The sequence below is a fragment of the Sapajus apella genome, unplaced genomic scaffold, assembly GCF_009761245.1.
Source record: "Sapajus apella isolate SASKATOON/1434 unplaced genomic scaffold, GSC_monkey_1.0 scaffold191, whole genome shotgun sequence".
In the NCBI taxonomy this organism is placed as follows: Eukaryota; Metazoa; Chordata; class Mammalia; order Primates; family Cebidae; genus Sapajus; species Sapajus apella.
The window spans coordinates 1,040,538-1,112,626 of record NW_022437131.1 but is presented as its reverse complement, the minus strand read 5'-3'; the positions used below and the strand labels follow the sequence as shown (position 1 = coordinate 1,112,626).

Sequence of the window (72,089 nt, the reverse complement as noted above, 5' to 3'; positions counted from 1 at the left end):
TGCAATATTATTTTACAAACATATGTACATATGTGTTTGTGTATCTATGTATATCTATCTAGCTACCTAGCTAGCTACCTATCTATCTACTTATCTATCTATCCACTCTCCTAATATAGTTCCCACTTACTTCTTGCCTTCTGTGACAAAGGTCATGGAAAAGAGGTCACAATCATGAGGGACCACAAGGCCAATGGCTAAAATGGCATGGCCCACAGGCCCAAGTTATGGATGTCAGGCAGTCACTTTCCCAAAGCCACCAGGACTAGTTGTACATCATCAGTCACCAATCTAGAGATCAGTCTAGAGTATTTACCTTCTAGCAAGAAGCAAATGAAGATACAGAGAAAAACTCCTGAATTTTAGGAGCCTTTGTTTTCTCCAGTGCCATTGCTCCTTTCCTCCCCACCTCCACAATACAACTACTTATGTACCGAAAGCATCATGATAGAGAATGGTTTGGTAAATGGAAGGTTAACCTAAGATACTGTGAGTATTCTCAACAGGACAGACATAGAATGCTGAACTAGGCAAAGCCAGATGTAAGTGAAGCCAATTAAGATGATCAAACCAGTTAAAGAGACAATGGCCCTACATATGTTTTGCACGCTGGAGTACATGTTAAGCAAATTTAAGGCACCACTCAAATATGGTCGTAAATTTTTCTCCTCATCTTCAACTTAGTACTAAATATATGAGTACATCATACTCTTCCCAGTATGCCCTTTTCTTGTAGCCACCTGAAGTAACAGGATAGAACTCCACCTAAAAACAGATTCAGATGTCAAGACTGATAATTCCAAACACACAGCAAGAGGGTATGAGAAGATTTATTACTAACATAATGAGGCCTCTCAGGAGGGTATGGTGGGCCTCCCAAACTGGTCCAAAATGGTTTGAAAGACCAAGAATAGGAGACTGACTTGAGATTTGTGTGTTGTTTAAGGGGTAGGGCCAGGGTGAGAGTTCCTGTGCACAATCAGGGGCTTGCACGGTTTGAATCCATTACTGGTGCTAAAGGACAGAGCACCTAGACTTTCTTATAGGCTTGCCAGGTGTGGGGCAGAAGGGAAAAATGCATGAGTAAGGCTTAAAAGTTATCAGCAAACACCAAAAAAAAAAAAAAAGCAGAGCCAGCCTCTTTATTATATACTTCCATGTCAATATTTACTTTAGAAAACTTCATTCATGACAAGCTTCCCCTGTAGCAATCCCAGGCATGTGTAATAGTGAATTATCTAAGTGTAAAGAGCCAAGCCTGACTTAGAGAAACCCTGTCTTCAGCCTTAACTTGCTACTACAGTCTAATGTCCTATAATCAATATGGTTTCCTCTGGATCTTCACTGGTTCCTGATGGAAGATTAACAGTCTGGACATCTCTCTGAACTGATAACTACTGAGGTACAACTTGTATTGTTTTTGTTTTTGTTTTCTGTGCAGATAGCTTCCAGGTACTACCTGCTTGGGCCTGTTGACCAGACCATTCATCTCTGGCCTTGAGTTGCTAACAACTACAGCCTTTTCCCTGGACCCAGGACTCTTACATCAGCAAAGCATCATAGTAGGTTCTCAGTGAATGATAATATTATATATATATATATATATATATATATATACACACACACACACACACATAATAAAAAAGAAATCAGTTATTGTTCACTAGAAAGATTAAGAATAATATCTAATATAATTACAGTAAGGAGAAAATAAACAGAGAAAGTTTGTTTTGATACATAGTAGGCCTTCAGTACATGTTAGTTTTTTACTCCTCTCTTCTGAAAATGAGGTGATGGTCACATAAATAGCATAACACTCGGGACTATAAGGAAATGTAAACACAAAAGGTGAAGTGTACATACTATTATATATTATATGAGTTTTGTTACTCTTTTGGAGTGCTATGATATGTTACCTGATGGAGGTGGGAAGATAGATGGATATTTGCACCATTTACTTTTATTCTTTCATAAACATTCCTCTATATTATTTTGTCTTTATATCTAACATCAAAAGTGCACATTTCCAACAAAGTTGAAAAATAATGGCTCACAATCCCTGAATATGCAAAATTCAGTCAAATAATATGTGCCATTGTGTAGAAGAAACACTAAGTTGTCAGTTAATATCAGGCAAAACTGTTGCATGTGTCTATTATATGATAAAACAGAACTGTTAATTTATAGCTTACACTGGGATTTTGAAGTGGTATTGGCATAAATCTGTATTAAATTGGCCTTTTAAAATTGTCATAACTTTCCATGTAATAAAAGGTGTCAAGCATCACTATGAGTGTACTAAAGGTGGGAAAAATGGTGATAAGGCACAACGTTTCAGTTTATAAAGACCATCCTTGGGTATAAACAGAGGCCTGTAATGGAAAGCCTACTAAGGAACCACAGGAAGCCTGAGACAGAGACTGTGGACTGAACTCTGTACTGAAGAACAGTCTACTGGAAACAACTCATTTCAATATCCACAGGGCTACCTGTATAGAAATAAGACCAAGGAACAAAGGGGATTTGAGATGGCTCAGAAGATTTCTGCTTTGGCAAATGATTCAGAGGCTAAAAAGCACCTGCATACCTCGAATCTATGAAAGACCTAGGGGAACTTAACTCAGTCACATCCCCAGAAAGTGAGAGCAATGTGACCAGGACTTATCTGTGATATCTGTCTGAGTCCACGTGGAGAATGTGATCAGACTGGTCAATGGAGACACAAGACCCTGACAGGACTTCTTTTAGGAAACAGAACATGGAAAGCAAAAGGTTACTCCATTGGGTTTAAGGTAATATTAAGATGTCCTTCCTCACACCTTATCCTAAAACGTTTACAATCAAATCACTAAGTGTTTTAACAATTAATAACTGTTTGTAGATATGGACTATTGTGTTTAGACCAAAGAGATGAGATTACCCATACATATGTTTGGGTCATTAAGTAGAATGTTGAAATAGGTGAAAGAAAGTATTTTTGTTAGTTTGTGTTGTTTAAGCCTATTCCTGGCCACTGCAGCAGGAGACAAGAGGAATGCAGGAAGCAGAATAGCCCTTCCCTTTATTCTGGAGTTAATCTATACACCACAGATATCCTTTACCAGATGTTTCAACTGAAAAAAAGGAGACTGAAACAGGGAGCCAGGCCAGGAGATTCCCGGACAAATCAGCACCACGAGCCCCCAGTGCAGCTGTTTCAGCCGGCTCAGTGGGTCTCTACACAAAATCTCACACAAATCCGGATGCCTTTTCAACTGGCGACTGGAACACCTGGGAGACAGAGTTGCTCATTCAACTGAAAAAAAAGGGGACTGAAATAGGGAGCTAGACCAGGAGATTTCCTCGCAAAAAAGCTCCACAACTCTCCTGCAGCTATTTCAGCCTGCACAGCAGGTCTACGCACAAGAAATCTCACAAATCCGGGAACTATTTCAACAGGTGACTGGGACACCTGGGAGACAGAGTCGCCTGTTCAACTGGAAAAAAAAGGGGGTCTGAAGGAGGGAGCCAGGTGATCAGGCTCAGTCGGTACCACCCCCACGAAAAACAGCAATCAGAAACACTCTGGATTGAGAGTTTTACAGTCAGCACAGCTGAATCTGGGATGGTAAAGCTCTGTGGGGGAGGGGCATCTGCCATTACCGAGGCAGTCCAACACTATGGAGGTAGTCTGTCATTGCTGAGGCAGCCCGCCATTGTCAAGTCAGTCTGCCATTACAGAGAGAGTCCACCATTACAGAGGTGGGCGGCCATTGCTGAGGCAGTTCTAACTATACCCCTATAAACAGGACTGCAGAGAAGTTCACACAGCAGCTGGGCAGAGCCCACAGCAGCACAGTAAAGCCTCTGCAGGCAGACTGTGAGTAGGCTGCTTCCTCACTGGGCAGGGAAACTCTGAAAAAAGGCAGCAGCATGACAGAAACTTAAAAAAGAAGCCATACCTCCCCAGGACAGAGCACATGGAAAAAAAAAAAGGCATTTGTGAGTTCTGCTGCAGCAGACTTAAATGTATCTGCCCAGCAGCTCTGAATGGAACAAAGGAGCTCACAGCTCAGCACTTGAGCTGCAGACTGTCTCCTCAAGCAGCTTCCTGACCCACATGTATCCAAAGAGTCAACTCATAAAGGAGAGCTCAGACTGACATCTGGTGGGTATCTTTCTGGGACAAAGATAGCAGAAAAAGAAACTGGCAGCAACCCTTACTGTTCTGCAGTCATTGCAGCTGATCCCCAGGAGGCAGGGCCTGGAGTGGACCTTAGCAGTCCTACAGCAGAGGGACCTGACTGTTAGAAGGAAAACTAAGAAACAGAAATAAATAACTTCATCATCAACAAAGTGGACATCCACTCAGAGACCCCATCTGAAAGTCAACAACTACAAAGATGACAGGTAGATAAATCCACAAAGATGGGAAGAAACCAGTGCAAAAAGGATGAAAACACCCAAAAACAGAATGCCTCTCTTGCTCCAAGGGATCACAACTCCTCACCAGCAATGGAACAAGGCTGGATGGAGAATGAGTGTGATGAATTGACAGAAACAGGCTTCAGAAGGTGGGTAATAAGAAACTTCCCTGAGACAAAAGACCATGTCCTAACCCAATGCAAAAAAACTAAGAACCTTGAAAAAAGGTTTGACGAAATACTAACGAGAATAAACAGCTTAGAGAAGAATATTAAGTGAATTGATGCAGCTGAAAAACACAACACAAGAACTTTGCGAAGCATATACAAGTTTCAACAGCCAAATTGACCAAGCAGAAGGAAGGGTATCAGAGATCAAAGATCAACTCAATGAAATAAAATGAGAAGGCAAGATTAGAGAAAAAAAGGGTAAAAAGAAATGAACAACACCTCCAAGAAATATGGGACTATGTGAAAAGACCTAATCTACATTTGATAGTGTACCTGAATGTGGCAGAGAGAATGAATCCAAGCTGGTAATTACTCTTCAGGATATTATCCAGGAAAACTTCCCCAACCTAGCAAGGCAGGCCAATATTCATGTCCTGGAAACACAGTGAATACCACAAAGATATTCCTCAAGAAGAGCAACCCCAAGGCACATAATCGTCAGATTCACCAGGGTTGAAATGAGGGAGAAAATGCTAAGGGTAGCCAGAGAGAAAGGTCGGGTTACCCACAAAGGGAAACCCATCAGACTCACAGCAGATCTCTCAGTGCAAACACTACAAGCCACAAGAGAGTGGGGGAAAATATTCAACATCCTTAAAGAAAAGAACTTTCAACCCAGAATTTCATATCCACCCAAACTAAGTTTCATAAGCAAAGGAGAAATAAAATCCTTTACGAACAAGCAATTACTCAGAGATATCATCACCATCAAGCCTGCTTTACAAGAGCTCCTGAAAGAAGCACTAAACATGGAAAGGAACAACTAGTACCAGCCACTCCAAAAACATACCAAATGGTAAAGAGCATTGACACAATGAAGAAACTGCATCAACTAATGGGCAAAAGAGCCAGCTAGCATCAAAATGGCAGGATCAAATTCACACATAACAATATTAAACCTACATGTAAATAGGCTAAATGCCCCAATCAAAAGACACAGACTAGCAAATTGGAAAAAAAAGCCAAAACCCATCGGTGTGCTGTATCCAGGAAATCCATCTCACATGCAAGGATACACAAAGGCTCAAAATAAAGGGATGGAGGAAGATTTACCAAGCAAATGGAGAGAAAAAAAAGGCAGGAATTGCAATTCTAGTCTCTGATAAATTAGACTTTAAACCAACAAAGATCAAAAGAGACAAAAAAGGCCATTACATAATGGTAAAAGGATCAATGGAAAAAGAAGAGCTAATGATCCTAAATATATACGCACCCAATACAGGAGCACCCAGATACATAAAGCAAGTTCTTAATGACTTACAAAGAGACTTAGACTCCCACACAATAATAGCGGGAGACTTTAACACTCCACTGTCAATATGAGACAGATCAGTGAGACAGAAAATTAACAAGGATATCTAGGACTTGAACTCAGGCCTGGACCAAGCAAACCTAATAGACATTTACAGAGCCCTCGACCCCAAATCCATAGAATATACATTCTTCTCAGCATCACATCACACCTACTATAAAATTGACCACATAATCAGAAGTAAATCACTCCTCAGCAAATGCAAAAGAATGGAAATCATAACAAACAGTCTCTCAGACCACAGTGCAATCAAATTAGAACTCAGAATTCAGAAACTAACACAGAACCACAAAGCTTCATGCAAACTGAACAACTGGCTCTTGAATGTTGACTGGATAAACAATGAAATGAAGGCAGAAGTAAAGATGTTCTTTGAAACCAATGAGAACGAAGACACAACATACCAAAATCTCTGGGACACATTTAAAGCAGTGTCTAGAGGAAAATATATAGCAATAAAGGCCCACTGATTCCACGGAAATACAAACCATCATCAGAGATTATTACAAACAACTCTATGCACATAAACTAGTAAACCTGGAAGAAATGGATAAATTCCTGGACACTTGCCTCCTCCCAAGCCTAAACCAGGAAGAAGTCGAAACCCTGAATAGACCAATAACAAGCGCTGAAGTTGAGGCAGCAATTAATAGCCTACCAATGAAAAAAAGCCCAGGTCCAGACGGGTTCACAGCCAAATTCTACCAGACATACAAATAGGAGGTGGTACCATTCCTTCGGAAACTATTCCAAATAATACAAAAAGAGGGAATCTTTCTCAAAGCATTATATGAGACCAACATCATCCTGATACCAAAACCCAGCAGAGACTCAACAAGAAAAGAAAACTTCAGGCCAATATCCATGATGAACATAGACACAAAAATCTTCAATAAAATACTGGCAAGCCGATTGAAACAGCACATCAAAAAGCTTATCCATCACGATCAAGTAGGCTTAATCCCGGTGACGCAAGTCTGGTTCAACATACGTGAGTCTATAAATGTAATTCACCACATAAACAGAGGCAAAGACAAAACCCATAGATGCAGAGAAGGACTTTGACAAAATTCAACAGCACTTTATGCTAAAAACTCTCATCAAACTAGGTATTGATGGAACCTATCTCAAAATAATAAAAGCTATTTATGACAAATCAACAGCCAATATCATACTGAATGGGCAAAAACTGGAAGCATCCCTTTGAAATCTGGCACTAGGCAAGGATGCCCTTTCTCACCACTCCTATTCCACATGTACTGTAAGTACTAGCCAGAGCAATCAGGCAAGAAAAAGAAATAAAGTGTATTCAAATAGGAAAGGAGGAAGTCAAATTGTCTGTGTTTGCAGATGACATGATTGTGTATCTAGAAGACCCCATCATCTCAGCCCCAAATCTGAAACTGATAAGCAACTTCAGCAAAGCCTCAGTATACAAAATCGATGTGCAAAAATTACAAGCATTCCTATACACCAATAACAGACTTAAAGAGAGCCAAATCAAGAAAAAAAACTGCCATTCACAATTGCTACAAAGAGAATAAAATACCTAAGAATACAAATAACAAAGAATGTAAAGGACCTCTTCAAGGAGAACTACAAACCACTGCTCAACGAAGTAAGAGGAGACAAATAGATGGAAAAACATTCCATGCTCAGGGCTAGGAAGAACCAATATCGTGAAAATGGCCATACTGCCCAAAGTAATTTACAGATTCAATGCTATCCCCATAAATCTACCAATGACCTTCTTCACAGAACTGGAGAAAAACACCTTAAACTTCATATGGAACCAAAAGAGAGCCTGCATAGCCAAGACAATTCTAAGCAAAAAGAACAAAGCTGGAGGCATCACATTACCTGACTTCAAACTATACTACAAGGCTACAGTAATCAAAACAGCATGGTACTGGTACCAAAACAGAGATATAGACCAATGGAACAGAAGAGAGGCCTTGGAGGCAACACCACACATCTACAACTATTTGATCTTTGACAAACCTGACAAAAACAAGCAATGGGGAAAGGATTCCCTGTTTAATAAATGGTGTTGAGAAAACTGGCTAGCCATGTGCAGAAAGCAGAAACTGGATCCCTTCCTGACAACTTACACTAAAATTAACTCCAGATGGATTAAAGACTTAAACATAAGACCTAACATCATAAAAATCCTAGAAGAAAATCTAGGCAAAAACATTCAGGACATAGGCGTAGGCAAAGACTTCATGACCAAAACACCAAAAGCATTGGCAACAAAAGCCAAAATAGACAAATGAGACCTAATCAAACTCCACAGCCTCTGCACAGCAAAAGAAACAGTCATTAGAGTGAATCAGCAACTAACAGAATGGGAAAAAATTTTTGCAATCTACCCATCTGACACAGGGCTAATATCCAGAATCTACAAAGAACTAAAACAGATTTACAAGAAAAAATCAAACAAGCCCATTCAAAAGTGGGCGAAGGATATGGACAGACACTTTACAAAAGAAGACATACATGAGGCCAACAAACATATGAAAAAATGCTCATCATCACTGGTCATTAGAGAAATGCAAATCAAAACTACATTGAGATACCATCTCATGCCAGTTAGAATGGTGATCATTAAAAAATCTGGAGAAAACAGATGCTGGAGAGGATGTGAAGAAATAGGAACACTTTTAGACTGTTGTTGGGAGTGTAAACTAGTTCAACCATTGTGGAAGACAGTGTGGCGCTTCCTCAAGGACCTAGAAATAGGAATTCCATTTGACCCAGTAATACCATTACTAGGTATATATCCAAAGGATTATAAAGTGTTCTATTAAAGGGACGCATGCACACGAATGTTCATTCCAGCACTGTTTACAATAGCAAAGACCTGGAACCAACCCAAATGCCCATCGATGATAGACTGGACAGGGAAAATGTGGCAGATATACACCATGGAATACTATGCAGCCATAAAAAATGATGAGTTTGTGTCCTTTGTAGGGACATGGATGAACCTGGAAACCATCATTCTCAGCAAACTGACACTAGAACAGAAAATCAAACACCACATGTTCTCACTCATAGGCGGGCGTTGAACAATGAGAACACATGGACACAGGAGGGGAGCATCACACACTGGGGTCTGTCGGGGGGAAATGGGGGAGGGACAGCGGGGGGTGGGGAGTTGGGGAGGGATACCATGGGGACAAATGCCAGATATAAGTTATGGGGAGGAAGGTGGCAAATCACACTGCCATGTGTGTGCCTATGCAACAATCTTACATGTTCTTCACATGTACCCCAAAACCTAAAATGAAATTTTAAAAAAATTAGCTGGGCATGGTGAGTGCCTATAGTCCCAGATACTCGGGAAGCTGAGGTGAGAGGATTGCTTGAGTCTGGGAGGCCAAGGCTGCAGTGAGTCACGATTGCACCACTGCACTCCAGCCTGGACAACAGAGCAAAAACATGTCTCAAAAAATAAAAAGTAGCAAAAATTTTCTAGAGTCTAAATATTTTTAATAGGAACCCTATGGTTCTATCATGATTCAACATTAGTTTCCAATAATTGCTATAAAGAGGTTTTATTTTTCCCTTGAACAGTATGCTGTGTTGACATACAAAATGCTCCTTCATAAAGGGGAAACCGTTTTTATGGAATATGTATGCCTAGCATTGTCATTCCACAGTTTAAGAATGTATAATCTTTAAATGCTCTTGAAAATGCAGAGTTAGGCTGTTGAGAAATTCTTCAGTTCTTTCGTATTACACTTTTAAAAAATAGATGTGAAGAAATCCATGTGAAAAGAGTATTAGACTACAACATATCTGTTCATCCAACCATCCATCCATCCATCCATCCATCCATCCATCCATCCATCCATCCATGCATCTATCCAATCAATAAGTTCCTTATGCCAGACACTGTGAATACAGAATGGATAAGGCAAACAAGGCACCTGATCTAAGAAAGCCTATATTCTCATGGGGAAAGCATTATATAAAAATGGAAGGGCATTATTTCAGACTTAATGGTCAGGGGAGATCTCTCTTAGGGGGTGACATTTCAAAAGATAGCTAAAGGAAGGATCTGGGGGAAGAGTATGCCAGGCAGAGACTCCAAGATGGAAAGAAGCTTGGATATGTTTGAAGATCAGCAAGAAGCCAGTGTGGCTAGATGAAACTGAGTAAGGTGCACAGGAACACAGATGAGAAATGAAATAGGTAGGACCTCACAGGCCCTGGTAAGGAGTTTAGACTGTATTGCATGGGAGAGGAAGTTATAAGAGGGTTTTAAGCAGGTGAATGACATGTTCTTGTTCCTGCTTTCTATAAGAGACATGGCTGCTATATGGAAAATGGATGGCAGTGAGGAGGAAGAGTGAGAGGGAAAGCAAGGAGACTGGTTAAGACGTAGGAGTCTAGGTAAAAAATGATAGCGGCTTAGACTAGATTTGTAGCAGTGGAGCTGGGAGGAATTGGTGGTGTAATTCAGAATATATCATGAACGCAGAGGCAGCGTGGCTGACAGATTAGATGTGGAAGGTGAGGGAAGAATCAAGCATGATGCCAAGATATTGATCCAAGCAACTGGGTAAATGGAGGTACTATACACTGAGATGCGGAAGATTGCTGGAGGGGCAGGTTCGGGAGAAAGGGCCATAAGAGTTGTTTAGACATTGAGGTTTGAGATGCCTATTAGGTATCTCAGTGCAGATATTAATCAGGCAGTCAACTAGGTGAAGGAAAAAAAATGGGGCTGGAAATACAAATGGGGGAGTTGGTAGTTAACCTCCTAAGACTGGCTGCAGGGAAGAATCTGTAGGGAAGAGATAGCAGAGGTCTGGCCTTGAAGCATATCAATAATTAGAAGTTGGAAAGAGGAGGAACACCCAGAGAGGCAGAAGGTAAACCAAGGATAACTGGTCATCAAAAAGCCAAGTGAAAAAAGTGTTTCTAGAAAGAGGGAGTAATCAATTGTGCCTACTGCTGTGGAAAAATAATATGAAAACTCAGGACCATTGGATTTAGCCCAAGGGAGGTGGCTGGTGGTTTGGGGGAAGAAGTGGTACTGAAAGCCAGGCTGGAAAGGGTTCAAGGGAGAATACAGAATGAGGTAACTAGACACAACAGCAAATCCTAGAAGCTCTTTCCTGGTATTTTGCTATAAACGTCAGCAGATAAATGCAGCAGTAGCTAAGGGAAAATGGGAACCATAAGGAGGGCTTCTTGGGGTTAGGTGGCAGTTATAATGCATTTATATGCTGAATTAATGATTTTGCATAATCTGTAAATTTTCCTCATCTTCTGAAAAAGAAATAAAATTCGTTTGATAATTAATGTTGAAGACATGCATTTTTGTTCTGTACATATTTAATCCATGTTGTTTTGTTTTGCAAGAAGCAGGATAGGTTACAAATGGTTATCTACACTTGGTTTGGCCAGTCAGCCTCAACAATGAGTGTTTCAGCTTACTTTTCAGTTGCTAGAGCCTGCAATTTTGCTGTCTCTAGCACAGAGGGAACTTGCTTTTTCCTTCATGGAAATTTAATCTAGATGCTCCTAGGTGGGCAATGGAGGGGAAATGTCCACATGGAGAGTAGTAACTAGACCGCACAGGACAACATCTGCCTTTTCCTTTGCGATTGCTCCCTGCATCACCACCCAATACATTTGGTGTTGAGGGACAGCACCTTGCTTAACGTCCTCTACATAGCTGAGGTCATGTTGGACCATTTAAACAAAGTTTCATGGAGAATTTGGGGGTTACAATATGGAAATGGCCACACAATAAAATGTAACTAGAGAATCTGGTTTACAAAGCATAACTCACTCATCTCTGGTTCAGGTGCTCCTACAAAGATGACTGCATGACCTGTAGTCCATGTCAATGAGGCAGAGGTCATCTGTAACCCCTGCCCACTGTGGAGGGAGGGAGAGAAGAAAGAAAATGGGTAGAAGGAGAGAGAAAGTGAGAATCAGAGAGAGAGAGGTAGGTTCTCACACCCAACTAGTCCTCTTTAAGAACTCACCACTGGCCCGGGTGCAGTGACTCACACCTGTAATCCCAGCACTTTGGGAGGCTGAGACTGATGGATCACCTGAGGTCAGGAGCTCAAGACCAGCCTGAATAACATGGTGAAACCCCAACTCTACTAAAAATAAATAAAGAAAGAAAATACAAAATTAGCTGGGCATGGTGGTGCATGCCTGTAATCCCGGCTACTCAGGAGGCTGAGGCAGGAGAATCATTTGAACCCAGGAAGGGGAGGTTGCAGTGAGCCAAGATTGTGCCACTGCACTACTCCGGCGTGGGAAACAAGAGCAAAACTCCATCTCAAAAAAAAAAAGAACTCACCACTTTCTCAGGTGATTAATATTAGTAAGGTCTATTCATTTCAGGACTTAAGTATAGTCTTATTGTGTGGCCTTGATTAGATACTTACGTAAGATTATAAGACAGTAAGTCCAACATCCATACAAGACACACACACACATACACACACACACACACACACACACACACACACACACACCCCAGATACGGAAGAGAGGAGAGGTTTTGTTATGCTCTCATGATTTCAGATACTACTGGGACCTGGGATCTCCAAGTGGAAGGCAAATCCACTTCATAGAAACCTAGGTCTGTGATAGCCAGGGGCCTGCTGTGGCAAGAAAGAAGGGAAGAGATTAAAATAAATCCTTGGGGACTGCTCTGCACTTTCACCAGTCATTTGTCCAGCCCTAGTTTAATCCCGTAGACAGCAACCTCATAGCCAACTTACCCCACAGAACATCCCACACTAAGGAAACCAAGAACAAAATGTTACAGGAGCTCGTTTAATCTACACATGGAGATGCTTTTATCCAGCGATATGTTCAGAGAAACATCAGTCTCACCTAAGCCCTCTTTTTTTTTTTTTTTTTTTTTGAGACGGAATCTTGCTCTGTCACCAGGCTGGAGTGCAGTGGCGCAATGTTGGTTCACTGCAACCTCCGCCTCCTGGGTTCAAGCGATTCTTTTGCCTCAGCCTCCTGAGTAGCTGGGACCACAGGCGCGTGCTACCACGTCCGACTAATTTTTTTGTATTTTTGGTAGAGACGGGTTTCACCGTGTTGGCCAGGATGGTCTCAATCTCTTGACCTTGTGATCCACCCGCCTCAGCCTCCCAAAGTGCTGGGATTACAGGCGTTAGCCACCGCGCCCAGCCACCTAAGCACTCTTAAAGCTGTGTGTGTGTCTAGTGGTGGTGGAAAGGGGTGCTTCTCATCCGATTCTCCTCATTGTCAAAAATCATAGTAAAACCTCACAATATCTTCAGCACCAGATAAAAGGGAAACTGTGAGACTTTTCTGAAAGTGAGATGAAGAACAAACCATTTTGAGGCAGTAAATAAACAGAAAGGGAAGCAGAGGGGGGGTGGTGCTGCAGCCGCAGAGGAAATGGTCCTGAACAGCAGACACCTCCTTCAGGACCTGGGAACTAAGAGATTCTGCTTTGCTTTCCAACCTGGCAATATTACTTTCAGAGCTGCAGCCAAAAGGGTACATCCCAGGTCCCACAAGTTAAGACTCTGAATATATTTCTTTTATAAAAAATCATCAAATACAGTAGCTGATTATTAGCTTATGATATCACTAATGGTACTATGGTATTTTGAGGCATGATATTGTCTTTGTGTGCCAGCTAAAAGGCTAATCACCATGTACTTCATTGTTTCTATTGGGAGATGCATTATAAGTTCCAAATAAATGACCTAAGTGAGATTTTAGGGGAAAATACTGTTAATTGGTGTAACTTTTTTCCAAAAAGGTAAAATTTCAAGTTTCTACTTTTGCAGTATATAGCTTACTTTAAAAGCTTTCTAAAAGCCTTTCCAGAGAGAAATGGGAAATATTATAAACCAGATGATGATAGACTATTGAGAAGTCTGACAGTTCCGATTAAAAACATTGAAACACATTCATCTAGTCTTTATGTAATTTTCTCATATTCAATTACTGTAAAACACAAATGCAATGTAAATAGCAAGGATAACTCAAATCTTCCTTAACTAAACTCATGGTCAGCTTTGCAATATAGCAAGAACTTCCCTTTTTTCTCTCTTTATTTCAATAGTTTTTGGGGAATTGGTTGCATGGAGAAACTCTCTAGTGGTGGTTTCTGAGATTTTAGTGCACCTGTCACCTGAGCAGTGTACACTGTACCCAGTGTGTAGTCTTTTATCCCTCACGCCTTTACATCTTTCCTCACAAGCCCCCACGATGCCTTTGCATCCTCACAGATTAGTCCCCATGAACTTCCCTGCACATGTCCTATGCATGAGATATAAAAGGGCATAAAACAAATTATTTGCCCTTGAATAATTTAGTCTTCTGGGAAAGGAAATAAGAAATCCTTAAATAGAGGTAGCTGCTTAATAAAACCTGATGTATTTTAGCTGCTTAATAAAACCTGATGTATTTTCGCACTGGTTATAAAAAACAAAATACTTACCTAAAACACAAAGACGGCTTAATAACTTTCTTGATTTCCTACTTGTAGTAACGGTGTTCTCAAAAGCAAAAATTCAGTCACTTTGGGCTAAGAATTATGATTTTACATAAAAGAGAAACAGAGATGATCTAAATCTGAAGCCATGCCAGTAACTGTCACCAGTCCATTGACATATCTGTATATGGATGTTAAAAATTCCCATAATTTTAAATTCCAAACCAAGATCTTCATCTCTATCCCTGCCCTGTCTAGACTAGGAATTGCTATTTTCAGCTCCACTCTGAAAAAAAAAAAAAAAACCCTATGCAGGCTAATAATTTCCTCGACCTATCAGTAATACATCTGAGTCCACAGAGTAACCTTCCTGTAACACTTTCATCATGTCACTTACACTAAGAGTCCCATTACCTACAGGATAAGTGCAAATTATTAACGTTGAAAATGATGTGAAAACCACTGAAGTGATGTGTTTAAAATCTCTGTACAAATTTAGTGACAGAAGCATGACCAAAATGCAAGTCTTCTCTCAACCCCATGCACTTTCCCATTTCCAGCCTTTTTTTTTTTTTTTTTTTTTTTTTTTTTTTTTTTTTGACATAGAGTCTTGTTCTGTCATCTAGGCTGGAGTGCTATGGCATACTCTCGGCTCACTGCAACTTCTGCCTCCCGGATTCAAGCGATTCTCCTGCCTCGGCTTCCTGAGTAGCTGGGATTACAGGCCTGCAGCACCACATCCAGCTCAATTTTGTATTTTTAGTAGAGATGGGGTTTCACCATGTTGGTCAGGCTTGTCTCAAACCCCTGACCTCGTGATCTGCTCACAGCCTCCCAAAGTGCTGGGATTACAGGCGTGAGCCACTGCACCTAGCTTCCATTTCCAGTCTTATCCACTGCTGCTTCAACATCCAAGAAGTGTATGGATTATTGTCTGAATTTCCCAAAAGTATGTCCACCTGTATTTTTGATAAACAAGGGCAGAAAGCAAGCTTTAGTCAGCTGCTTAGCCCTAGTACCTGGAACACAGGTGCTTACTGAACTAAACGGAGCTGAAAAGATTCTGCCATCCTTTTCATAATGCAAATCCTACTGCATTCAAGTTTTATCTTTATTACAAATGATTCCCTGATCACAATTCACAAAGATAGTTCCTACTTGGGACTCACTTATTTTAGTCATATGCTGCCTGCTTAGCATATCATAGTCTTTGATGTGATATTATATAATGTTACAGTCTTGGTTTTCCACTTTATTATTACATGTGCATAACTCAATTATAAATTCCTTTAACAGTACTATTTCTATGTGCCTTTTGGAATACAATCCTGACACAGAACAATGCTCATATGTTTATTAAATTCTACTCTGGCTTCCATGCTAGGTGGGAAAAAAAATACAACTAGCTGTTAGATTTCTATTTTCCATCAATTGTTATATTTTTATGCCTGTAAACCAAGAGTTCTTTGTTCTTTTTTTTTTTTTTGGAGATGGAGTCTTGCTCTGTCACCCTGGCTGGAGGGTAATGGCATGATCTCAGCTCACTGCAACTTCCACGTCCCAGGTTCAAGCAATTCTTCTGCCTCAGCCTCTCAAGTAGTTGGGACTACAGGCACACACCACCATGCCTGGCTAACTCTTTTTGTATTTTTAGTAGAGACAGAGTTTCACCATGTTGGCCAGGCTGGAACTCCTGACCTCAAATAATCCACCCACCTTGGCCTCCCAAAATGTTGGAATTACAGGCATGAGCCATGGCGCCTGGCCAAGTTTTTCAAAATCCACATACAAACATTATTAGGAATATTCTGTTTCTTGATTTGTTTTTGGTTATACAAGTTGTAACTTACTGATTTGTATACCATTCTATTCTTTGACATAGCCCAAATATAAAAGGATTTTTCACTTTACCTTTATTGCTAATTAAACCCCACATCACTTACATAATGAAAGAATCTGTATGTTTATGACATGAAGAAAGTGGGAAAAAAATACAATTCTCAAAACACTCCTAGCCATCAAGCAACACATATGCTTTTCCTATATTCTGGTATTTTTATGCTGCTATATAACTTACATTTATTATCTCCTACATATCTTTGTCCATAGATGGTATGCACCCATCTACATAAAACTGTTTAGAGGGGGGAAACCATGTTATCACAGTGACACCTTCTGGTGTTTAGCTATAAATTTTATATTCTAAGTGAAGGACAGACTTTTTGGTGTCAAAATTTTTAATAAAATTTAATATTAATGTTTTCCATTTAAATAATTTGTTGTATAATTGTTAAAAACAAATCTATGTAATATACAATTGACCAGAGATTTTTCTTTATTTTGTGACAATGATCTTACTGTCATTTTATTAACTATTTTCTTTAAAAAGACACTTTCCCAATAAAGCAGCTTAAGTATTCAAAGAAAAAACAAAAAGAAGGAAGGGAGATGAAGAGAAGTTGATCAATGGACGCAAATACATGATTTGATACATGTAACAAGACCTAAGGTTTGAGCAGTAGGGTAAATATAGTATACAATAATCTATTGTACATTCCAAAATAGCTAGAAGAAAGTAATTCAAATGTTTTTAACAAAAAGAAAAGGCAAATATTTAAAGTAATGGATATCCTAAGTACACTGATTTGATCTTTGTGAATTATACAAATGTATTGTTATCACATGTACCGTGATACTATGTGTATCTATTATGTATCAATGAAAAATTTTTTTAAAAGAAATAATACATATGCATACTGTTATATTTGTAATACATATGCAATTAATTACATAATTACCTATGTTGTTATCTTTACCAGTGCTCATATTTTTTGGTATAGATTTATATTATCATTTGGTGTTATTTCATTTTAGCCTGCAAAAATTTTCTTAGTATTTATTGTAAAGACAGGGCTATTAGCAATGAATTCTTTCAGTCTTTGTTTAGCTGGGGAGATCTTCTTTCACAGTCTCACTTTGAAGTATGGTTTTACTATTAGGTTGATGCAAAAGTAATTGCAGTGTTTTACTTTTAATGTTCATTACTTTTAATAGCAAAAACTGCAATTACTCTTGTACCAGCCTAATAGATAGACAATTTTGGCTTGACATTTTTTCGTCTTTTCTGTGCCTTGAATGTCATCCCTTTGCTTTCTGGCCTCCATTGATTCTGATGACAAATCAGCTACAATATTATTGTGACTTTCTTGTATTTGATCATTCAATTTTGTGTTACTGCCTTCCAGATTTGCTGTTTTTGGTTTTCAACAGTTTCTGATGTGCTTATATCTCTTTCTCTTTATCCTATTTGCAGTTAGTTGAGATTCTTAGATATTTAGATTAATATTTTTCATCCAATTTGGGATGTTTGGGGACATCATTTCTTCAAATATGTTTTAACAGATTTATTTCAATATAACTCACATACCATACAACTCATCCATTTAAAATGTATAATGCAATGGGTTTTAGTATATTCACAGAATTGTGCATCAATCACCACAACCAATTCTGCAACATTTTAGTCACCTCTAAAAGAGACCATACTCCTCTTAGCTCTCAACTCAATCTCCCCATACCTCTGAGCTCTAGGCAATCGTTAATATGCATTCTGTCTGTACAGATTTGCCCATTATGAACATTTCACATAAGTGAAATTATATAAAATATGTGGTTATTTGTGACTGGATTTTTAAAGTTAGCATGTTTTCAAGATTCATCCATGTTGGAGTATATATCAATACTTCATTTATTTTTATTGCTGAATAACATTCCATTGTATGAATATACTACCTTTATCCATTCGTAAGTTAATGGACATTCAAGTTGCTTTTTGGCCATTATGAATAATGTTGCTATAAAAACTCATGCACAAGTTTTTGTGTGGATATATGTTTTCATTTCTGTGTACATGACTAGGAGTGGAATTGCTGGATTATATGATAACGCTGTGTTTAACCATTTGAATACCTGCTAGACCCTTTTCAAAAGTGGCTGCACCATTTTATATCCCCACCAGCAAAGTATGAGGTTTGCAGTTTCTCCACATCCTTGCAAACATTTACTATTTTTATTATAGACATCCCAGTGGGTGTGCAGTGGTATCTTATTGTGGTATTGATTTGTATTTCCCTAATGGATAATGATGAGTATCTTTTCATCTGCTTATTGGCCATTTGTATATCTGCTTTGGAAAGATGTTTAGTCAGTTCCTTTGTCCATTTGAAATTCAGTTGTCTTATAACTTTTGAGTTGTAAGATTTTTTTATGTATTCCATATGTAACTTCCTTTTAATATATATGATTTGCAAAAATGTTCTCCAGTTCTGTGGGTTGCCTTTTCACCTTCTTGATGGTATCCTTTGAAGCATAAAAGCTCTTATTTTAATAAATGCCAAGTTATGTACTTTTTACTCTGTTACTTATATTTTTGTTGTCATACAAAAGAAACCATTTCTTAATTCAAAGTCACAAAGACAACTTTTGTTTCCTCCTAAGACTTTTAGTTTTAGCTCTTACTTTTAGGTCTTTGATCATTTTAAATTAATTTTTGTATATATATATACACATAAGTATACATATATATATATATATATACATATATATGTATGTATTTGAGACGAGTCTTGCTCTTATTTTATTTTGAGATGGAATCGCTCTCTTTCGCCCAGGCTGGAGCACAGTGGCACAATCTCAGCTCACTGCAACCTCCACCTCCTGGGATCAAAAGATTCTCCTGCCTCAGCCTCCCAAGTAGCTGGGGGGAGTACAGGCACTCACACCCCATTAATTTTTGTATTTTTAATGGAGACGGGGTTTCGCCATGTTGGCCAGGGTGGTCTCAAACTCCTGACCTCAGATGATCCACCAGTCTTGGCCTCCCAAAGTGCTGGGATTACAGGTGTGAGCCACCACACCCGGCCAATTTTTGTATATTTGTTTGTGGATAGCCAGTTGTCCCTTCACCATTTGAAAACAAGTCACCATTTCCTCCAGTAAATAGTATTGGCACTCTTTTCTCCTATCAGATAACCATAAATATACAGGTTTATTTCTGGATTCTCAGTTGTATTCCAACAGACATCTCTATGTCTATCTTTTTGCCAATATCACCATCATGATAAGTGTAGCTTTGTAGTAAGTTTTAAAATTCGGGAAATTGAGTTCCTCCAACTTTTTTTTCCATGATTGTTTTGGCTATTCTGAATCCTTGGATTTAGAATAAATTTGTCATTTTCATAAAAAGAGTGAAGTGATATTTTGATACAGATTGTGTAGAATTTGTAGACAAAATTGGGGCATAATGCCATCTTAATAACATTCTGTCTTCAGATCCATGAACAGGAAATTTTCTCTAATTTTTTAGATTTCATTTTATTTCTTTCAATAATATTTTGTAGTTTTAAGTATACAAGTTATCTATTATTGGTTAAATTTATCTCCAAATATTTTATTCTTAATGGTATTATAAATGGAATTGTTTTATAGATTGTATTTTCAGATTGTTCATCACAAGTGTATAGAAATGAATTGATGTTCACATATTTATCTTGTATATTACCACACCGTTGAACTTGTTTATTAGTTCCAATCGTTTGAACCACTCTGTAGGGTCTGTTTATGGGTTCCAATGAGGAAGGAATGGTTGAAATTTCTTGAATGATACTACTGTTTACCTCTTGAGTGTATGGCCCCCAGTGCCCAGAGAACAGAAGTACTCAGACCTTGCTTATTTGCAGCTGCTCCCCCACCCATGAGGATGGGGGTACTCACTCACAGACTAAACGTAGCAGTCACCTTCATTCATTCATAACCACATTCCAAGAGACAAGAATGTGCCATGCTGTGTGCCAGGCAGCATGGCAATCCCTACATTAGCTCTAAGGCTCAATCAGCGCATAGTTCTCTGTCTCATATTTAAAGGGATGTGAAGAGGACTCACTCCAGCCACAGAGATTTCCTTCCTAGGAAAGCTGCCCCACTGGAGCCACACCAATATGGGTGACCTGCTTCCATCTCTGCTAATCTAGGTCTGTTGATAAGTTCAAACTGTAGAGAGGGCCCCACAGAGAGGATACTTTCCAGTGTCCCATCTTCATAATGGCTGGCCAAAATTTCTCCTCACCTTCTTTGTGTGATCCTCTCTCTCATACTCTCTGCACCCTCCTTTCCCTGGGTCTAATACATCACCCAAGATCCCCTATATTAATTTGCAATCAGAGAATCTAAACATTATTTATGTACACAGCCATGTATGTGTTTACATCTTGAAGCAGAGATTCCGAAGAATTATGCACAATGCATTTTGGGCAAAATAAATAAAATCTTGAAAAGCATGGAAGGAGAAAATAACAATATTTTTTCTTCCCATATTACTTAAAATAATATTGCTCTTTATGACATTCCTATATTAATTTAGACCCACCACATACATACATTTTCCAGACCCTGGGAATATTCTGAGACATTTTTTGTAAATCTATAATATTTTTTTAAAAAAAGAAAAACAGAAAGAATTATTCAATGTTTTGGTGCCTTGAACTTTTTTTCTAATTTTGTGAGAGGATAATGATTCCTGTCTTCAAAAGGGGACAAGTACTTGGGGTGATTCACAATCACCAGTGGAACTTGATAGCCTTGCCAATGTAAACAGTCAAACAATCGTCATTTTTTTTTTTATGAATGGGAATAAATGAATGAATCGATAGATATTGTCCCAGGTATCCCAGTTTGCAAACGTCATTTCTGAATGGCTTGGTAGCATCTGAATAGCAAATTCTGTGTGAATAGAACATGGTTGAACTTGGTAAAGAACTCTGAATAATAGCAAAATGAATACTTAGAAAAGATAGCAAAACCCTCATTCACAGACATGTGTATATGGCATCAGGGAATTATCTCCACAATATCTTTGGCCAGCAAACACAGTTCTATCTGGTAGTCAGATCTAAACTCTGCAGAAATAATAAGTGCAAAAAAAGAAATATGTAGAAGATATTGATAGTGAGTGTTAAATTTTGCCTAAGCTAGTCAAAGCAGTTTGTGTTGTGATACAACTCACTGAGCTGATGAAAGGAGTTGAAGCTACAAAGGAGGTGAAAAGCCTCTGAATAATCTCTGGTAGGATACAGAGATGAAATAAATCAAAGTAAAGGCAAGTATTAATACATGAGGAGAGTGCTCTGGTTGAGAGTATGATTCCAGAAGGCAGGCAAAAACTTGCTGGTAGATGAGTCCATGAGACTTAAGAGTCAGGGAAAATTTAAGGGGAGTATATAATTTTCAGAGGGACAGGATTGATTAATTGTAAACCATTTCCTTTGAAATCCACTTCCTACTAAGGAAGGTTTAGGAAACTGAACATCAACTTATCTTTACTACTCTTAGTACTCCTGGTTCTTCTCTGCTGCCATGAATGACTGACAGATATGTAGGCACTTTTCTTCTTACTAACATTTGTGCCAATTCATGGTGTAAAGGAACTACATAGCATCCTGTAGAAACCAGTGTGCTCTTTCCTTAATTGGTCCTACAACAGAATGACCTCAGAACCCTGTAGTGTCCAATTGGTTATCCCAGTCCTGTCTGTTAACCTGGGAGGACCCCAGTCTTCACTCCAGTCATGCTGGACTCCCTCTCCCTTCCACCCATCCAGCCCCAAAAAGTCCTGCCCATTGTTCTGGGTACAGCGCATCTCCAAGGAGACGTTGACATCTCCAGTGAGGCTTCCCTTCTCTTTTATACTTCAATGTGGTTTTACAGAGGTCATCATAACTTTCACACAGACATACCTTGTGATTACCTTGATATTTCACAAGGGGATGTTGGCCACAGGGGATGTTGAGAGTGACTGCATAAATGCCCATTGATTTCGGTTAAAATGATCTTTCTGGAACAGAGCTTCTGTGGTTCAGTGGTTAAGAGTACTGGCCCTAAAGCCATGTCATACTGTTCATGTTATCATGTTCAAATCCAAGATGTGGCCCTCACTAACTTAACAACTCTATTGATGATGAAAATAATGATGGTGGAGGTGAAATCCTGCTCCTTGTACCAAGAGGGCTAGGTGTTGGTGGTCATGGGCAATGACTAGTCTCTGAGGTGCTGTGTCACTCAGGCAGAAACACAGGTTGTTGACGTATAGAAACTGAAGTAAGGGGTAGGCTATTAAAACTTTTAGAAATATCATATTCTGCATTAAGCATTTTTTTTATCTCCTTTGACCCTACCATTTTTATTACCATGACTCATATCAAATGTTAGGAGAAGTGACTTTCCTCAGAGAAAAATTAATGTGAATTACTTTTCAGGGACTCAAGCCCTGGAAATACTTAACATCCCAATATTTTTCTATCCCATCATGTGGATAGACCTTCAATGTCCTCACGTATATTGTTTTGTGTTTTCTCTTAAATAGTGAACTATACTACATTTTAAAATAAAAAACTATAAAATTGGAAATGTCTTATGTATAGTGATATATGTATATATACATATAACTTTATATACGTGTAACTACATATTAATGTCTTTGGTATAGCTTTCTCTCTATATAGCATGCACAAATTGTAAGTAGGTAAACAGCATATAAATTATTTATAAGTGCATATATATATATATACACAAAAAAGGTGTAGGAAAATATTTATGACCTGTATTGTAGACATGGGGCTAATATGCTTGGCATATAAAGATCTCTTAACAAATACAGAAATTGGCAAATCATAACAACAGAATGCCCAAAGAACTATGTAAATATCCAATAAACATTTGAAAATGTGCTCAACCAAATGAAATGGCAAATAAAAATCCAGAGATATAATAAGGAAAAGAGGTGAGGTAATATATTACATATAGGGTAATCACAATTTTTCAAAGGAATGTATTTCACATGTGTATATACATTGGAGTGTTTTGATATATGAGAATACATTCAGAAAGATAAACAATATGAAGAATACGCAGCAAGTGATTAATAGTGAAAGGATAATTAAGTACCTAGAATCGCTACTAACAATTGCTAACGTGTTGGATCTTTCAGCTCTCAAGCAATGACTTGAGGTGTACTTAGAGAAAGCATTAAGTCACTTTTCTTTTAGGTAGAATGTAAGATTAGATGTATGAGTATTCCTTTAACAATAAAAATCAACTTGAAATCTCCAATGGGCTTTCTGGCTAAAAGTTGAAGGCCAAGTAAAAAACTGAGAACAAAGGCATTTGTTTTTCTCCTTGTTTCAACTTACTGTTCATAGTGCCTGACACTGAAAAAAAGGAAAATGAAGTTTGGTGCTAATAAAATACTTAGATTATACTCTGATATTCTCATTTTTAAGGTGTATATAAGCTATCTTTTCTCCTTTGGTTGTTTCAAACGTCTGAAATGTTCCAAAGGTAATTACGTAAGTCATAAAACAGCAGTTATTATGAAAATGAATGATGATTTTAAAATTATATCAGTTGATAGACATACTTCAGCAGTAAGATCATTAAGTCTTCTTAAACATGTACTAAGTTCAGGCTATATAAATTCAAATTGTAATTATGATAGGTCACATTTTTTAGTGTTTACAAGAGCCTAGCCCTGTTCGAGGAGTTTAGCTGGGTTGTGTTTTATTTAATCTTTACAACAACAACAACCATATAAAGAAGATAAACATATTTTCCATTCTACACAAGTGGAAATCAAGGCATACAAAGTAAGTTGGCCAAAGCTCCTAACACCATTCCTCTCATAACAGAAGAAGAAGTTTTAAAACACAGTGACTCCAGATAGTTTACTTTTAAGGTCCCAAAGGACAATGTACTTTGTTTTATTTTTTCCCTTCCAAATTTTACACAAAATGAAAATGACTTGAAGTACATGACTCAATGGAAGCCAACTAGTGCGTAGGTAGTACTGAAATTTGAACCCAAATTTAAGAAAATGTCATTTGTTGAACCATGTCTATGATGTTTGAAGTTGAGCAAAACTCTCCATACCTTACATCAGTGGCCATTTTAATTTTAAAAGCAATGATAATTATAATACAAAACACTATTTACAAGACAACTGGGCTGTTAAAGACGCCCTTGACAATGGATAATTATTTCTGCAAAAGGAAAAACAATAGGCACAGAAACAGATTGGAGGTAGGCTATAGGAGATGGGAAGAAGGATTGGCTTCCAAGAGACATGAGGAAACTTGGCGAGGGGAAGTGGGTGATGGAAATGTTCTGTATGTTAATTGTGGTGGTGGGGTTACACTAGGCATACATTTGTACAATCTCACAGAACTGTACACCTAAGTGATAGTATTAGGAGGTGGGGTTTTCAGGAGGTGATTAGACTCATTGGGATTAGTGCCTTATAAGAGAGGCCCCCCAAAACCTCTTACCCCTTCTACCATGTAAGGTTACAGCAAAAAAGGCAGTCATCAATGAAACAGTAAAAGGCAATCATCAATGAACCTATCACATAATATACTACAGCATGAAGATATGCCATAATTTATTTAACCTGATGAATATTTAGATTGATAAATATTTAGATTCTTTTCAATCTTTAATTGTTTAAAACAAATCTTCAGTGAATATTCTTGTACACACAGTATTTTGCAATCTGAAAATATAATTTCAGCATAGATTCTTAAACTGCAATTGCTGGTCTATGGCTACGTGCATTTGTACACTGATAATTGCCAAAAAACCATCATAGATGGTGTAGCAATTTGCATTTCCACTAACATTGTGCAGTAGTGCCAGTTTTCCAACCCTTTCTCCACTAAAATTTATCAAAATTTTTGTCATTAATCCAATAGATGATAAATAATATACCGTTGTAATTATATTTTGCATTTGCTATTATTAGTGAGATTAAACATTTTCTCAAATGTTTAAAGACACATATTGATGTGTCTTTTTTGTGAAGACTCTGTTCATATACTAGCATATTGTTCCACTGGATCATTGTTCATTGGTGTGTATGAATTCATAGGTGTTTGCTAATATATTAAAGAGCTTAATATTAATATATTAAAGAGCTAATATAATTAAATATATTAATATATTAAAGAGCTAATATAACTAATATATTAAAGAGCTACGCTAATATATTAAAGAGCTTAATAATGCATACTTAGAAGACAGAAAAACAAAAATAAATCAGTAATATCGAATCAAAATTAAATTTATCCCCCAAAATATTCATTACTGAGATATTAAGATATCCCAGGCTTCTTTCTAAAATATATTTTTAAAAATTTTTATTCCCTTCCTCCATTAAAATCAGAGCCACTCCTGTATGGCTGACTCTGAGCTAAACCCTGGGGTTACAGGCAGCAAAGACAAAGACATGCCTATGAATTAGCATTGATCTGGAAGAAAAACAGAGGATACCAGGGAATTCTCATGACTCAGTAGCCCCTCACCTTTTTCAACCCTTGACTGATTATATTGTTCACTATGTGCTGAAGATACGCTTCTGAACAAGGACAGAAAAAAAAAAGGCCCTTCATTCAAGGAACCTCCAGTCTAACAAGCCAAACTCTCCACCATTTAGAAGGGAGAGTTAAAAATTTTATCTATTCAGAGGAAAAGAGTACATGCATTCATTAGGCAGGGTGCAGGGCTGAGAGAAAGGTGCAGTTGAGGAGAGCACCTGGGATCTGGGATCTACCTTGAAGAAGTGCACAGATAGCAGTCCCCTCTCCTGATAGAAAAGTGGAAGAGGTTCCAGGACCATCCCTACCTGGTGCCATCAAAGAAGGAGGACTGTTAGGACCTCCTGTGGGTCTTTACAGGGAAAGGCCTTCTTTTGGGGTCAACTGTGGGGATGGTACAATGCCAATGTGAGCCACCATTTGAAATGAGAAAAAGGAATGTGGCAAAAAGAATGAGTTTGCTGCAGACCAGTGATTAGTTTCCTAGGTTTAGAGGTCTAGGTCTACCTTCTTTTAGAAGAGGGGCAGTGGTGAGGCCTTGATGAAAGCCCTTGCCCAAGAGTTCACTTGGTGCACCTTCCTCCCCTGCCTGGCTTCATGAAGCAGGGAACGAAACGCACAGGAGGACCACCCTAGTACCCTGGGCCTGTCTGGCCTGAAATCGCCTCTCTTCCCTAGCCTGCAGTCCTGATGTTCCTTCTAGTCCACTGGGCTTCTGGGGCAGGAAATGTGGTCGGTAAGGCCTCAAAGGAGACCAGAAAACTGGGAGGCAGTGGGACAATCAGTACAAAGTATTTTGGTGTAATCCTCTTCCATGAGTACAGAGTTGTTTTTCTCAAGCCTATGCCCAGGCCCTGCATATTTATTTAGGTGGAGAAAATACTGTGGGAATGGAACACATACACACTGGGGTAGTTTGGTATTCATGCCATCTCTCTGCTTTCCCTATATCCCCATCCCACTTTATCTTTGACTATTTCAATGCAAGACATATGCTGGGCAATAAGGGTGAAAAGACTCAGGTGAGAGGAACAGAAAAAAAGATGAAAGGATGTTTGATACTAATCCGCAAATGAGGCTGGATCAGCTTTCCAGTGGCCTCTTCAGGACCTTGCCCATTTTGTGTAGAAAATTAAGGGCTGTAAATTTCCCTCTTAGCAGTACTTTAGCTGCATCCCAGAGATTCTGGGATTTTGTCTCTTTGTTCTCATTGATTTCAAAGAACTTCCTGATTTCTGCCTTAATTTAATTATTTACTCAGGAGTCATTCAGGAGCAGGTTATTCAATTTCCACGTAGTTCTGCGGTTTTGAGTGAGTTTCTTAACCTTGAGTTCTAATTTGATGACGCTGTGGTCTGAAAGACTGCTATGATTTCAGTTCCTTTGCATTTGATGAGGAGTGTTTTACTTCCAATTATGTGATCAATTATAGAGCAAGTGCCACGTGGCACCGAGAAGACTGTATATTCTGCTGTTTTGGGGTAGAGAGTTCGGTAGATGTCTGTCAAATCCACTTGATCCAGAGTTGAGTTCAAGTCCTGAATATCCTTGTTAATTTTCTGTCTCGATAATCTGTCTAACTGGAAGTTCTGACCAGGGCAATCAGGCAAGAGAAAGAAATAAACTAGGTATAGAAGGAACATATCTCAAAATAATAAGAGCCATTTATGATACACCTACAGCCAATATCACAATGAATGGGCAAAAGCTGGAAGCATTTCCCTCAAAAACCAGCACAAGACAATGATGCCCTCTCTTATCACTCCTATTCAACATAGTATTGGAAGTTCTGCCCAGGGAAATCAGGCAAGAGAAAGAAATAAAGGATATTCAAATATGAAGAGAGGAAGTCAAATTGTCTTTCTTTGCACATGACATGATCTTGTATCTAGAAAACCCCATTGTCTCAGCCCAAAAGCTCCTTAAGCTGATAAGCAACTTCAGCAAAGTCTCAGGATACAAAGTCAGCGTGCCAAAGTCACACACATTCCTATACACCAACAGCAGACAAACAGAGATCCATATCATGAATGAACTCCATTCACAATTGGCATAAAGATAACAAAATACCTAGGAATACAGCTAACAAGGGAAGTGAAGGACCTCTTCAAGAAGAACTACAAACCATTGCTCAAGGAAATAAGAGAGGAAACAAGCAGATAGAAAAACATTCCATGCTCATGGATAGGAAGTATCAATATCGTGAAAATGGTCACACTGTCTAATTTATAGATTCAGTCCTATTCCCATCAAACTACCATTGACATTCTTCACAGAATTAGAAGAAACTATTTTCAAATTCACACGAAAGCAAAAAAGAGGTCATATAGCCAAGGCAATCCTATGTAAAAAGAACAAAGCTGGAGGCATCACACTACCTGACTTCAAACTATACTACAAGGCTACAGTAACCAAAACAGCATGGTTCTGGTACAAAAACAGACACATAGACCAGTCGAACAGAATAGAGAACTCATAAATAAGACTTCACATATACAACCATCTGATCTTTGAAAAACCTGACAGAAACAAGCAATAGGGAAAGATGCCGTGTTTAATAAATGGTGCTGGGAAAACTGGCTAGCCATATGCAGAAAATTGAAATGCTACCCCTTCCTTACACCTTATACAAAATTTAACTCATGATGGATTAAATACTTAAATGTAAAACCCAAAACTATAAAAACCCTGGAAGAAAATTTAGGCAATACCATTTAGGACATAGGCACAGACAAAGATTTCATGATGAAATTGCCAAAAGCAATTGCAACAAAAGCAAAAATTAACAAATTGGATCTAATTAAACTAAAGAGCTTCTGCACAGCAAAAGAAACTATCGTTAGAGTGAATAGGCAACCTACAGAGTGGGAGAAAGTTTTTGCAGTCCATCTATCTGACAAAGATCTAATATCCTGACTCTACAAGGAACTTAAATTTACAAGAAAAAAACGAACAACCCCATTAAAAAGTGAACAAAGGACATGAACAGACACTTATCAAAAGAAGACATTTATGTGGCCAACAAACACTTGGAAAAAAGCTCAACATCATTGATCATTAGAGAAATGCAAATCAAAGTCACAATGAGATGCCATCTCACACTAGTCAGAATCGCAATTATTAAAAAGTGAAGAAACGAGATGTTGGCAAGGTTGCGGAGAAATAGGAATGCTTCTACACTGTTGGTGGGAATTTAAATTAGTTCAACAATTGTGGAAGACGGTGTGTCAATTCCTCAAAGATCTAGAACCAGAAATACCATTTGACCCAGCAATCCCATTACTGGGTATATACCCAAAGGAATATAAACCATTCTATTATAAAGACACATGCACATGTATATTCATTGCCACACTATTCATAATAGCAAAGATGTGGAATAAACCCAAACGCCCATCAATGATAGAATGGATAAAGAAAATGTGGTACATATACACCGTGAAATACCATGCAGCCATAATAAACAGTGAGATCATATTTTTTGTAGGGAAATGGATGAAGGTGGAAGCCACTGTCCTCATCAAATTAATGCAGAAACAGTAAACCAAACACTGCATGTTCTCATTTATAAGTGGAAGCTGAACAGTGAGAACACATGGACACAGGAGGGGAACAACACACACGGGGCCCTGTCAGAGGGTGAGGTGAGTGGAGGGAGAGCATTAGGAAAAACAGCGCATGCTACACTTAATACCTAGGTCATAAGTTGATTGATGCAGCACACCACCATGGCACAGTTTGCCTATTTAACAAACATTCACATCCTGCACATGTATCACAGAACTTGAAAAAAAAAAAAAAAAAAAGAAAAGAAAAAGAAAATTAAGGCCTGGGAGGGGGGACTCGAAGGGACACAAAGTTTGTGCAATCGATTAGTATGTATCGTCCTATCTCAGTCTTGACTGTCTTTGCAGACTTTCCTACCTTGGGCCCCACCCCCAGACCGCCCATTTCGGTGGGGCCCCTGTGTTTGGAGAGATGAGCTTCTAAAGACTGGAACACTTCCGCCTGTCAGGCCAGAAGAGATTTCCTGACGCCACAGCCGGAAATCCGTGTGCATTTCAGTTGAGAAAAGAATGGTAGGCTTGGTGGGGGGAGCTCCTGCAAAAGGGGAACTAATACCGAAACACTCTGGTATTTGTCTGCCTCTCTCATTCCACCGCGGTTTTCCCTATATCCGGAGCTCGCCCCTGCGCATTCCAATACCTGAAACGGCCACGGAGTACAGGACAGGGAGCTCTCCGACAGAAAGAGTCGCAGCGCTAGGCAAACCCTGATGTCACTCCGCTTCCACAAGCTGGACCCGGGTAAACTACGCTCTAGCTCCTCCCACTGCCGATGAGGTTAACCCGGATGTGGAAGAACGTTGTCTGCGAAGGAAAAGGTAGATGTTAAATGTTAACTACCCGTGAGGTCTCGAGGAGCCCTAGGAACAGGAAGGAGAAAGGAATACCGAAAAGTGACAACCGTTTGCCAATCACAGTCTTTAATCTGATAAAGCGGATATCTAGACTTGAGTCCCCGGTGCCGGATCAACCACCAAACACAGCCGCCGCCATTGACTGGAGTCCTTGTGTCTGAGTGTCAGTCCCTGCCGCTGTGTGACACAGCACCTAGAGGCAAGGAAATAAGAAAACTGCCTCTGATCCAAGCAAAGAAGGTCAGTGAGAAGGTGGGCATCGCTTGGGGGTGTGGATGTGGATATCGGAGGTGAACACTGGAAACGCGACCTGGTCATGGGAGGCGGGAGGTGAGAAGGAGAGAGAGACGAGTAATGTGAATGGCACACAACAATAAAAAATGATCTGCCTTTTGCTAGCTTGATTTCCATACACTCGGTTCATGACCATGTTTGGGAAGAAAAACGTTGCAGCCTCTAGTCGGGAAAAGGCAGACTAGATAAGAGGAAGAGGGGGCTACTTCTATAGGCGAGAACAGTTGTCTGGGGAGCCCTGAGAGGGAGAGAATACAAAAAGAGGTTGTAAATGTTTGATAATCAAGGCCCTGGATTCGAAAAGGGTCTCATGTCTTGGTTACTAGTCTGACCATTAATAACCACGTCTCTCTCTCTGTCTTTTCATTTGCTTTTTGGGTGTGTATCACGCGTTTTTATGTGTAGATCTGTTCCTAAGTTTGCAGCACTCCACGTTTCTGTAAAGATCTGTAGAGGGCAGCAGACCTCAAGGGGAGGGGAGAACGGAAAGAAAATTGGCCTGGTTTTTACAGAGTGGGCAGTACTTGGAGGCAGCACTTGGAGGTGGTAGATGGCTAAGACTAGAGTAGGCAGGAGTCTAAGGGAGCCCCCAGAACTCTCTGCCAGCTTTCGTAACATGTCCTCATTTACCCCCATTATGTTGCAGAAAACGTTAGGCTTTGGGAGAGAGAAAGGAAACATAGGAACCCAGATGAAATATGGAAATAATACTTTTCATTTTTTCCCAGCCTCCGTGGTTTGTCTAGTCCTTTCATCCCTACAAACACCACTACTACTGCCTTATAGGGATGTTTGAGTTGTCTCTGTATAGGAATTGTCAGACTTTGAGAATAGAGTAGAGGGCTTGGAGATTTAGAAGTGGGAGAAAAAAAGGGAGACAGAAAATGTTTGCAAATCAGGTACCTGTATTCAGAAAGAATCTGTGCCCTAGTTGCTAGTCTCTACCAAAGACTCAGCCTCATCTGTCTCCTGTGTCTTCATTTATTGGTCTCTGTTTTTGTGAATCCCTGTAAGTAGATCTGTTTCCAGGTCTGTGGAACTGTCAGTTGTGAAGTTTTGTAAAATGGCCACCCAACTTAAAGCTAGGAAATTACGAAGAAGAGAAAATTGCCCTGTATCTGTTAAGGTTGGTGTAAAGCTACAGGGACGGGGGGCGGGGTGGCAACTTCAGCTAGAGAATTCCGTCTCTTCTGTTTTGTCATTTTACCAGTTGTTTCCATCTGCCCCACCCTCTGCTGCTGCTGATTTAGTTGGGAGTCTTGGTAAGCTTTGAGGGTACAGAATACTAAGACTTGCCTTTCCCACTTCCCACTTGATTGTCCTGCTCTCATGCTTAACCCTAGTCTAATCTGAATGAAGGACATTCCAGGGCAATCACTGAAGAAAGAGGAAGATGGTGGGCAATAGGGAGGAGAAGGAAGAGTAGCTCTGAAACAAAGCAGTGCAGGGAAAGGGGACTAGGAGGGAAACAGTAGACAAAATGTATCTGGAAAGGCAAGAATAGGGGCCAGGGACCAAGGTCTGTCACCAGGAGATCAGTTTCCATATTCTCCTGTTTGTTTATTTGTTCATAGGTCTGCCTGTAGATCTGCTGTAGGGCTTGTCACCATTGGAAGCAAGGTAAGGAGGAGAAAGTTACTCCAGATCAGTGCAGGTTGGTATGAGTGTGGGGATTGCCTGGGTAGACCTGTAGGATGTAGTAGTGGAGAGCTGCTTGGCTCCAGCAGGGGTCAAGAACCACTATAGGAATTCCTTAGGCTCTCATCCACTTTTCCTTTGTGCTCCTGTTTGGTGCCTGGAAAGAAGGTTGATAGTGCTTGGAAGCGTAGGGAGTGGGTGAAATGAAGGGAGAGAGAGTTTGCTAATTATCTACCTCTCTCACCTAGCACTGAATCTCCATACTCTCCTGTTTCCTTGTGCTGATCAGCATGAGGAGAAAAAATTGGAAGAGACTCAAAGCCCCATTTCCTTCCTCCACCCCTAGGTCCTACTTCAGTGGCAGATCTGGTGGCCTTGGAGTGGCTGAAGACCACCACCCTCCACAGGGCTGCGCCCATGCACAGCCATCCTTCCCTACCTTGAGTGAGCTTCCTCTGCATGTTTTCTATATCACTGGCAGAGCCTGTAGTTGGAAAGGGGACAGAGTGACTACTGGACTTTGTATGAAAACACCAACCGGGACAGACCTTCAGTCAAGGCTGAGACAGGGTTGAGGGTATATAACTTGTCCTTGCCTTAAACTTGGAACATGGCTGGCTCTGGGACAGAAGCAAGGGCTAGAGAAAAGGCTGAGGCTGGCCTGAAAGATGGAATCAGTGGTCCTGCTGCTGCTAGAGTGAGTGGTGAAACACAGGCCAAGGCAGTGGCTGAGGCAAAACTGAAAACAGAATCAGTGACCCAGGCCAAAGCTGGTGATGGAGCAATGGCCAGGACACATACGGTGACCTACACTGTGACTATGGCTGTGACAAGGGAAGAGAGCAGGATGGAAGATACAACTAAGACTAGAGTCGTGGTTGAGACTAAGGCAAAACCTCTGGCAGAACATAGTATAGTACCACAAACCAAGTCAAAGGCCATGCCTATGTCTAGGGTCAGTGCTGTAACCAAGTCCGAAGTCAAGGTTGTTGCTGTCAGTGAGGCGAATATCAGGTCCTATACCAAGTCACATGATAAGGCCAATACTGGGTCCAGACCTGACAGAAGGGAAGAGGCCAGCATCAAGGCCAAGGCTGGGGACAAAACTGGCATTGGGATGAAATCCAGTGATGAGGATGAAGAAAATATCTGCTCCTGGTTCTGGACTGGAGAAGAACCTAGTGTAGGGTCCTGGTTCTGGCCTGAAGAAGAGACCTCTCCTCAAGTTTATAAGCCCCTACCTAAGATCCAGGAAAAGCCCAAACCCACACCTAAACCCATGCTTACTATAAAACAAAAGGCAATAGCATGGTCAAGGGCCAGGTATATTGTCCTAGTTCCAATTGAGGGAGGAGAGCAATCCTTGCCTCCTGAAGGAAACTGGACCCTGGTTGAGACCTTGATTGAAACTCCTCTGGGGATTCGACCTCTGACCAAGATCCCACCCTATCATGGGCCTTATTTCCAGACCTTAGCTGAGATAAAAAAACAGATTAAGCAAAGGGAAAAGTATGGGCCCAATCCAAAATCCTGCCGCTGCAAATCACATGCATTTAGTTTGGAGCCTAAAGAGTTTGATAAACTTGTTGCCCTCCTTAAGTTAACTAAGGATCCTTTCATTCATCAAATAGCTACCATGATAATGGGCATCAGTCCTGCTTATCCATTTACACAAGATATAATTCATGATGTAGGTATTACTGTTATGATTGAAAACTTGGTCAATAATCCCAATGTTAAAGAACACCCTAGAGCTTTAAGTATGGTGGATGACAGCTCTGAGCCTTCCGAAGAACCAAAAGCAGAAGAGTCATATATACACCAAGTTTGTAAAGACATAGTCTCTTGCCCCTTGAACTCCCCTGTACAACTGGCTGGACTGAAATTACTAGGGCACTTGAGTGTAAAATTTGAAGATCACTATGTGATTACCAGTTATATTCCAGATTTCCTCACCTTGTTAAACAAGGGAAGTGTCAAAACCAAGTTTTATGTTTTAAAAGTGTTTTTGTGTTTGTCTAAAAATCAAGCCAATACAAGAGAATTGGTCAGTGCCAAAGTACTGTCATCATTGGTTGCACCCTTTAACAAGAATGAGTCAAAGGCCAATATTCTTAATATTATTGAAATATTTGAGAATATAAATTTTCAGTTCAAAACAAAGGCAAAGCTATTTACCAAAGAAAAGTTCACTAAATCTGAGCTTATTTCAATATTCCAGGAAGCAAAACAGTTTGGTCAGAAACTCCAAGACTTAGCAGAGCACAGTGATCCTGAAGTGCGAGATAAAGTCATACGATTAATACTCAAACTCTGAATAGCCCTCTGTTTTTATAAAGCCTCAAACAGTTTTTTGGAGTTGCAATATGAAAACAATGCACATTATAATTATAAATGCAATACTTATGTCTTCCGTGTTGATTGAGGGAGAATACCAATTAATCTCGAGATCCTGAAACGTGCTGATTTTTATTGTGCTATATAATATAAATTGAGATTATTTTTAGTATTTCTGCAACATGACCTGATAATGAATCTATTCATCCTAAGCTATACTTCTGTGCTTTATACTGATATAAGTGTATTCTTTTGAGATTTTATTTCCATGTTGTTAATAAAGTTGCATGCTAAAACTGATGAAAATATTGTCCTAGTTTTTCAGTTGAAATCTAGTCTGGGGGGATAAAGCACAGACAGCATAAAGATGGTGAAGAACACTGCCTGTGTGTCTGTAGGAGGGCACAAACAAAACAAGTTCGCATTGACAGATTATTTAGTTTCTACATGTTCAAGGAGTAGAATCACTGTATGCAAGAAGACAGGACTGTACTATTAGCTGTCTTGTAGGCTTCTACTGATAGGGCTTCAAATAAGGAATGAAACCCTATTTGGGCAACCTGGGAAAGGGAGTAAGGAGGAAGGGAACACAGATGCTTTCATTGTAGTCTCAGTTCCAGAACTTGTGCTCAGCTTTTCACATAAAATGTCTCATCAGGATGCCTTGAAGCTGTTTAACCCCAAGAGGATTCCTGGTTCTCACCCCTGTTCAATAAGCCATGGACAGCTGCACAGGAAGTGTGGTTCTGAAGGGACCCAGCCCCACTGTGCCCTCAACAGCTCTCTCCCTATCCAGGGGTATTAGATTTACTGCTGCATCTGAGATTCTCTCCCCATGAAGTCCTGGGTCGCAGAAGAGAGTGTTTCTGGGGATTACCCATTGAAACTGCTTCATAGATAATCTCATCTATCTCATCCTGGTAACTGTTGATTCCTTGCCTTTGTTTTTGGGCCAATGCTTTGGACTTGGTGATTTGTACCACAGTTGGTAGCAGCCCGCTTGTTTGTGCTGATTCTTTTTGGTCAGAGCTCAGGTCTATGTATGACATAGCCACAGGATACCAAATTCCTTTAGAAGTATGTAGTTAGGAAGAAATTAATTCCCATAAAACCCACTATTCTATCTATTTGCATAGTTTATACAGTTGAAGCTATGTTGTCTATACTAAGCTTGTCCTGTTTATTCTTAACAAAGGCTAGCTTCTCTGCAGGAGTTTGTGGAATCGAATGACAGAGTGTAGTTAAGGATTTTGGGGTCACCTCTGCATCTTCTACCCCATGCCTCTTTTACTGTTAATTTACTGCCCAGAATTGGGAAATGTAAATATTAGGATAAGTATATAAATGGTGGTCTTTCTGTTGACCTTCCACTCCTAACTTTTAGGGAAGTTCTAAACCAGAAAATCTCAATATGGTGTAATGGATCCCCACTTTTAATAGCTATACCTAGTTTAATTTCTACTAGGATCAGGTGTGAATCTATTGTGGTACCTCTAAAAGTTTAAATGAAGCACAATTAGCTACACTTGTGCATTAAGAGAAACAAGGAAGCTAGTTTTTTTGCAATGTGAAACTTCAATTTAGATGATTTTTGAAGTTCTTTATAACATTTTTTAATCCACAGAATTCCTGTAGCCTGTAATACCAGCTGTGGGTACTACTCTCAGTGTTGGAGATCATCAAAATACAATTGGACCAGACCCTTTGGAAATAATTCTGTGTCTCAAATGCCATGTGGAGCACACACTTAATCAGTTGATGGCTATGGAATTTTCCAACATCAGCTAAAGAGAAGGGTGAGTGTGGGTGTGTATGTGTTTGTATCAAAGCACAAAGTTGATGGTCTCTACTTGGATGGGAATTGTGGGATGCAAAGTCATCTCCTACATTGTTCATGAGGTGTCATCTGTTGATGGACACTTCACTTGTTTCCATCTTTTGGCGGTTATGAATACTGCTGCAGTGAACATTGGAGTACAAGTATTTGTTTGAGTCCCTGATTTAAATTCTTTTGGGTATATACCTAGTTGTGGAATTGCTGGGTCGTATAATATGTTTAGCTTTTTGAGGAATTGCCAAGCTGTTTTCCACAGTGCCTGTACCATTTTACATTCCTATCAGCAAAATGCAAGGTTTCCAATTTATCCACATCCTTATTATTTTCCATTATTTTAAAAATAGCCATCTTAGTAGGTGTAAAGTGGTATATCATTGTGGTTTTAATTTGCATTTCCTGAAAGTCTTAGGATGTTGAGCATCTTGTTATATGCTTATTGGCCATTTGCATATATTTTTTGAGTAATGTATATTTAAGTTCTTTGCCCATTTTTAATTGTGTTTTTTGGCATTGTAGGAGTTTTAAAGTATATACATACATGCCCCTTATTAGCTATATGATTAGCAAATATTTTCTCCTGTTCTGTAGGTTTTTTCACTTTCAACGATGTGCTTTGATGTGCAAAAGATTTTCATTTCAAAGAAGCTCAATTCATCTATTTTTTTCTTTTGTTGCTGGTGCTTTTGGTGTCATATGTAAGAATTCATTGCCAAATTCAAGATCACAAGAGACTTACCCCTATGTTTTCTTCTAAAAGTTGTATAGTTTTAAACATCAGAGTAGTTAGTGTGTCTATCACCTCAAACATTTATCATTTCTTTGTTTTGGGAGCATTCGAAATCTTTTCTAGCTGTTTGAAAATACCCAATACATTATTCTTAACTATAGTCACCCTACAGTGCAATAGAATATTAGAACTTATTCCTCCTATCTTGCCGTAATTTTGTGTCTGTTAACCAACCTTTCCCTCTCTACTCCCTTCCCTATCTTCTCTTAACTTTTAATGAAAAAAAAAAACACAATTACTTTTGCGCCAGCCTAATAGTAACCACTATTCTACTCTCTACTTCTGTGAGATAAGCTTTTTTAGCTTCCACATATGAATGATAATGTGGTATTTATCTTTCTGTGCCTGGCTTATTTCACATAGTGTCCTCCAGGTTCATCCATGTTTCCATCAATGACAAGATTTCTTTCATTTTTATGGATGAACACATTTTTTAATCCCTGCATCTGTTGATGGGTACTTATACTGATTTCATATCTTGACTATTGTGAATAGTGCTGCAATAAACATGAGAGTGCAGATATGTCTTTGATATATTGATATCCTTTCTTTTTGATATATACCCAGCAGTAAGATTGCTGGATCATATGGTAGTTCTATTTTTAGTTTATTGAGAAATCTCCATGCTGTTTCACATAGTGGCTGTACTAATTTACATTCCCACCAACAATGTGTAAGAGTTCCATTTTCTCTGCATCCTTACCAGCATTTTTCTTTTTGTCTTTTTGACAATAGCCATTCTAACTGGGGTGAGATGATATCTCTTTGTGGTTTTGATTTCCATTTCCCTGATGATTAGTGATGTTGAGTGTTTTTTCATATACTTTTTGGCCATTTGTATGTCTTCTTTTGATAAATGCTTATTCTGATTATTTGCCAATTTTTAAATTGAAGTATTTGTGTTTTTGTTGTTTAGTTGTTTGAGTTTCTTGTATAGTCATGTACTACACAGCATTTCAGTACATAATGGACTGCATGTATGACAGTTGTCCCATAAGAATATAATACCAAATTTTTTCTGTACCTTTTATATGATTAGATACATGAATACTTACCATTGTCTTACAATTGCCTGTATTATTCAATACAATAACATTCTATACAGGTTTGCAGCCTAGGAGCAATAGGCTATACTACATAGCTTATGTATGTAGTAGGCTATATGATCTAGGTATTTGTTAGTAGTACTTTTCTTCTTCTAAGTAGAAGAGCTTTTTTGCTCTTTTATTTTTAGAAGAGCTTAAGAAAATCTGAATCTATGATAGTCTCACAATGATGGAAATGCCTAGGGACACATTTCTCAGAATGTATCCCCATGGTTAAACAATACATGACTATATATTCTGGATATTAATCCCTTGTCGAATGAACAGTTTGCAAATATTTTCTCCCATTCTGTAGATTGTCTTTTCATTCTCTGATTGTTTCTTTTGCTGTGTGAAAGCTTTTTAGTTTGATATAATCCCATTTGTCTATTTTTGCTATTTTGCCTGTGCTTTTGAGGTCTTATCCATAAAATCTTTGCCCAGACCAATATCCTGAAGTATTTCTCCTATTTTTTTTCTAGTAGTTTCATAGTTACATTTAGATTTATAATTTATTTTGAGCTGTGCTAGGAAACAGAAGAATGAAACTGGACCTCTGTATTTCATCAAGTACTGCAGAATTTTGATTATAGTAGTTTTGTAGCATGTTTTGAAATCATTAAGTGTATATGCTCCAACTTTGTTCTTCTGCTTCAAGATTGCTTTTGTTATTCTGAGTCATTTTCCATTCCATGTCAATTTTAGAGTCAGCTTTTCCACTTAAACAAAAAAGTCTTTGGAATTTTCACATTGATATTTTTCACTGAATCTATAGGTTGCTTTGAGGGTATTGCCATCTTTACAATATTTAGTTTCCATTCTATAAACATATAATGCCATTCCATTTATTTTGGTCTTTAACTTCTTTTAGCAATATTTTTTAGTTTTAGGTATGTAAGTTTTTCACCTCCTTGGTTCAGTTTATTCCTAGGTATTTCACTCTTTTATATGCTATTGTAAATGGAATTGTTTTCTTTCTTTTTCAGATTGTTCATTGCTGGTATATAGAAATATAACTGATATGTGTGTGTTGATTTTGTCACCTGCAACTTTGCTGAACTTATTTATTCACTCTAGTAGCTTTTTTGTGGATTCTTTTGAAATTTCTATCTATAGGATCATTTCATCCACAAATAGAAATACTTTATCTTCTTTCCTCCTATATGGTTATCATGTATTTCTTTTTCTGGTCTAATTGCTCTGGCTTAACTTGAATAACAGTGCTGAAAACGGGCATGCTTGTCTTGTTTCTGATCTTCTCAGTGAAAGTTTTCAGTCTTTTACTATTGAATCTGACATTAATTGTGGGATTTTCATAAGTGCTGATTATCATGGTAAGGAAGTTCCTTTCTGTGCCTAATTTTATCAGTGTTTTTTTTAAAGGGTATCAGGTTTTATCAAATATCTTTTTTTGTTTCAACGGAGATGATCATGTGGAGATTTTTTTTTTCTATTTAAGTGGTATGTGATTTGACTCTCTTATGTTGACCACCCTTGCATTTCTAGGATAAATCCCACTTGGTCATGGTATACAATCTTTTTAATATACTGTTGGATTTGGTGTGCTGGGGTTTTGTTGATAATTTTTGTATCTATATTCATAAGGGATACAGGGATGTATTGTTTCCTTGTGACGTCTTCATCTGGTTTTGATATCAGAGTAATACTGGCTTCGTAGAATTAGTTAGAAGATGCTCCCCCTTCTACTTTTTAAAAGAGCTTGAGGATTGTTGTTGACTCTTCTTTATGTTTGTTGGAATTGTCTAGTGAAACCATCTGGTCCTGGAATTCTCTTTTGGGGGAAGTTTTTGATTACTGGTCCAATTTCTTCACTGTTTATGGGTCAGTTGAGATTTTCTATTCAGTTCAGTTTCTGTCCAGATTTTGAGTCAGTTTAGGTAATTTATGTGTGTTTTTAAGAATTTGTTGATTTCATCTAAGTTATCTGTTAGTGTACAAATGTTCGTTGTGTACTTTTAATCTTTTAAAATTTCTGTGTGCCTGGTAATAATGTTTCCCCTTTCTGGTTTTAGATATTTATGTCTTCTTTTTTTTGTCTGTCTAGCTAAAAGATTGTCAATTTTCTTTATCTTTTTGAAAAACCAACTTTTGGTTTTATTGATTCTCTGTACTGTTTTTCCATCCTCTATTTTGTTTATTTCTTCTTGAAATATTTCCTTCCTTCAGTTAGCTATGGGTTTCATTTGCTCTTCTTTTTCTAGTTCCTCAAGGTATAAAGTTAGGTAATTGATTTGATATCTTTTTTATTTTTTGATGTAGGTGTTTATAGTATAAACTTCTCTCTGATCACTATCTTTGCTGCATCCCATAAGTTTAGTTATGCTGTTTTTCTTTTTATTCATTTCTGAGTATTTTCTGATTTTCCTTGTGATTTCTTCTTTGACCCATTGGTTATTTAATAGTGTGTTGTTTAATATCCATATATATGCGAATTTTAAATTTTTCTTTCAGGTGTTGATTCCTAGATTCAGCCACTGTCAATGAAGGTATTTCACATGATATCAGCCTTATAAAGTTCATTGAGACTTATTTTAGAAGAATATGTTTTTGCCATTATTTGGTGCAGAGTTCTATATATGTCTGTTAGGTCTAGTTGATGTATACCGCTGTTCAAGACCTTTATTTCTTTATTGATCTTGAGTCTAGATGCTCTATTCATTATTAAGTATGGGATTTGAAGTTTCCTGCTATTATTATAAAACTGTATTTTTTCCTTTCAATTCTGTCAGTGTTTGCTTTTTCTTAGGGACTTTCACTTTTGTAATTATTTACATTCTCCTGTATCTTAACCCCATTATTTTTATGTGTTTCTATATATCTGCATGGAACATATACTAATTTTTCCCTTGGGAGGAATAAAATCCTTTTTCCCAACACTAATCTCACATACTTTTCCAGCTTTCTCTCCACCCTTTCAGAATAATCATTTTCCACATTTGTTATTTCTGCTTTCTCATCTCCTACTTAGTCCTCACACAATTGCAATCTAGTTTCTTTCTCTACTACTCAACTAAAACTCTGCCCTCAAAGTCACCAAAGCCTCCATATTCCCTACAAAAAGAGCAATTTACATTTTTTAAAATTTTATTTATATGTGCTGTTAGGGAATAATGGTTTCCCCCCCCCTTTTGATGTAGCCTTACATGTAGTGGGATCCTTATTAGAATAATATCTGTGGCTTTTCTGTGTCCCCACCCTTATTCATTCTTACCCTTCTCTCTTCCCTTTCTTGTTCCACAGAGGGCTGTGTTCTTCTTTGCTGTTTTATAACGTAAGTTTTCAAGTGAAGGTTGAAAGTAGGGCCCCAGTTTTTAATTGGATGGGATTGTGGGTTAAATTCTGAAATTCCTTTTTAGGAAGCCTTCCTGCCCAAAGATCTAAATCATATTTCTCTGTTTTAGAATTATTAGTAACAACGATTATGTGTTTATTTCTCATCTGCTTTACTCTTTTTACTCAGTTTGTACAGAATTTGAGTAGCATAAAAGGATTGACATTTGTTGGGCCCTTTAAAATCCAACTCATGTAATAGCTTAATACATTTTGACTTCAAAAGATTGAGTATTACAAGTAAAGTTAAAGACATCTTCAGCTATAAACCCCAATTTCAGTCTTCTTCCTAGAAATAATGCATATTGTCAGTTTCTAGAACCTTTTTGTGCATTGCCTCCATACAAATATATCCATGTGTTCTGAAAATTTTTTGGAATATTAAATGTTACCATAGGATATGTATTAGTCTGCAGCTCTTTTTTTCAATAGTATGTCTTGGAGATTTTTCCATATAGGTATATATCTCTCTCCTTCTTATTAGTTTTATATAATATTTCATAGTCTTACAATGTCATATTTGTTTGAGAAGTAGACTCTTGGGTCATAGGCATTTTTTTGTTGTTGTTTTAGTAGATGCTAGAAACCTCCTTACAAAGGGATTATATCATCATATGCTTTCTCAGTATATCAGAGTCCCTCATTTCCCACACACTAACCAGCAGTACTATCTGCATATTTAAACCTATCTACCAATCTGATAATGAAAATGGTATCTTTTTATTTTATGTTTTTACTAATGTTGAAGACAATAAATAAGCTGTCTAAACTTACAGAAAATAATCAAATTGGAAATACAAATTACAATGAAATACAAATACAGATCAATATGTAAGTATCAAAATACTCATTAGAAAGATTTTGGAGGCTGAAGAATAGTCGGAAGAGAAAAGCATTTTTTCTTTGCCTGAACTTAATATTCAAAATTCCTGTTATGCAAATAGAAGTCATCTCATAGCACTAACAAACTTGAGAATTTACTATTATAAGACCTTTTATTCTTTTAGCAATTTCATATATGTTGAGACACTTCAGATAATTATAAATTATTGATAATTAGCATAATAAATGATGATTTAAAATGATATTAAGTGATGTAATTCAACAGTAAGATTCCTAAACTCTTCTTGAAGGAAGTTGCTACTCAAAATGTATAAAAGCTTAAATCATCTTGGTGGTAGTTAGCACAGTTTAGTCAATCTTTGTGCTATGTAAAATAAAATTTGACAGTTTATTTTTTAAAACATACTTAACACATTTTTGTTAATGTTCATTCACAATTAATGGTGTCTTGTTTTTTTGTTTTTGTTTTTGTTTGTTTTTGAGACAAAATCTCACTCTGTCGCCCAGACTGGAGTGCAGTGTCATGATCTCATCTCACTACATCCTCTGCCTCCTGCGTTCAAACAATTTTCCTGCCTCAGTCTCCCAGGTAGCTGGGATTACAGGCACACACCACCAATCTGGGCTAATTTTTCTGTTTTTAATAGAGACGGGGTTTCACCATATTGGTCAGGTTGGTCTTGAATTCCTGACCTCGTGATCTGCCTGCCTCAGCCTCCCAAAGTGCTGGGATTACAGGCATGAGCCACCATGCCCAGTGGTGTCTTCTTATTACTGTCCCAGTTGAATACCCGAAGTTGTGGGAACAGGCTCTGTAAAGTATGAAATTCTATTTTCTTAGCGAATAATTTTTTTTCTCTCTAAGGTGATATTTACAGGATTTTCAAACGTGTCTAGATCTCACTGGTATTAATGTTTTTGGGGAGATTGATTTATTTACCAGAGAAGAAAGTTAGGCACACTGAAATCTATGATCCAAAATGAAAAATGAGAAAATGGTTGTATGTGCAAGCATATGATCTGATCTCTTACATTGGAACTCCATTCTGTGCTACAACAAATCTCGTAATCTGATTGCACTAAAGTGACCCTAAACAGTGTATATGTAAAATTCAGAATTCTATGTAGATATTTTTTTGCTCTCTAGTGGGGATTTATTTCACTGAGATAATACAATTGAAGTAATTTTATGCTCTTCGAAGCACCTTAGATGATAAGCCCTAGCCCAGAGCTGAAGATTTATTCCTCAGTGAGACAGTGACCAAGTACACAAAAAACTTGTGCTCCTAGAGTAGGGCTCTCTATCATCTTTCAGTTCCTTAAACAGGTAATAATGTATTGTGAGGCAAAAAAAATTTAATAAAACAGAAACTTAAGTGAATATCACCTTTTGGTGTGTAAATACTAAGTAGATAAAAAGCAAAAGAAAATGGCTCAAAGGTTTTGCCTTTTTGAGACTCCTGTTAATGTGATTTTTCTAGTATGCCAAAAATGGTATTTAATATTTAAATAACTCTTACCAATCAATAAAAGAGCAATAACACAATTAAAAACTAGGCAAAGGAATTTAAAATACATATTTCCAAAGAAGATATACAAATGGCCAAAGCACATGAAAAGATGCTCAACATTATTGGTCTTTAAAGAAATGCAAATCGAAACCATAGCTACACTACTCCACCCCCACTAGTATGTCTATAATTTTTTTATGGAACCTAAGTATTGGCAAGGATGTGGAGAAATTGGAACTCTTGTACATTGCTTGTGGGAATGTAAAATGGTACAGCCACTGTGGGAAATAATTTGATACTTTTTCTAGTGTACCACCTTCATTCACTTCTCATTTCTTTTTTTGTGTGTGTGTTTTTTTTCCAGTGTTTTTTTTCTTAATGGTCACTCTGGGTATTACAATTAATATCTTAACTATACAACATTCAAGTTTAAATTAATATCAACTTAGTTTCAATGATGCACAAAATTCTGCTCCTTTATACTTCCATCTCCCTCTTTATGTTGTCACACATTTAATCTTTATATACTGTGTGTCTATTAACAGATTTGTAATTATAGCTTTATGCATTTGGCTTTTAAAACATTTAGGTAAAAAAACAGAAGTAAAACAACAAAAATGCAATAATACTAGCTTTTTGAAAAACTGACTTTGTATTTTAGAGTAGTTTTAGGTTTACAGAAAAATTGAGCAGGAAGTACATACAGAGAGCACCCATACTTTTCTCTTACAACCCACCTCTGCCACCTGCTGCCCACAGGTTCCCATATTACTAGCATCTTGTAATAGTATGGTACTTTTTTTTTACTATTGATAAATGAATACTGATACATTATTATAGGACTAAAGTACACTAAAGTCCTTAGTATACTTTAAGGTTTGCCCATTAAGTTGTACATTCCAATTTTTTTAAAAAACATTGTAGTAAAATACACATGACATTAAATTTGCCATTTTAGCCACTTTTACCTGTCCAATTTGGTGGTATTAACTGCATTCACATTGTTGTGCAGCTATCACCACTATTGATCTCTAGAACTTTTGCATCATTCCAAATTAAAATTACATATATTAAAAAATAACTCCCTGTTATTCCCTTCCATCAGCCCCTGGAAAGCACTATCCTACTTTCTTTCTCTACTAAATCTTTCTTGCATTTTGAGTTAATTTTTGTATATTGAGTAAGGTAAGGTCCAACTTTTTTTTTTTTTTTTTTTTTGCATATGGATATCCAGTTATCCCAGCACCATTTTTTGAAAACACTGTCCTTCCCCAACTAAAAAGTCTTGATACCCTTGTCAAAAATCATTTGAACATATTCTCAAGGGTTCTTTTTGGACTCTCTATTATATTCTGTTGGTTTATATGTCTGTCTTTATTCAAGTACCATACTATTTAGATTATTTTAGTTATATATAGTAAGTTTCGAAATCAAGAGGCCTTAGTCCTCCGACTTTTTTCTTCCTTTCCAAGGCTGTTTGATCTCTTTGGTGTCCCTTGAGATTCCATGTGAATTTTAGGATAATTTTTTTCTATTTGTGCAAAACACATTATTGGGATTCTAATACAGATTGGATGGAAACTTATAGATTGCTTTGGATTGTATTGAAAACAACATTAAATCTTCTGATCTTAGTGTCTTCCAATTCTAATAGGGATTGCATGGAAGGATTGTATTGAAAACAACATTAAGTCTTCCGATTCTAATAGGGATTGCATGGAAGCTTATAGATTGCTTTGGATTGTATTGAAAACAACATTAATCTTCCAATCCAAACAATTAAATAGGGTATCTTTTCAAATTTTCAATGTATAAGTCTTTGGCTTCCTTAGTTAAGCATATTTCTAAGTATTTTTTTTTTATTCTATTGCAAATGAAATAGATTTTTTTAATTTCCCTATCAGATTATATATTGTTAGTATACAAAATATACCACATTTTTGTGTGTTGATTTTGTATTCTGCACTTTTGCTAAAATTGTTTATTAGCTTTAACCATTTCTGGGGGGAAATCTTTAGGTTTTCTATATATGTAATCATTCCATCTATAAACATAGATACATTAACTTTTTCCCATTCCGATTTATATGCCTTTTGTTTATTTATCTTTTTTTGGACTAATTGCTTTGGCTAGAACTTTCAATACTATGTTGAATAGAAGTGGAAAAATGGACTTCCTTGTCTTGTTGCTGATCTTATGGGAAAAATGTTCAGTCTTTCACCATTGAATATGTTGTTAGCTGTGGGCTTTTTGTGTATGTCCTTTGTTTTGTTGAGGAGTTGAGGAGGTTTCCTTTTATTCCTAGGTTGTTGAATGTTATCTTTTTCATGAAGGATTGTTGAATTTTTCTAAAATGATATTTCTACTACATGAATTGAGGTGATGATGTGGTTTTTTTTTCTCTTCATTCTATTAATAGGGTATAGTACATTGTTTGATGTTTGTATGTTGAACCACCCTTACATTCCAGGCATAAAGTTCCTCTTTGTTCTTGATATAGTTTGGCTCTGTGTCCTCATCCAAATCTCATCTCGAATTGTAATCCCCACTTGTGGAGGGAGGGACCTGTAATCCTCACGTGTTGAGGGAGGGAAGCGATTGGATTATGGGGGTGCTTCCCCCATGGGGTTCTCATAATAGTAAGTGAATTCTCACAAGATCTAATGGTTTTAATAAATGGTAGTTTTTCCTGCATGTTCTGTCTCACCTGCTGCCATCTAAGACATGCCTGCCCCTCCAACTGCCATGATTGTAAGTCTCCTGAGGACTCCCCAAGCATGCAGAACTGTGAGTCAATTAAACTTCTTTCCTTTATAAATTATCCAGGCTCGGGTAGCATCTTTATAGCAGTGTGAGAATGGACTAATACAGTAAATTGGTACCACAGAGAGTGGAGCACTGCTATCAAGATACTTGAAAATGTGGAGGCAACTTTGGAACTGGATAATGGGCATAGGTTGGAACAGTTTGGAGAGCTCAGAAGACAATAGAAAGATGTAGGAAAGTTTGGAACTTCCTAGAGACCTGTTGAATGATTTTGACCAAAATGTTCATATTGATATGGCAATGAAGTCCAGGCTAAAGTGGTCTCAGATGGAGATGAAAAAATTATTGGGAACTGGAGCAAAGATCAATCTTGCTATACTTTAGCAAAGAGACTGGCAGCATTTTGCCCCTGCCCTAGAGATCTGTAGAAATTTGAACTTTAGAGAGATAACCTGAAATTGGAATTTATGTTTAAAAGGGAAGTAGAGCATAAAAGTTTAGAAAATTTGCAGCCTGATGATGCAATAGAAAAGAAAAACCAATTTTCTGGGGAGAAAGCAATTTGCATAAGTAGTGAGGGGACAAATGTTAATCACCAAAACAAATGGGAAAATGTCTCCAGGGCATGTAAGAGATCTTGGTGGCAGCCCCTCCCATCACAGGCCCAGAGGCCTAGGAGGGAAACATGGGCTGGGCTGAGGGCACCCCTGCTCTGTGCAGCCTCAGAACACAGGTGCCCTGTGTCCTAGCTGCTTCATCTCCAGCCATGGCTAAAAGGGGCCAAGGTACAGCTCAGGTGGTTGCTTCAGAGGGTGCAAGCCCCAAGCCTTGGTGGCTTCCACATGGTATGGGGCATGTGGGTGCACAGAAGTCAAGAACTGCAATTTGGGAACCTCTGACTAAACTTCAGAGGATGTATGGAAATGCCTGGGTATCTAAGCAGAAGTCTGCTGGGGGGATGGGACCCTCACTGAGAACCTCTGCTAGAACATTGTAGAAGGGAAATGTGGGGTTGGAGCCCACACACAGAGTCCCCAGTGGGGTACTGCCTTGTGGAACTTTTTACGTAAGTACTCATAATGGATATTGGTTTCTGGTTGGTTATTTTTTCTTATAGTACCGCTGACTTTGGTACCAAGCTAATATGAAGTCTTTCCTCCTCTTTTATTATTTTTTGAAAGCTTGAAAAGGGCTCTTGTTCATTCTCCTTTAGATGTTTAGTAAAATTTACTAGGGAAATGATCTGGTCCAGTGTTTTTCTGGGTTGGTATGTTTTTTGATTACTGATTTGATATCCTCATTAGTTATAGGTCTATTCAGATTTTGTATTACTTAATTATTCAGTTTTGGTAAATTGTATGTTTCTAAGAATGTATCCATTTCATCTAGGTTATCCGATTTTATGGCATGCAGTTGTTCATAGTACTCATACTCTTTGTTTCTATGAAGTGGTAATATTTTTGCTTTCATTTCTGGTTTTATTAATTTGAGTTTTCTATCATTTAAGGTCAATCTAGCTGAAGTTTTGTCATTAAAAATATTTTCAAGTGCTGACTTTTAGTCTTATTGATTTTCCTTGTTTCCTACTCCCTATTTATTTCCATTCTAGTGTTTATTATCTTCTTTCTGCTGGCTCTAGGCTGAGTTTGTTATTCTCTTTTTGATTCCTTAAGGTGTAGAGTTTAGTAATTTAGTTGTTTATTTGAAATTTTATTATCCTTTTTTTTTTTAAGATGGAGTATTGCTCTGTCGCCCAGGCTGGAGTCCAATGGCACAATCTTGGCTCACTACAACCTCTGACTCTTGGGTTCAAGCCATTCTCCTGCCTCAGCCTCCCAAGCAGCTGGGACTAAAGGCATGTGCCACCACACTAGGCTAATTTTTGTATTTTTAGTAGAGATAGGGTTTTACTATGTTGGCCAGGCTGGTGTCAAAGTCCTGTCCTCAAGTGATCTGTCCACCTTGGCCTCCCAAAGTGCTGGGATTACAGTCATGGGCCACCACACCCAGCCTGAAACTTTCTTCTTTTAACTCTAATGCTTTTTATCTTCTTTTTTGCCTTAATTTCACCAAATTCTGCTCTTTTATTATTTCTTTGTTCTGCTCAATTTGGATTTAATATGCTCTTCTTGTTTTAGTTTTTAAAGGTGGCATGCTAGATTATTAATGCTATTGATACTTTTTTTCTAACATATCTATTCAATTATATAAATTTACTGTGAAGCACCGCTTTATTTGCATTTTCATTTTGATTAAACTATTTAAAAATTTTCTCTTGGGAGTTCCTCTTTGATTTATTTTTTATTTGGAAATGTGTTGTTTAATCTTCAAATGTTTTGGATTTTCCAGCTATATTTTTATTATTTTCTTGTTTAATTTCATTATGGCCCAAAAATGTGCATTGAATAATTTGCTCTTTTAAATTTGTTAAGGTATTTTTTTGTGGTTCACAATCTGGTCCCTCTTGGTGTATGTCCCATGTGAGCTTTAGAAGAATGTATATTCTGGTTTTAGATGAAATATTCTACAGATGTAAATTAGAACCAGTTAATTGTTGGTGCTATTCAGTACAACTGTGTCCTTACTGCTTTTCCACATAGTGGATCTGTCAATTACTGATAGTGTTGAAATCTTTAATTATCACAGTGGATTTGCCTGGTATTTCTTGCAGTCCTATCACATTTTGCCTCCAGTATTTTGATACTCTGTGTTTAGGAACATATATAGTAAGGGCTGTTATGTTTTCTTTGATATTTGACCCATTCATTATTATTGAAATCTGCTTTTTTCTTTTGATTAGTGTTTGCATGTTATAACTTAATCTCCTTTACTTTCAAGCTAGCTGTGTCTTTACATATATAGTGGATTGTTATTGACAAGATATAGTTAGGTCTTCATTTTTTTTCATTCACCTCAAAAGTGGGTCTTTTTTTTTTTTAAATAAGTTCTGGGATGTATGTGCAGAACGTACAGGTTTGTTACATAGGTATACATGTTCCATGGTGGTCTGCTGCACCCATCAACCTGTCATCTACATTGGGTATTCCTCCTAATGTTATCCCTCTCCTATCCCCCCATCCCCTGACAGGCCCTGGTGTGTGATATTCCCCTCCCTGTGTCCATGTGTTCTCATTGTTCAACTCCCACTTATGAGTGAGAACATGCGATATTTGGTTTTCTGTTCTTGTGTTAGATTGCTGAGAATGATGATTTCCAGCTTCAACCATTTCCCTGCAAAGGACATGAACTCATCCTTTTTTATGGCTACATAGTATTCCATGGTGTATATAAGCCATATATTTTTTATCCAGTCTATCACTGATGGGCATTTGGTTTGGGTCCAAGTCTTTGCTATTGTGAATAGTGCTGCAATAAACATATGTGTGATGTGTCTTTATAGTAGAATGATTTATAATCCTTTGGGTATATACCCAGTAATGGAATTGCTGGGTTAAATGGTATTTCTGGTTCTAGATCCTTGAGGAATTGCCACACTGTCTTCCACAATGCTTGAACGAATTTACACTCCCACCAACAGTGTAAAAATGTCCCGTTTCTCCACATCCTTTCCAGCATCAGTTGTTTCCTGACTTTTTAATGATCACCATTCTAACTGGTGTGAGATGGTATCTCATTGTGGTATTGATTTGCATGTCTCTAATAAGTTGTGTGGTTTTGGGTGAGTTTCTTATTCCTGAGTTCTAATTTGATATTACTGTGGTCTGAGAGACTGTTTGTTATGATTTCCATTCTTTTGCATTTGCTGAGAAGTGTTTTACTTCCAATTATGTGGTCAATTTTACATAAGTGCAATGTGATGCTGAGAAGAAGATGTGTTCTGTTGATTTGGGGTGGAGAGTTCTGTAGATGTCTATTAGGTCTGCTTGGTCCAGAGCTGAGTTAAGGTCCTGAATATTCTTGCTAATTTTCTGTCTCATTGATCTGTCTAATATTGACAATGGGGTGTTAAAATCTCCCATTATTATTGTATGGGAGTATAAGTTTCTAAGAACTTGCTTTGTGAATCTGGGTGTTCCTGTATTGGGTGCATATATATTTAGGATAGTTAGCACTTCTTGTTGCATTGATCCCTTTATCATTATGTAATACCCTTCTTTGTCTTTTTTGATCTTTGTTGGTTTAAAGTCTCTTTTATCAGAGACTAGGATTGCAACCCCTGCCTTTTTTTTGCTTTCCATTTGCTTGGTAAATGTTTTTCCATCCCTTTATTCTGAGCCTATGTGTGTCTTTGCATGTGAAATGGGTCTCCTGAATACAGCACACTGATGGGTCTTGACCCTTTATCAAATTTGCCAGTCTATGTCTTTTAATTGGGGCATTTAGCACATTTATGTTTAAGGTTAATACTGTTATGTATGAATTTGATCCTGTCATTATGATGCTGGCTTGTTATTTCACCCTTTAGTTGATGCAGTTTCTTCGTAGTGTCTGTGCTCTTTACAATTTATTATGTTTTTGCAGTGGCTGGTACCAATTCTTCCTTTCCATGTTCAGTGCTTCCTTCGGGAGCTCTTGTAAGGCAGACCTGGTTGTGAGAAAATCTCAGCATCTGCTTGTCTGTAAAGGATTTTATATCTCATTTACTTAAGAAGCTTAGTTTGCCTGGGTATGAAGTTCTGGGTTGAAAATTCTTTTCTTTAAGAATGTTGAATATTGGCCCCCACTCTCTTCTGGCTTGTAGGGTTTCTGCAGAGAGATCTGCTGTTAGTCTGATGGGTTTCCCTTTGTGGGTAACCTGACCTTTCTCTCTAGCTGCCCTTAATATTTTTTCCTTCATTTCAACCTTGGTAAATCTGATGATCATCTGTCTTGGGGTTACTCTTCTCGAGAAGTATCTTTGTGGTGTTCTCTGTATTTCCTGAATTTGCATGTTGACCTGTTTTGCTAGGATGGGGAAGTTCTCACACATAATATCCTGAAGTGTGTTTTCCAACTTGGTTCCATTCTCCCTGTCACTTTCAGGTATACTAATCAAACATAGGTTTGGTCTTTTCACATAGTCCTGTATTTCTTGGAGGCTTTGTTTGTTTTTCATTCCTTTTTCTCTAAACTTGTCCTCACACTTTATTTCATTAGGCTGATCTTCAATCTCTGATATCCTTTCTTCCGCTTGATCAATTGGGCTATTGATACTTGTGTATGCCTCACAAAGTTTTTGTGTGGTGTTTTTCAGCTCCATCAGGTCATTTATGTTCTCTAAACTGGTGATTCTAGTTAGCAATTCCTTTAATCTTTTTTCAAGGTTCTTAGCTTACTTGCATTGGGTTAGAATATGCTCCTTTAACTCAGAAGAGTTTGTTATTACCCACCTTCTAAAGACTACTTCTCTCAATTAGTCAAACTCATTTTCTGTCCAGTTTTGTTCTCTTGCTGGCAAAGAGTTGTGATCCTTTGGAGGAGAAATGGTGTCCTGTTTTTTGGAACTTTCAGCCTTTTTCACTTGTTTTTCCTCATCTTTGTGGATTTATCTACCTTTGGATTTTGATGTTGGTGACTTTTGGATGGGGCTTCTGTATGGACGTCCTTTTTGTTAATATTGATGCTATTCCTTTCTGTTAGTTTTCCTTCTAACAGTCAGGCTCCTCTGCTGCAGGTCTGCTGGAGGTCCACTTGAGACTCTGTTTTCCTGGGTATCACCAGCAGAGGCTGCAGAACAGCAAAGGCTACTGTCTCTTTCTACCTCTGGAAGCTTTGTCAGAGGGGCACCCACCAGATGCCAGCTGGAGCTCTCCTGTATGAGGTGTCTGTCAACCCCTGCTGAGAGGTCTCACAGTCAGGAGGTACGGGGGTCAGGGAGTCACTTGAGGAGGCAATCTGTCCCTTAGCAGAGCTGTCCCTTAGCAGAGTGCTGTGCTGGGAGATCTGCTACTCTCTTCAGAGCCAGCAGGTAGGAACATTTAAGTCTGCTGAAGCTTCACCCAGCTGCCCCTTGCCCCAGGTGCTCTGTCCCAGGGAGATGGGAGTTTTATTTATAAGCCTCTCACTGGGGCTGCTGCCTGTTTTTCAGAGATGCCCTACCCAGAGACAAGAAATCTTCTTTAGAAAGTCTGTCTTTCAATTGGCGTATTCAGACAATTCATATTTAAAGTGATTATTGACATATTGGGATAAATATTTAACACTTTTGTAAGTATTTTATGTTTGTTGCCATCTGCATAGTGTTGTGTTTTGTATTCCACTTTTTTTCTGCCTTCTCTGGTTTTAATTGAGCATTTAAAAAATTATTCCATTTACTCTCTTCTCTTAGCAATTTAATTATACAAGCTGAGCATCTTTATTTTGAAAATTCGAAATCTAAAATGCTCCAAACTCTGAAATTTTTTGAGCACCAATGAGACATTAAAAGAAAGTAGACATTGGATTTCAGATTTCATATTTTTTGGATTAGGGATGCTGAACTAATATAATAAGTATAATGCAAATAGTCCAAAATCCAAAAAAAAAAAAAAAAAAAGCTGGAATCTGAAAGTCTGCTGGTCCCAAGTATTTCAGAAAAGGGATACTCCACCTGTATTTCATTTTACAATTTTCTTAGTGATTGCTGTAGTGTTTGTCATATACTTATAGCAACTATCCTAAATCCAGTTTTACATAACACTATACTGCTTCATGGGTAGTTCACATACCTCATGACACGGTGTTACCAATTCTTCTCTCTCGTTGTTTCTAACGTTGTTGTCATTATTTCAAATATCCATAAGCTGTAATCACTGAATACATTGTTTCTATTGAACGAATTATTTTCTCTTAGCTCTATTAGAAATAAGAAAAATATGGTTGACCCTTGAACAACACAGGTTTGTACTGTACAGGCCCACTTATATGCAAATTTTCTTCTGCCTCTGCCACACCAAGACGGCAAGTACAGCCCCTCTTCTTCCCCCTTCTTGGCCTACTCAATGTGTAGGTGACAAGCATGAAGAACTTTATGATGATCCACCTCTACTTAGAGAATAGTAAAATACTTCCTTTTCCTTATGATTTTCTTAATACCATTTTCTTTTCTCTAGCTTATTTTATTGTAAGAATATAATATATAATACATATAAGATACAAATATGTGTTAATCAACTATTTACCAGTAAGGTTTCTGATCACCAATAGGCTATTAACTGTCAAGTTTTGGGGAAGTCAAAAATTATATATGGATTTTTGACTGTACAGTGGCATCATCACCCCTAACCCCTGTGTTGTTCAAGAGTCAACTGTAAAGTATTTTAAAATTTCATTTATCCCTTCTTGAACAGTCTTTTTTTCCTATGTAGATCTGACTTTCTTACCTATATAATTTTCCTTCTCTCTGCAGAACTACTTTTAACATTTCTGGCAAGACAGGTCTACTAGCAATAAATTCTCTTAATTTTTTAAAGCACTTCTAGGAGACTGCCAGGAAACAAATCCAACAAGCTTATTGTTTTATTTATGAAAACAAATCCTCATTTGAAAGTCCCAAATCAAATAGTTTTTAAACACAAAGAATCACAAACAGAGTTTAAAATTTTTTACATAGAACTAATTGAAGAAGTTAATCATCATATTTTCGGATAAAGTGGATGGCTCTTAAAAGTGACTTTGAGTTGGGTAGAATTATTGCTGAAAAAGCTTTATGCTCCCTCTCTACAAATGTGGCATGTGAGCTGGATGTTTTTGGGCATGGTAGTCACTCAGAGTGGATGGCTCACAGATGGATGTTCTCAAACAGCCCCACCAGGTAGGCCTCTCACACTTCCTGCAGTGCCATCACTGCTGAGCTTTGGAAGTGCAAGTTGGTCTTGAAGTTCTCTGTCATCTTGTGCACCAGATCCTGGAATGGCAGCTTGTGGATCAGCATCTCAGTTGACTTCTGGTAGCAGCGGATCTTACACAGGGCCACTGTGCCAAGCTGGTAGCTGTAGGGCTTATTCATGCTTCTGGTGCCAGGGCACTCTTCCTGGCTACCTTGGTGGCCAGATGTTTACATGACAGTTTACCACCAGTGGACTTGTTGTCCACAATCACCACAACCTATTGCAAATGTAATTCAGCCTTTGTGTAGTCTGCTTGATGTGGGCCATTTCAGATTAACCAAAGAAAAACACAGATTTGGCCTCAATTTTTGTCTGAGAAAGTCTTTATTTTTTCTATACTTTTGAAGGATTATTTTGTTGGATACACTATTTCAGATTTTTTTTTCACTATAATATTTTAGATATTTCACTCCACTCTCTTCCTGACAGCATGATTTCTGAAGATAAGTTCAACTTAATTCTTAGCCTTGTTCTTCCATAAGTAAGGCATTTTTTTTTTCTTTAGGCTTCTTGGAAGATTTTGTCTTTGTCTTTCATTTTCTGTAGTTTGAGTATGATATGCCTATGTGTAGATCTTTTTTTGGTTAAATTCTGCTTAGTGTTCCCTGAGCTTCTTGGATTTGTGGTTTGGCATCTGCTATGGATTGAATGTCTCCTCTTTCTGCGGCCATACTACCCTGAATGCACCCAATCTCATCTGAATGTCTTCTCCAAAATTCATGTTGAAATTTTATTTCAAATGTAACACTGTTGGGAGTTGGGACCTTTAGGAGGTAATTAGGTTGTGAGGCCTTCACCATCATGAGTGGATTAATGCCATTATGGAGGGAATGGGTTAGTTATTGCAGAAGTTAGCCCCCCTTTCTCTTTTTCTCGCATGCTGACTTGCCCTTCCCTACTGTTATGATGCAGCAAGAAGACTTTCACCAGATTCAACCTTTTGAGTTTAGACTTCAGCCTCCAGAACCATGAAACAAATAAATCCGTTTTCTTTACATGTTACCCAGTCTGTGATAGTCTGTTATAGCAGCAGTAAACAGAACAAGACAACATCTGTCATTCAGTTTGCAAAAGTTTCAGCCATTATTACTTCAAATTGTTGTTTCTTTCTTTCTTCCCCTTCTCGTATCACCATTATCTGTGTGTTATAACTTTTGTAATTATCCCATAATTCTTTGATATTCTTTTCCGTGTTTTTCCTTCCTTTCTATTCTTGTCAATTTGAGGACTTTCTACTGATATACTTTCAAGCTCATTGATTCTTTCCTTGACTGTCCAATCCACTGATGAAAGAATCCTTTAGAGGTATTCTTCATTCCAGTTACAGTGCTTTCAATTTCTAGCATTTCCTTTTGGGTATTTCATAGAACTTTCTTTTGTTTTTCGTCTTTTATTTTAGGTTTAAGGATACATGTACAGGTTTATTATATAGGTAAGCCTGCACCGCAGGGGTCTGGTGTACAGATAATTTTGTCACTCAAGTACTAAGCAAAGTACAGAATCTTGTTCATTCTTATGGCTGCATAGTATTCCCTGGTATATATTTACCACGTTTTCTTTATCCAGTGTACCACTGATGAGTGTTTAGATTGACTATATGTCTTTGCTTATTGTGAATAGTGCTGCAATGAATAAATGTATGCATGTGTCTTTATGGTAGAACAATTTATATTCCTTTAGGTATATACTCAATAATGGGATTGCTGGGTCAAATGGTCATTCTGTTTTTAGTTCTTTGAGGAATCACCACACTGCTTTCCACAATGGCTGAACTGATTTACACTCCCACCAGTAGTGTATAAGTGTTCCCTTTTCTCTGCAACCTTGCCAGCATTTGTTATATTTTGATTTTTAAATAATAGCCATTTTGACTGGTGTGAGATGGTATCTCATTGTGGTTTTGATTTGCATTTCTCCAATGATTCATGATGTTTAGCATTTTTTCATGTGTTTGTTGGCCACGTGTATGTGTCTATTCATGTCCTATGCCCACTTTTTAATGGGGTTGTTTTTTGTTTGTAAATTTGTTTAAGTTCCTTAGAGATGCTGGATATTAGACCATTGTCAGATGTATAATTTGCTGGTATTTTCTCTCATTCTATAGGTTGTCTGTTTACTCTGCTGATAGTTTCTTTTGCTGTGCAGAAGCTCTTTAGTTAACTTAGTTTTCATTTATCAATTTTTGTTTTTGTTGCAATTGCTTTTGGCATCTTTGTCATGAAATCTTTGCCTGTTTCTGTGTATAGAATGGTATTTCCTAGGTCATCTTCCAGGATTAGTTTTGGGTCTTACATTTAAGTCTTTAATCAATCTTGACTTGATTTTTGTATATGATATAAGGAATGGGTTCAGTTTCAATCTTCTGCATGTGGCTAGCCAGTTACCCTAGCACCATTCATTGAATAGGAAATCCTTTTCCCATTGCATGTTTTTGTCAGTTCTGTCAAAGATCAGATAATTATAGGTGTGTGGAGTTATTTCTGGGCTCTCTATTCTGTTTCATTGGTCTATCTGTTTTTGTACCAGTACCATCCTGTTTTGCTTATTATAGCCCTGTAGGATAGTTTGAAGTTGGGTAATGTGATACCTCCAGCCTTATTCTTTTTTCTTAGAATTGCCTTTGCTATTCAAGCTCTTTTTTGGTTCCATATGAATTTTAAAATAGTTTTGTCTAGTTTTGTGAAGAATCTCAATGATAGTTAAATAGTAATAGCACTGAATCTGTAAATTGCTTTGGGCTTTATGGCCATTTTATCAATATTGATTCTATCTATGAGCATAGAGTATTTTACCATTTGTTTGTGTCATCTCTGATTTCTTTGAGTAGTGTTTTATAATTCTCATTGTAAAGATCTTTCACCTCCCTGGTTAGCTGTATTCCTAGGTATTTTATTCTTTTTGTGGCCTTTGTGAATGGGATTATGCTCCTGGTTTGGCTCTCAGCTTGGATATTGTTCGCACACAGGAATGCTACTGATTTTTCTATGTTGATTTTGTATCCTGAACTTTTGCTAAAGTTGTTTATCAGCTTAAGGAGCTTTTGGTCAGAGACAATAGGGTTTTCTAGATATAGAATTATGTTGTTTGCAAACAGGGATAGTTTGACTTCCTCTTGTCCTGTTTGTATGCTTTCATTTCTTTTTCTTGTCTGATTGCTTTGCCCAGAATTTCCAATACTATATTGAGTAAAAGTGTTGAAAGAGGGCATCCTTGTTTTGTGCCATTTTCAAGGGGAATGGTTTCAGCTTTTGCCCATTCACTGTGACGTTAGCTGTGTTTGTCATAGCCGGCTCTTACCATTTTGCCATATGGTCCTTCAATGCCTAGTTTTTTTAAGTTGTCTAACATGAAGAGGTGTTGAATTTTATCAAAAGCCTTTTCTGCATCTATTGGTAAAATCATGTAGTTTTTGTCTTTAATTTTGTTTATGTGATGAATCACATTTATTGATTAGCATATGTTGAACCAACCTTGCATCCCAGGATTAAAGCCTACTTGATTGTGGTGGATTAGGTTTTTTATGTGTTGATGTTTGCTAGTATTTTATTGAGGATTTTTGCAGCTGTGTTCATCAAGAATATTGGCCTGAAAATTTCTCTTTTTTCTCATGTCTCTGCCACATTTTTGTATCAGGATAATGCTGGCCTCAAAGGATGACTTGGGGAGGAGTCCCTCCTCCTCAATTGTTTTGCAATAGTTTCAGTAGGAATGGTACCACCTCTTCTTTGTACATCTGATAGAATTTGGCTGTGCATCAATCTGGTCCTGGGCTTTTGTTTGTTGGTAGGCTATTTATTACTGATTCAATTTCGGAGCTCATTATTGGTCTGTTCAGAGATTCAGTTTCCTCCTGGTTCAGTCCTGAAAAAATGTATGTGTTCAAGAATTTATTCATTTCCTCTGGATTTTCTAGTTTTTGTGCATAGGGGCGTTCATAATAGTCTCTGATGGTTATTTGTATTTCTGTGGGGTTAATGGTAACATCTCCTTTGTCATTTCTAATTGTTTAGATTATCTGTCTTTTCTTCTTTATTAGTCTAACTGGCAGTCTATCTGTCTTACTGATTTTTTTGAAAGCAGCAACTACTGGATTATCTGATTATTTTTTATGGTTTTTCATGTCTCAGTCTTTTTCAGTTCACCTCTGATTTTGGCTCTTTCTGGTCTTCTGCTAGCTTTGTGCTTCATTTGCTCTTACTTCTCTAGTTCTTCTAGTTGTGATGTTAGGTTGTTAATTTGAGATTTTTCTAAGATTTTGATGTGGGTGTTTTTTGCTATAAATTTCCCTCTTAACACTGCCTTAGCCATGTCTCACAGATTCTGGTGTGTTGTATCATTGTTCTCATTTGTTTCAAGGAACTTCTTTACCCAGAAGTCATTATTTATTCAAAAATCATTCAGGAGCAGGTTGTTCATTTTCCACATAAATGAATGGTTTTGAGCAATTTTCTTTGTATTGAATACTATTTTAATTATGCTGTGGTCTGTAAGTGTGGTTGATACGATTTCAGGTTTTTTGAATTTGCTAAGGATTGTTTTATGTTCAATTGTGTGGTCAATTTTAGAGCATGTGGCATGTGGCAATGAGAAGAATGTATATTCTGCTGTTTTTGGATGGAGAGTTCTGCAGATATCTGTTAGATCCATTTGATCAAATGCTAAGTTCAGGTCCTGAATACCTTTGCTAATTTTCTGCCTTGATGATCTATCTGATACTGTCAGTGGGGTGTTGAAGTCTCCCACTATTAATGTGTAGGAATCTAAGTCTCTTCGTAGGTATCTAAGAACTGTTTTAATGAATCTTGGTGCTCCTGTGTTGAGTGCATATATTTAGAATAGTTAGGTCTTCATGTTGAATTGAATCTTTTACCATTATGGATTCAATAAAAGACCTTCTTTGTCTTTTATGTTTTTGTTGGTTTAATGTCTGTTTTGTCTGAAATTAATTGTAACCCTTGCTTTTTTCTGTTTTCCATTTGCTTCGTAGATTTTTCTCTTTTCCTTTATTTTGAGCTTATGGGTGTCATTACATGTAAGATGGGTCTTTTGAAGTCAGCATACCATTGGGTCTTGCTTCTTCATCCATCTTGCCACTCTGTGCCTTTTATTTATTTATTTATTTATTTGAGACGGAGTTTCACTCTTGTTACCTAGGCTGGAGTGCAATGGCACGATCTCGGCTCACTGCAACCTCCACCTCCTGGGTTCAAGCAATTCTCCCTCCTCAGCCTCCCAAGTAGCTGGGACTACAGGTGTGCGCCACCATGCCCAGCTAATTTTGTATTTTTAGTAGAGACGGGGTTTCATGATGTTGACCAGGATGGTCTCGATCTCTTGACCTCATGATCCACCCACCTCAGCCTCACAAAGTGCTGGGATTATAGGCGTGAGCCACTGTGCCCAGCCCTGTGCCTTTTAATTGAGGGCATTTAGTCTCTTTACATTCAAGTTTAATATTGATGTGTGTGGATTTGATCTTGTCATCATGATGTTAGCTGGTTCTTATGCAGACTTTTGTTTATGTGGTTGCTTTATAGTGTCACTGGTCTGTGTACTTAAATGTATTTTTGCAGTGGCTGGTAAAAGCCTTTCCTTTTCATTGTTAGTGCTTCCTTCAGGAGCTCTCATAACACAGGTCTGGTGGTAATGAATTACCTCAACATTTATTTGTCTGAAAACGATCTTATTTTTCCTTTACTTATTAAGCTTAATTTGGCCAGATATAAAATTCTGGGTTGGAATTTCTTTTCTTTGAGAATGTTGAGTATAGTACCCAATCTCTTCTGGTTTGAAGGGTTTCTATCAAAAGGCCCACTCTTAGCCTGATGGGGTTCCCTTTTTAGGTGACCAGCTCTTTTTCTCTAGCTGCCTTTAACATATTTTCTTACATTTTGATCTTGGAGAATCTGATGATTATGTGTCTTGGGGATGATCTTCTTGTGTAGAATCTTGCAGGGGTTCTCTGAATTTCCTGAATTCGAATATTGGCCTCTCTAGCAAGTTTGGGGAAGTTTTCATGGATGATATCCTGAAATATGTTTTCCAAGTTGCTTGCTTTCTCCCCATCTTTTTCAGGGATGCCAATGAGTCATAGATTTGGCTCTTTACATAATCTTATATTTCTTGTAGTTTTGTGTTTCTTTTCAATTCTTTTGTATTTATTTTTGTTTGACTGTCTTATTTCAGAGGGCCAGTCTTCAAGCTCTGAGATTCTTTCCTCACCTTGTTCTATTCTGCTGTTAATACTTGTGATTGGATTGCATTATAATACTTGTCATTGGAAATTCTTGTAGTGTGTTTTTCAGCTCTTATCAGGTCAGTTTGGTTCTTTTTTATACTATTTTGACTATAAGCGTCTGTATATCCTTTATTGTGATGCTTAGCTTCCTTGGATTGGGTTTCAGTGTGATCCTAAATCTTGGTGTTCTTCACTCCTATTCATATTCTGAATTCTATTTCTGTTTTTTCAGCTCTCTCATCTCAGTTAAGAACTTTTGCTGGAGAACTAGTGTGGGCAGTCATTTGGAGGAAAGCAGACACTGTGGCCTTTTGAGTTGCCAGAGTTCTTTCACTATTTTTTTCTCAGGTGTTCCTTTAACTGTGATGTAAATTGAGTACAGTCAGTAGACTTCTTTTCTGGATGTTTTCAGAGGGCTGTGGCTCCATGCAAGGACTTTATTTGTAACTGAATTCATATCTTTGGTTTCACAGGGGAGTATATTGGAAAAATATGTTTGGTATTGAAGTTTTGGGGTGTGATCTAGTATGTGGCACTTAAGCATAATGGTCAGTAGGTAGGCTCTTGCTTAGTCATGTGGCTCCTCTGTATTTCTCTATGGTTGCAACTGTGTCCCTCTCAATGCTCTGAAAATATTGGCTCCTCTCCCACTTGAGTGCTGGCTGCAGACCTCAACTTGGCACTCCCAGGAGGTACACTATAGCTCTGGGGTGATCTCAGGCTTTACATTCCCTCCCCAGTTTGGAGACAGCAGAGGGAGGGACTTTAGCTACGGTTGTGGCCTAGGGTCTTTCACTTGTCTCCTGGGGCATTACTCCAGAGACAAGTAGAGCTGTGATCAATCAATGTGATTGGCCCAGGATGGGGAGGCTGCACTGTGGGCCCAACCTGGAGGGGCCCTGACATGATGAGCAAGAGGGGTGGGTAGGACCTGTGGGAGACAGACTGGCTTCCTCTCTTTAAAGCAACTGCAGCTTGCTGGAGCTGTGGATAAAGCACTCAGGATCTTTACTCATTCCCGAGTTTGAGGGCAGAAAGAGCAGTTCCACTGCAGAGGCAGTGGCAGAGGGGCTTTCGGTTGCCCCTAGGAGATCTACCTCCAGGAAATACAAAGCTGCTGCTACTGGGAGTGTTCAGCCAGGGGCTAGATCAGCTGCACTGCTGTCCTGAGGTAGGGGCCCTGCTTGTTGGGGAACTGGGTGTCCAGGGCTCACAGGGAGGAGAGACTGGGCTCCTTCCCACGTGGTGACTGTGGTATGCTATAAACTTGAGTGAAGCCCTCAAGCCCTTTGTTTCTTTCCTTGACTGAGGGTAGCAGGGGCAGAACTGCTACCGTGGCAGAAGCAGAGGGGCTGTTGGTTGCCTCCAGGAACTTCTTCCAAGGGAAACTCAGAGCCACTACCAGCGGGTATGCTCAGCAGTGGGTGGGGCAGCTGTTTTGCAGTTGTGAGCCTGGGACCCTGCCTGGTAAAGAGTGGGGGATGAGGACTCCCAGGGAAGAGGAACTGGACTCCTTTCCATATGGTGGCTGCAGTGTGCTGGAAGTGCCAACACAACAACTAGGCCCTTTGTTCCTTCCCCAGCCGGAAGGTAGTTAGGGTGATAGCACTGCAGCTGCAGTGGTGGAAGGGTTGTGAACTGACTCGGGGATTTCCTACTTAGAGAAATGCTGAGCCACCTCTAATTGAAGTGTTCAGGTGGATGCAGGGTAGTTCTGCTGGAGTCCCAGGTCGGGAGGCCTTGCCCAGTGAGGAGAAGTGAGGACAAATACCTGCATGGGTAACAATGTGGCCACTTTTCCATAGGGTGACTGCACTGTGCCGAAGGTCTGCACCAGTCCCTAGTTACCATGGACTCTTCAGAGCTTGAAGGTAGCAAAGGCAAGGGCTGCAAGAGAGCAAAGATGGTGGCCTGCTCCTCCTTCTTTGAGCTCTGGCCCAGGGAGCTGCAGAACTGCCACCAGCATGAGAACCCCAGTGAGGGGGGAGCTGGAGTCCCTGGTTGGGAGGTCCTGTCCAGTGAGAAGAAGTTGCCACACCCTAGTTACCTGGGCCTCTCCAGAGCATGAAGGCTGTGAGATTGCAAAGATGGCAGCCCACCCCTTCCTCTGGGAGCTCCATCCCTGGGAAGTGAGGAGCTATTACTAGCCCAAGAGCCCCACTAGGGGGTGACTAAAGTCCCAGACCAGTATGTCTTATCCTGCAAGACTTGCAGACCTTCATTGTTCAGCCCCCTGGATTCGGAACCTTTCTTAGGGGTGTATAAGGAAGCCTTACCTCTCCCTTTAACAGAGCTGCAGCTGCTAATGCCAGGATGCCTGGGGATCCAAGGCTTCTGGAACTCTGCATGTATGTGAGTGTGGCACTGCCCAGTCTCCACATAGTTCTGTGTGTCAGTCTGAAGATCCTGGTGGTGGAGTGGGCTCACAAGGGGATCTCCAGATTTTAGGGTTCCAAACATCTGTGGAAGAAGTGTGGATTCCCGGGGTTTCTCATTCACTCACCAATTCCCATGGAGGGGGAACCTACTAGGTGGATGGAGACCCTGTCTTCTCTCTATTCTCCATGAGTCGATTTGTTTCTTTGATGAATTTCAATGTGTTCACTTGCATGTTTCAGTTGAAGATGCAAGTGTTTAATTGCCACTGTTTCTTCTCTTTGTGAGTGTAGCATACACTAGCTACTTCTAGTCAGCCATCTTGTCCTTCCCCATCATTCTTCATAGGGTTTCATCTCTCTGTTTATATTACTCATTTGTTCTTAAATGCTGTCCATTTTTTTTCCACTAGAGTCCTTATCATATCAGTCTTGATAGTTCCAAAATTTCTGCCATATCTGAGTCAGGTTCTGATGCTTATTTTGATTGACTCTTGAGACTGTATTTTGCCATTTAACATGCCTTCTAATTTTTTGTTGAAAGCTAGACATGATATATTGGGGAACAGAATTCAGAAAATTCAGCCTTAAGTGTGAGGTTTTATGTTTTATCTGTCTGAGAATCAGGCTATATTCAATATTTCTTGTAGATATAGATGTCAAAGTCTAAAATTTCTTATGCTATCCCTACTTTCTCCTATTCTGTTGTCTTTGGTTTCCCAGGAGATGACTTTATATATAGGGTCTGATACTTAACAGTTGTTCCAGCTGTAATTTCCTGTTATTAGACGTTAGCTTGATTGATGTAGTGGTAAGCATTGGGTACAATGGGGACATATTCTATTGTCTTATGATTAGGTCTTAGTCTTTTAGTGACCTAATGCCCCTGTGCTGCAACCTTCACAAATTTTTCTCAGTTTTTCTTTCCACTAGGTGATACAGGAATCCTAGAGGGGGCTGAAGTTGGTTATTTTCCTTATTCCACATCAGGCTAATGGGTATTGAAGCTGGGCATTTCCCTTCTCTACAGTCACATAGGCATTGATAAAACCCAATTCAGTTGGATTCTGGTAAAATATTTCCCTTTAGGGAAGCAGGAATTTGTTAAGGAGAGCAGAACACCCTGGGCATATTTCAAATGGTTACTTTACCCCACTCCCACCCCCAGCCACATCCCCACTGCCAACCCCTGTCTTCTTACTAGAAATATGAGGAGACTTTTTAACCAATCGTTATGTTGAGAACCTCTCAGGGTCCTGGAGGCAAAACTCATAAATATTTGGGAGTCTCTCTGAGAGGAACCCCCAGAGGTTTTAACTGTAAAGCTGGTTCACATTGAGCCTTCCACTACTGGGTCTAGCAGTGGGCTTTTGGTCCTGAGATTCTGATATCAGCAAGCTGTGGTTTTCAGTATCCACTTTTTTCTCAATTTTGGAGCCAGTGGCTTGTCCTGTGACCTCAATTTTCTGGTGGATCTAAGAAGAGCTGTTTACTTTGTTCAGCTGTTTTCTTATACTAACAATGAGAGTAATGACTTCCAAGTGCTTTACATTTCAGACTGGAAATCGGAAGTCTCTGTTTTGTTGATTTTTTTGAGATCTCATTTATGCTACTGAACATTTCTTGCTAGAGGTTATCTTACTTATAAGTTCCTTACTCGTAGTGCCATGTAGGAGCCATAATATCATCCTTAGAAAAAACAAGTTTTGAGAACAGCTTTTTTTCTTTGTATTCCTTATCAATGAGAGGTATAACGGAAGCACTGCCCAATATAATTTTAGCTCTTATATTTATGCCTTTCATATATTTGGAGTTAATTTTTATATATGGCATGAGGTAGGAGTCCAAGTTCATTCTTTTACATGTAGCTTTCTAGTTGTTCCAGCCATATTTTTTGAAGACATTTTTTCACATGTCATGGCCTTGGCACCATTGTTGAAATTCAGTTGTCCATAGATGTGTTCATTTCTGGATACTCAATTCCATTCAATTAATCTACCTATCTGTCCGCATGTCTGTACCTCCCTGTTTTGATTATTGTAGCTTTGTAGTATGTTTTAAAATAGGGAATTGTGGGTTCTACAACTTTGTTTTATTCTTTTTTAAGATTGTTTTGGGTATTTGAAGCCCCTTGCAATTCCATATAAATATTAATATCTGCTTTTCAATTTCTGCAAAAAGAGGCTCTTGAGTTTTGATAGTGATTGCACCTGTCCTTAAGGGTTTTAGCAAGAACTATATAGTCTATGTTCAGTTTGATTGTGAGGGTTTTGTCAATTTAGCAGGTTACATTGTGAATGATGTGATTTCATAAGCAAAGTCCCTTTTTGCCACATAAGGTAACATATTGACAGGTTCCAGGGATTCAAAAATTGACATGTTGTGGGGGATGATATATTATTCAGTCTACTATACTACCTGCAGTAAAGGCAGTGGTCATAGAATCAGGCAAGTTATATATGGGTAAATAAATGTGGTAAAATAGGTTATCCATATTTTGCAGAAACTGAAATTCCAGTGATAAACACAAGGTACAGACTTTTAAAATTTTACTGCTTTCATAGATGCTGTGTATCAGTGATTCACAACGACCATTTTTATATGTTAGTTGGAAATAATTCATCATTATTAATCCTTGTTGGGAGAAATTCTGTTAATTGTATGTTTGGGAAATGCTATTATAGTTTGCTGTACACAGAATACTACCAGTTGATGGGCATTTAGGTTGGTTCCAAGTCTTTCCTATTGTGAATAGTGCTACAATAAACAAACTTGTGCATGTGTCTTTATAATAGAATGATTTATAATCCTTTGGGTATATGCCCAGTAATGGGATTGCTGAGCCAAATGGTATTTCTAGTTCTAGATCCTTGAAGAATTGCCACACTGTCTTCCACAATGGTTGAACTAATTTACGCTCCCACCAACAGTGTAAAAGTGTTCCTATTTCTCCATATCTTCTCTGGATAAAGAAAATGTTGCACATATACACCATGGAATACTATGCAGCCATAAAAAAGGATGAGTTCATATCCTTGGCAGGAACGTGGTTGGAACTGGAAACCATCATTCTCAGCAAACTAACACAAGAACAGAAAACCAAACACCACATGTTCTCACTCCTAAGTGGGAGTTGAACAATGAAAACACATGGACACAGGGAGAGGAACATCACACACCAGAGCCTATCAGGGGGTAAGGAGCTAGGGGAGGGATAGCATTAGGAGAAATACCTAATATAAATGACAGGGTGATGGGTGCAAGCCACCATGACACGTGTATACCTATGTAACAAACCTGCATGATCTGCACATGTACCCCAGAACTTAAAGTATAATAATAAAATAAAATAAAAGAATATTAGCAGTTATAACATCTCTTACAAAATATTGATAATAATATATTTATTTTCCCATACCTAGTTAAAAATTACAAGTAGCTTTTTCCTAGAATAAAGGGTTTAGGAAGGACACAGGAAAAGAAGGGGCTATTGCTACTTTTCAAAGGACTCAGTAGACATTAGGGAACATATTTAAGCAGTCAATATACTTGTAGAAAGTTTGTTGAGTTTTTTCCTAACCATTTTGTTTCTGTACGCTAGTTTTATCACAAAATAATACTTACGAGTTTACCTTTCCTCTCTGAGCAATTAACAAACAACCTTAAGGTATCTAAGCCTTAAAAATTGGCCTTGGTACTATTCTCTAAATCTGAAGTAATCTCCTTGTTCTTCAACAAGGCCTTGTCTTGTTGTCCTAAGTCTCATAGTCTTAGGATTTGGGGCACACAACAGTGAGTTTAGGGTTGAGTGAGTATGGACTGACTTTGTGATATGCTCAGTATCAATATATCCAGCAATTTCCCAAGTAATTCCCTAAAGAAGAGTTCTGATATACCTTCCTACTCCTAAAAATCAGACTGTTTTTCCTACTTTCCTGTTGTTGTAACAAATTACCATAAATTTGATTGCCTAAAACAATATATATTTATTATGTTAATATTCTAGATGCCAGAAGTTCAAATTTAGTGTTGCTGGGCTGAAGTGAAGGTGTTGGCAGGGCTGGTTCCTTCTGGAGGCTGAGGGGAAAATCTATTTTCTTGCCTTTCTTCAGCTTCTGCCTGTGTTCCTTTGCTCATGGTCTCTTTCTCACATAATTTTAACCTTTGATTTTTTTGTCCCATCTCCTTCTGTCTTTGACCTTCTTACCTCCTTCTTTTAATGACTCTGCTTATGTTAGGGCTAACTGCATAATTGAGGATAGTCTTCCCATCTCAAGATCCTTAACTTAATTATATGAGTAAAGTCCCTTTTTGCCATAGAAGGTAACATATTGACAGGTCCCAGGGATTAGAAAATGGACATATTCTGGAGAGGAATACATTATTTAGTCTACCATACTACTTACAGTAAAGGCAGTGGTCACAGAATCAACCAAGTTATAGATGGATAAATAAATGTGGTAAAATAGGCTATTCACTGAGTTGTGGGTACTCAACTTTATAAAGATATAAATATCTTTAATATGCTTGCTTCCAGTTATTGCCATTTTACCATCTATGAATTCACATGGGTATATCATAATAAGGGGAAAATTGATGAGTATCAAACACTCCAGATTTCCTTACGAAAAGGAGGTTGTGAAATTTGACAGTTCTGTATATTTTACCTTACAAGTCAATTAAAAAACAACTTGGAAACCTGTCTTGTGGTAGAGTTCCTATAAATATGATAGAAGTTCATTTGAATACCCTCTTTACCATGTTAATCTTCTGTTATGGGCTTTTCCACAATGACTGCAACATTTTACATTTCCAGTAGGGTTCCAGTTTCTCCATATTCTCACCAATGCTTGTTTTGTTTTCTGGTTTTTTTTTGTTTTTTTTTTTAATTAATATACTGATCATAGGAGGTGTAAAGCAGTATTTTAGTGTGGTTTTGATTTGCATTTCTGTAATGATTAATGATGTTGAGAATCCTTTCATGTGTATACTGACCATTTTTATGCCATTTTGGAAAAATATTTCAAGTTTTTGCCCATTTTTTAATTGAGCTGTCATTTTTTGCTGTTGAGTTGTAGGAGTTTTTTATATTTTCTGGATATTAAACCCTCATCAGATAAACTATTTGCAAATGTTTTCTCCCATTCTGTAAGTTGTCTCTTAATTTTCTTAATGTTGTCTTTTGATGCATATTGTAAATTTTTTTATGAAGTCCATTTAATCTATATTTTTTTTCTTTTCTTGATCTTGCTTTTGGTATCATATCCAAGAAACGTTGCTTTTGGTATCATATTTAAGAAACCATTGCCAAATCAGAAGTCATGAAGGTTTATCTCTATGTATTTGTATTAGTCCATTCTCACACTGCTATGAAGACACCCAAGACTGGGTAATTTATAAAGAGGTTTAATTTACTCACAGTTTCACATTGCTTGGGAGGCCTCAGGAAACTTACAATCATGGCAGAAGGCAAGGGAGAAGCAAACACCTTAATAGGGTGGCAGGAGAGGGTGAGTGTAACCAGGGGAAATGCCAGACATTTATAAAACCATTAGAACCTGTGAGACTCACTCATATCACGAGAACAGCATGGGGGAAGCTGCCCCCATGATCTAATTACTTCCACCTGGTCCTGCCCTTGACATATGGAGGTTATGGGGACTTATGGAGATAACAATTCATGATGAGATTTTGGGTGGGGACACTGCCAAACCATATCACTATTCTTCTTAGAGTGTGATAGTTTTAGCTCTTCTATTTATGTCTTTAATGTATTTGGAATTAAATATTACATACGGTATGAAGAGAAGTCTAGCTTCATACTTTTTATTTCAGCCAAATATTCATTATATTAAATAATCATGTAAGTTATATACAATAAAGCCTTGTCCATTCCATGGTATGATACCTCAATAGATTAACCAAGTCCCCAAAATAGGAAGGAAGAAAACTATTGCATCCACTGGAACTGCAGGATGAACAGTATGTAGCCTTTTTACATTAGCTTTTTTCACTTAGTAATGTGCATTTAAATTTCATCCAGGTCTTTTCATGACTTGATAGCTCATTTATTTTTAGTGGTGAATAATATTCCATTGACTGGATACACCACAGTTTATCTATTAATCTAGTAGAGGACATCTTGTTTACTTCCAAGTATTGGCAATTATAAATAAAGCTGCTAGAAATATTCATGTGCAAGTTTTTGTGTGGACATATGTTTTCAGATCACTTGAGGGAATATCAAGGAGTTCCATTTCTGTATTATATGCTATGAGTATGTTTAGTTTTCTAAGAAACCATGACCATCTTCCAAAGTAGCTATATCATGTTGTATTCTTACCAACACTAAATGAGTTTCTGTTGCTCTACCTCCTTTCCAGAACTTGGTGGTAGTAGTGTCCTAGATTTTGACCATTGTATTTATAGTGGTATGTCACTGTTGAGTTAATTTGCATTTTCCTGATGACATATAATGTTGAGCATCTTTTCATATGTTTATTTGCCATCTGTATGTCTTCTTAGGTAAAGTGTCTGTTAAGGTCCGTAGCACATTTTTTAATCATGTTGTTTGTTTTCTTATTGTTGGGTTTTAAGAGTTCTTTGTATATTATAGATAACAGTTATCAAATATGTCTTTTGCAAATATTTTCTCCTGGTTTGTGGCTTATCTTCTCATTACCTTAACAGTGTCTTTCTCAGAGTAGAAGTTTTTACTTTTAATGATGTCCCGCTAACCAATGTCCTTTTTCATGAATCATACCTTTGGTATTACATTTAGAGAATGGTCACCATACACAAGGTAATCTAGACTTTTTTAAAATGTGAACTTCTAGGAGCTATAATTTTGCATTTTACTTTTAGGTCTGTTATCCATTTTGAGTTATTGTTTGTGAAATGTATAGAGTCTGTGTCTAGATTTTTTTTTTGCATGTGGATGTTGAGTTGTTTCATCATAATTTATTGAAACAACTCTCTTTTTTCTATTGTTTTGCCTTTGCTCTTTTGTTAAAGATCAGTTGGCCATATTTACATGGGTCTATTTCTGGGCTCTCTGTTCTGTTGCATTTATTTGCTTTTCCTTTTGTAGATACTACACTGTTTTACTATACTATAGTATAGTAAATTTTATATAGTAAATTATAGTAAATTACTATAAATTACTTTATAGTAAATTTATTTTATAAATTATAGTAAGTTTATAGTATAAATTATTTTATAGTAAATTTATAGTAATTTTTAAAGTTGGACTGTGTTGGTCCAACTTCATTCTTCTCCAATAGTGTGTCGACTATTATGGGCCTTTTGCCTTTCCATATAAGCTTTAGAATCAGTTTTTCAGTATCTACAAATAACTTGCTGCGATTTTGGTTGGGATTGCATTTAATTTATAGATAAAATTTGGAAGAATTGATATCTTGACAATGTTGAATCCTCCTATTCATGTACATGCAATATCTCTGCATTTATTTAGTTATTTCATTTCCTTCATTGGTGTTTTGTATTTTCACTTGTATAGATATTGTGCATATTCTGCTAGATTTATACCTAAGTATTTTATTTTTATGTGATAATGTAAATGTCATCATTTTTAAATTACAAATTCTACTTTTTCATTGCTTGTATTTAGGAAAGTCATTTTTAAAATATAATAATCTTGTATCCTGAAACCTTCCCATAATTACTTATCAGTTCCAGAAGTCTTTTTTGTTGTCATCAATTCTTTCAGATTTTCTACATACACTATCATTTTATCTGCACATGAAAACAGTTTTATTTCTTTCTTCCCAGTAAGTATAACTTTAATTTCTTTTTCTTGTCTTTATTTCATTAGATAGGACTTCCATTATGATGTAGAAAAGCAGTGGTGAAAGAGGAAATATATGCTTCATTCCTGATCTTACTGATAAACTGAGTTGCTCACCATTAAGCATAATGGTAGCTGTAGGATTTTGGTAATTGTCCTTTATCAAGTTGAGGAAATTCTCTGTTTTTGGTTTGCTGAGACAACTTTATTCTTTTATCTGTGGATATCCAGTTCTTTCATTACCACCACCACATGTAGAGAAAGGACAAGAATTTTAATAAATGGTGATTGAATCCTATAATAGTTTGTTTTCATGCCGCTGATGAAGATATACCCAAATCTGGGAACAAAAAGAGACTTAATTGGACTTACAGTTCCACATGGCTGAGGAGGCCTCAGAGTCATGGCAGGAGGTGAAAGACACTTCTTACACGGCAGTACCAAGAGAAAAATGAGGAAGTAGCAAAAGCAGAAACCCCTGATAAGCCCATCAGATTTTGTGAGACTTATTCACTATCACAAGAATAGAACCAGAGAGACTACCCGCCATGATTCAGTTACCTCCCTCTGGGTCCCTACCACAACACGTAGGAATTCTGGGAGATACAATTCAAGTTGAGACTTCGGTGGCAACACAGCCAAACCATATCATTTTGCCCCTGGCTTCTCCAAATCTCATGTCCTCGCATTTCAAAACCAATTATGCCTTCCCAACAGTCCCCAAAGTCTTAACTCATTTCAGTATTAACCCAAAGTCCACAGTCTAAAGTCTCACGTGAGACAAGGCAAGTCCCTTCCACCTATGAGCATGTAAAATCAAAAGCAAGCCAGTTACTTCCTAGATACAATGGGGATAGAGGTATTGGGTAAATATAGCTGTTCCAAATGGGAGAAATTGGCCAAAACAGAGGGGTTGTAGAGCCCATGCAAAGTCCAAAATCCAGTGGGGCAGTCAAATTTTAAAGCTCCAAAATTATCTCCTTTGACTCCAGGTCTCACATCCAGGTCATGTTGATGCAAGAAGTGGGTTCCTACAGTCTTGGGCAGCTCTGCCCTGTGGCTTTGCAGGGTACAGCCTCCCTCCTGGCTGATTTCATGGGCCAGCGTTGTCTATGGCTTTTCCATGCACACAGTACAAGCTGTCAGTGGATCTGCCACTCTG

The 72,089-nt window shown here is 38.0% G+C and overlaps 1 protein-coding gene across 14 annotated transcripts; it reads left to right on the top strand.

The window, feature by feature from the left end:
* The first annotated feature begins 29,807 nt into the window (after nt 1–29,807).
* On the top strand, nt 29,808–46,773 carry ARMCX5 (armadillo repeat containing X-linked 5). 14 transcript variants are annotated; one of them, XR_004265651.1, is made up of 6 exons: nt 29,814–30,490; nt 32,119–32,164; nt 32,529–32,626; nt 35,178–35,439; nt 36,144–36,315; nt 46,656–46,773. XR_004265651.1 is itself a non-coding variant. In XM_032269300.1 (4 exons), the coding sequence occupies exon 4, from the start codon at nt 32,793–32,795 to the stop codon at nt 34,497–34,499; it is 1,707 nt and encodes a 568-aa protein (XP_032125191.1). In that variant the 5' UTR covers nt 29,821–30,490; nt 31,476–31,553; nt 32,119–32,164; nt 32,529–32,792; the 3' UTR covers nt 34,500–34,825. The 14 variants fall into 14 exon arrangements, 4 of the variants coding, with proteins under 4 accessions (XP_032125191.1, XP_032125190.1, XP_032125192.1 ...); XR_004265654.1 differs by lacking the exons at nt 32,529–32,626; nt 46,656–46,773 and adding an exon at nt 31,476–31,553 and having other exon boundaries at nt 29,808–30,490; nt 36,144–37,395; XR_004265648.1 differs by lacking the exon at nt 46,656–46,773 and having other exon boundaries at nt 29,812–30,490; nt 36,144–37,395.
* The last annotated feature ends 25,316 nt before the right edge of the window (nt 46,774–72,089 follow it).

Coding starts and splice junctions, on each gene's coding strand:
- ARMCX5 (XM_032269302.1), top strand. CDS start 32,793: ATGGCTGGCTCTGGGACAGAAGCAAGGGCTAGAGAAAAGGCTGAGGCT.